Source organism: Dipodomys spectabilis, unplaced genomic scaffold (genome assembly GCF_019054845.1).
Source record: "Dipodomys spectabilis isolate Male_0828 unplaced genomic scaffold, ASM1905484v1 ptg000175l, whole genome shotgun sequence".
Taxonomy (NCBI): domain Eukaryota; kingdom Metazoa; phylum Chordata; class Mammalia; order Rodentia; family Heteromyidae; genus Dipodomys; species Dipodomys spectabilis.
Genome location: NW_024870852.1, coordinates 8,451,342 through 8,512,289, shown reverse-complemented (window position 1 = coordinate 8,512,289; position 60,948 = coordinate 8,451,342). Strand labels below are relative to the sequence as shown.

The following is a 60,948-nucleotide window of genomic DNA, read 5'->3' as shown; positions in this document are numbered from 1 at the left end:
AGGATCCCCTGTCTCAAAGGACCAGTTGCTCACCAATGGCCTGAATTCACCTCTCTGAATTCCTAAACTCAATTTGTGTGCCATCCCTGCCGTCTCCACCTTCTGAGATCAGTTGTCCCCTCTGGGACTCCCAAGTTCCTTATGGTACATGGAAGGGCCAGCTGCTTCACCTGAGGCCTCATCTGCCTCCTGGTTTACATCTGGCCACATCATGTAACTTGCATATGTGAAGGTTAAGGGATGGATGTCTGAGGCATGCACTTGTTTCTACACCCTGCTTTGCTGGTGTTCAGGGTTGGGGGAGGCAGATTGCAGGAAGGGGAGATGCATCATCCCTCTGTGTGGTATGAACTTCATGGAACTCTCCAGGCCTGCCCTGCTCCTCCTGGAAACTTTCCCACGTCCTGTCCCTGCTTGGCTGTATTCATCAGCTCTGTCTGGGACATGTTCCCTCAGTTGGGGACTTCTAGACTCCTACATGTTCAACACAAGCGAGTATTTTATCAGAGCTTAACCTGGTGGGGTCCACCAGAGATGCATTTACCTAGAGAAATACCCAACTCCAACTATCTTTGGTCTTCCTTGTGGAGAAAGAGAGTGTGCAGCTCCAACACTCTCCAACTGTTCTGTTCCTCTAAAGGGAAGAATCCTCATGGGGGCTGGGCATTAGTGGATCACACTGTGATCCTAGCTACTCAAGAAACTGAGATCTGAAGATCGCAGTTTAAAGTCAGTCCAGGCAAGAAAGTCTGTGAGACTTTTTTTTTTGTCAATCATGGGGCTTGAACTCAGGGCCTGGGTGCTGTCCCGGAGCTCTTTTGCTCAGTGCTAGTGCCCTACCACTTTAAGCCACAGCCCCATTTCCAATTTTGTAGTGATTAATTGGAGAAAAGAGTCTCATGAACTTTCCTGCCAGGGCTGGCTTGAAGCATAATTCTTGGATTTTAGCCTCCTGACTAGGTTTACCGGCATGAGCCATTGGCTCCTACCTTGTAAGACTCTTATTTTCAATTAACTATCAAAAAGCTGGAAGTGTAGCTATGACTAAGGTAGTAGAGCATTAGCCTTGAGCAAAAAGCTCAGGAACATCAGTCAGGCCCTGAGTTCAAAAGCCAGGACCGGCTCAAAAGAAAGAAAGAAGGAAAAAAGAAAACGGAACTGGAGTTGTGGCTCAAAGTCATAGAGTATTAGCCTTTGAGCAAAAGGGATAGCACCCAGGCTCTGAGTTCAAGCCCCAACATCGACAGATAATTAATTGGAGATAGAAGTCTCATGGACATTCCTGCCTGGGCCATGTTCAAACCTTGATGATCAGATCTCAGCCTCTTGAGTTGCTAGGATTATAGGGATGAGCCACCAGTTCCAGGCTCAATCTGTTTAAGTTCATAGAAAGTCATTCTTACCTACTTCATTCTATTGAATTCATCCATGTTACACTTGGCATTTGGATATAGTTTAGTGTTGAACACATGGTTTCCCTTTGGCTACTGTGTGCACCAGGAGTGCAATGGGCAGCCCAGCTCCACATGATTTCTCCTGACAGCTTTCCTTCCTCTTTGAGCACTCTAACACAGTACTGGAAGTACTTGACAAAGCAATAAGATAGGACATAAAGAAAAGAAAAGGCCTTGAAAGAAATTAAACTGTAATGCAAATGATGCATAATAGTCTTGGTAGGAAGTTCCAAAGAACTTACTCAAAAAGCTCTTGATTTCCAGGCAAATGACCAACATTACAAAAATGAAGTGCATTTGTGGATAGCATGGACAAACTTGTGAAAGCAAAAATTAAAAACTTCACACCAAAAGATATCTACTCATTACCTAACCAATAAGATGATAACCCCTCTGTACAACACTTTCATATTAACAATGAATAAATTAAAATACTTTTAAAAACCTTCACACTATTTGAATTGCTCAAAAATGAAATCTGGGTCATAAATCTGACTATATCTATATCTAGATATGTAAAACATGTGAAAACCTATGAGCATTGATGAAGAAATCAGAAATAAATAGAAGATATTTTCCTCAAAGAAAAATCAAATATAATTAATCAGTGTTCTCTACAGAAAGAGAATGAAAAGATGAATAGATGATAGATACACAGATATATAGATAGAGATAAATGGTAGGTAGAACAAGATTCATGGGTTTTACTCAAGCAATTACAGAGAATAAGATGATGTGCCATAAGCAAACTAGAGACATGAGAAAGCTGGTGGCTTTGACCTCATTGAGGTCAAAGTTCTGAGGACCTGGTGGGGGAGGGGACGAGGTGCTGGGGTAAGTCTCAAAGCCAAGGGCAGCAGAATCAAGATTCTAATGTCCAAAGTCAGGAGAACATGGTGTACCAACACGAGAAGAGAGAGCAAGTTTGTCTTTCCTCTGCTCTTTTGATCTTTAGTTCTCAGCCACTTGATGATTGCATGTCCACACTGAGTGATGGGGATTTTCCTGATTCAGTTCACTGATTCTGGTGTCTTCACAGATGAACCCAGAAATAATGCTTTACCAGCTGTGTGGGTCCCTTCATCTGGTCAAGTTGACACTGAAAATTCATCATCACAGGGACACACGAACTCTTGGATTGGAAGATGAAGCACAGTAAAACAAACAACAAAACAAGTCATATGTTTGAATATCCATAATAGGTTTATTTGGAACAGCAAAACACAAGAAATAACCAATCAAAATACATTCACTTACAAGCTAATGGTCAAGCAAATGGTCAAGCAAATTGTGCATCCATATAATGAAATACTACTTCAGCAATAAAAATTAATGAATTATTATTGATTTTTTTGTGCTGGTCCTGGGGCTTGAATTCAGAGCCTAGGTGCTATCCCTGAGCTGTTTTGGTAAAGGCTAATGTTCTACCACTTGAGCCACAGCTCCATTTCTGACTTATTTTTTGTGGTTAGGGATCAGAATCTCATTGACTTTCCTGCCTGGACTGGTTTCAAACCATGATCCTCAAATCTCAGCCTCCTGAATAGCTAGGATTACAAATAAGCACAAAGCCCCAGCTCAAAAAAAGACCAAAAAATGAAATTAAAAATAAAGTTTATTATTGTAGACAAAAAATAAGCTCTATATATCACCTACCACTCATGCACCAGAAAAAAAAATATATAGCTAAAGATAAAATAGGCAGGGCAGGGCTGGGAAGGTGGCTCAGTGGTAGAGCGCTTGCCTTGCATGCATGAGGCCCTGAGTTCGATTCCTCAGCACCACATAAGCAGGAAAAAAAGCTGGAAGTGGCGCCGTGGCTCAAGTGGTAGAGTGCTAGCCTTGAGCTGAAGAGCTGAGGGACAGCACCCAGGCCCAGAGTTCAGGCCCCACAACCGGACCCCCCCCCCGAAAAAAAAATAGGAAGGGTATAATTTGAGCAAAACCTGAAAACCTGTTTTGTGTATAACAACAACAATAACAAAAACTCAGGTGGTATGAATACTACCACCTGGAGTGCTACCTAGGAAACAAGAGGGGCTTGCCTTGTGCACCCAGGGAAGACAAACACAAAAATGTTTGTCACACAGCAGAAAGGGTCAAAAGCTATGTACAGATGACCATATAAGATGATGCTAAGTGAAATGAACCCCAAGATATGGACACAAGAGGTATTTTCTTTGTTGCTGTTGTTTTTAATGTACTATGTGATTTTTTTTGTTACTTTTTTATGTTCTTCCCCCATGGTATAACCTCTGTTGTCACTGTATTTGATTCTGGTGCCCAGCATCTTGTATATACATTGTTCTAATTTGGGAGAGGGGAGGGAAATAACAAAATGCTGAAACAAGGATACAGCTTGACCCATTGTAACAATGAGATGTACAAGACACTATGTTGAAAACAAACTTTACAACTTGAAGAGGGAGGGAGGAGTTGGAGAGATGGGAGGGAAGGGATAGTGGGGGGGAAACAAAGGAGAGGGTAATAATGCTCAATGGGAAATGTACTCATTACCTTACTCATGTAACTGTCACCCCTCTGTATAGTATCTTCACAATAAAAAGTTTTAAAACACAAAATGTTTGTCACAAAGCTAGCAGAGATGCTGGATAAAGTGTAACATTCATGATGAGATACGTTCATGAATTTTTACCATATGAGACCCAAGGAGAAAGGAAAAATAATAAAGCAGAGCTACATGTATCAGCATGATACAATTTGTGTTTCAACATGCAATAGAAAATGAAGTTCCAAAAAGCATGGAGAAGAGTATGGTGTTTAAACATGAAACATAATACACATGTTATAAAAGTATACAATCCTGCTGAAGGAGGATTAACACCAAGTTCAGGACAAAACTTTTTAAATGGAAACCAAAGAAGACAACAATGCAATGGCAAGATTTTGTAAGTCTACAATGGTACCTCTGAGGATATTTTTGTATTATTTTTTATGTATTTCAGGATTTTTTTAAATGCTTACCCAGCAGACCTGGAATTTCAAAACATCTGTCTATGCAAATATAATCACACTTTCAGGAACCCTGGATAATAATGAACAGGGATGTGAAAAACTAAGACCTGTTCACAATCAGGGAGAGGGTTCACATCTGTCTACTTGGATTGCTTTGTTTTGTTTTTAATTTGGTGCCAATACTGGGGTTTGAACTCAGGGCCTGGGCACTGTTCCTCAGCTTTTTTCCCCCTCAAGGCTGATGATCTACCACTGAGCCACAGCTCCATGTCTAGCTTTTTAGTGGTTAATTGAAGATCAGAGTGTTACAGACTTTCCTGCTTGGGCTGGCTTCAATCCTCAGATTTCAGCCTCCTCTGTAGCTAAGATTACAGATACAAGCCACCAACATTTGACTTGGTAGCGTTTATTCTCTTTCGAACAGAAGCAAAGTCATGTGAAGTTCCATACTTCGGAGTAGAGATACCCGCCAAGGCCATCACCCCACATCTTCCCTTGACTCAGCTCCAAAGCCCTGAGGGTAGAACGTCAGAGGGTATGCAGAAAGATCATGTCTGTGCCAGGACAACAGAGTGTAGGCAGGGTTTGGGGGTCACCTACAGGTCCTTGCAGGGTCTTCTCTCCACTTGAGCAATGTGTCAAAGCCCATGCAGAAGCTGTAGGGGAAGATCATTCATTCATTGGTTCATTCATGAGCTGTTATACGTGTTTATTGAACACCTACTGTGTGTCAAATACTCTGCTCAGTCTTAGCTCATGATGCAGATCAGAAGTGAAGCCCTATGCACTGCACTCTTCCTAGATTCTGAATTCCCTCCCATGCCCACATCCACCTGTCACTGATCAGAACCTCCCATTCTTCAGATATATCCTCTTCCAGATCACAGTGGTAGATGTATCATGTGAACACTTGGAGTTTTGATTGCATTCCACTCCTATGCCTTTGATTCTAACTTAAAACCTCCCAACTATAGGAGAAGATGCTATGCATAGATCTGGAACTTCAAAACACATCTGGAGAAAGTAAGAGCATGCACAACCTTCTCTTGCTACTGGACTGGACTTGCAGGCAGTCCACAGACACCCTATGACTTTGTGTGCTCACTCTGAACTCCTTTTGCCTGCCCTTGCCTGCAGCCCTGGCCTCCCCCCCTAAGACTAAGGGCCCACCCCAAACCCACCTGTCACAGAGTCCACCACCTGTAGATATAGGCTATGATGAGACTCACCAGCAGTAGCACCCAGGAGCAAAGCCACAAAAATATGGGCAGACATCTCTGAATCTAAAAGCCACAGAACAGAAAGCCCTTCAGATTAGCTCTTTGAGGTTAGATGTCCATCTGGGATGGAGAGCCAGGAATGTTCAGAGCCAATGAGCCAGATCTAACTCTGATTCCAGCTCTGAGCTCTTTTCTGTACACTTTTCCCTCCTAAATAAGAGATAACTTTGGGACTGGCACGGTGGCTCCTAGCTGTAAATGCTAGCTGCTCAGGAGGCAGAGATCAATAGAATCACAGTTCAAAGCTAGCCCAGGAAAAAAGCTAAGACCTTGTCTCAACAAAGAAGCTGGGCATGGCAGCACATGTCTGTAATCTCAGTTACATGTGAGACATAGGTAGGATGACAGTCCAAAGCCAACCCCGGCAAAATAATCTCAAGAACCTTACCCAAATCCCAATAGAGCTAGAGGCATGGATCCAGTGATAGAATGACAAGCACAAGGCTTTGACTTCTAAGCCGAGTACTGGGGAGGGAAAAAAAAGCAGAAATCTCACCTTGAACCTCTCCCAACACATGCTTATTTGAATATCTGTAAGCCAACAATTAGGTGCTTAGCTTTAAGGCATAAATCTGAATTTCGCCAATGCCAGTCCTTACAGCCTTGTGGTCATTTAACATGATCTGTGCTAGGATCTCTAAATGTGCCATTTACAAAAATATCATATAAGTGAGTAAACTGAGTCTCTGAGAGATCACTGACTGTTGCCTCAGTTTACTGGAAACTAAAAGTTCAAGTTTACCTACACTCAAATGACAGTGTTGTCAACATACATTTTGACTGTATATGGAGTACAGGTATATTAGTTCACTTAATCCTCACAAGGACTCTGCAAATCAGTAACTGTCCTTACACCCTATCTACAGAGGAACAAAATAGAGCCTGGAGACGTTATATATCTGTGTAAGAATGTTGGGTGGAAAGTTGGGTATGGTGGCTCACATCCATAATCTCAACTACTTGGGAGGCAGAGATCAGGAGGTTTATGGTTTGAGGCCAGCCTGGACAAAAAGTTATCAAGATCCCACTTCTCAACCAATAAGATAAGCATAGTGGCATGCTCCTGTAACCCCAGTTATGAAGGTGGCAGTCACAGTCACGGATGAACCCAAACAAATAACACCAACCTTTATTAGAAAAATAACTAAAAAGGGGGTGGGGATAGGGCAGGAGGCATAGCTCAAGTGGGGGAATGCCTGCTAGAATTCAAATCCAGGGCCACGAACAAAAAGAGCCTGTTCTGTGATCAGAGCAGACGTCCTGCCCCTGTAGGTGCAGCCTTGCAGAACAACATGCAGGCAAGCTTGCTCGCTCCCTGCTAAACCCATCTGACAACTGATTGCTGACAATCACCTCTGCCTCCACAGTGATGAGCACCAAGCCGAAGTCTCTTTAGGGTGATTGATATATGTATGTATGCATGCATTCATTCATTTATTCTGTTGGTTGTGAGGCTTGAACTCAGTGACTGGATGCTGTTCTTACACTCTTCCTCAAGGCTATCTCTCCATCACTTTGAACCACAGCTCCACTTCCAGTGTTCTTGGATTTTCCTGCCTGGGCTGGCTTTAAACTATGATCCTCAGATCTCAACCTCCTGAGTAGCTAGGATTACTCGGCTCTTTTTAGGGCATTTTTGAGGAGATTGAGCTGTGAACCACTCTTTGCACAGATATGAAAGAATCTTTCAGAATGCCTCGACTGGAGAAAGTCACTGGCTGGGTTCCATGCCCATTATTCAAGCACTCCCATTGGCTGGTGGGCTGGAGCTGACCTTGGAGACCATCAGCCTCCCTCTCGCCTCCACCAAATCCACTCAGGAGATGGAGGTAAGCCCCACTGCCCAAACTCACCTGGGCTCCTTGTGTGTTTGTAGGTGGTGGGTGCTGCATACAGTATGAGGCTGGCCCCGAGGGGAGGCTGTGCGTCATGCTCCACCACACAGGTGAATATGTGCCCAGACCTCTGCATCTTTGTATTCGTCCAGTACACACTTTCCAGGGCACAGAAGCCATCTTGATTCTGCATGGGCTCAGGCAGCGTGGTATCCTTGACCACCTGGCAGTTCACCAGCCAGGTAAGACGCACATCCTGTGGGTAGAACCTCTGCACATGGCAGGTAACTGCCACCAAGCCAGAGGAGTGGATGACTGGGACACTGTCACTGTAGGGGGAACTGGCAGAGCCCAGAGAAAGCAGATGATTACGGTGCAAAATCCCCTGGGAGTTCCTAGAGGACTAGGTTATTTGCCCATGGATCAGCCCAGCATTCCACCTAGGAGATTTAGGTCTTGGTTAACAGGCGAATAATAAAAAAATGTTGTGATAAAGGAGAGTGTGCATGCATAAAGAATTCATATTTGAATGGATGGGTAAGTGGATGGGTGGATGGGTAGATGGATAAGTAAATGGATGGATGGTAAGTAGGTGGATGGATAGATGAATGGCAGGGTGGGTAGATGAATGGATGGGGAGTGGGTGGGTGGATGAATGGGTGGGTGGATGGATGGATGATCAAGTGGCTAGATGGATAGATGGTGGGTAAGTGAGTGGGTAGGTAAATGGGTAGATGGACGGATGAGTGAGTAGATGAGTGAATGTATGGATGAATGAATGGTGGGTGGGTAGATGGACGAATGAGTGGTTAGTGGATGGATGGGTGACAGAGGGATGGATGGTGGATGGGTGGATGGATGAGTGAGTAGAGGAGTGGATGGATGGATGATGGATGGTGAGTTGGTGGGGGGATGTATGACTGTGGTTAAGTGAATGGATGGATAGATGGATGGACGGATGGATGGTGGATGGATGATGAGTGGATGAGTGAATGGATGTATGGAAAAATAGTGGATGGGTAGGTGGATGGGTGAGTGGATAGACAGAAAGAAGGAAGTAAATGACCCTATAGCCAACAAGACCTTATGACTACATTTGTTGTTTCTGACACTGAAATGATGACATTCTCTAAAGTCAAATCAGCTCTCTCGGGTCACAGCAGATTTCAGCCCTTGGTCTAGGATAGAGAATGTAAGCCCTTTAATTGAGCAAGTGGAACGAACTGAGGGCCTCTGACTCCCAAATAGTCCTTCCTTATTCTCAGCCCTCCCAGCCCTGCAGAATGCTCTCGGTGCTGCTGCCCCAGGGGTGAACAACCAAGGCAAGATGCCAGCCCAGAAGCTTGCTGTCTGTGATCCTTCTCTCCTGCCCACACAGGGGCTCTCACCAAGCAAAGGGCAAGACCTGAGGAGGGAGGACCAGGACACTGGGGGCCTGGCGGGTGGTGCTGGGTGGTGCCTGGGGGTGGTGCCATCAACCAAGCAAACCTGGGGAAGTACTAAGTCCAGTGCAGCATCAACTCTCACCAGCAGCTAGACACAGCAGATGATGGAAACTTCTGTGTGTGCACAGCAGTGTTCAGGGCAGCCTGCATGCATTTTCATATTTTATCTTCACAAGAGCCAGTACATAAACACAGAAAGATAGTGTGAAGAGAAAAGGAAAGGAGAAAAGCCGCAGTTAGAAGGAACCTCTACAATAGCTGGGCTTGGTATATATGATCATAATCCCAGCAACTTGAGAGGCAGGTATAGAAAGATCATGATCTGAGTCCAGCCTGGGCAAAAACATGAGACCCTACCTGAAAAACACAGTAAAAGGAATGAGGATGTGGTTCTCAAAGAGTAGAGTTCTTGAGGCCCTGAGTTCAATACTAATACTGAAGAAAAAATAAAACCAGATGCCGGTGGCTCATGCCTATAATCCTAGCTATTCAGGAGGCTGAGATCTGAGGATTGTGGTTCAAAGCTAGCCTGGGCAGGAAAGTCCATGAGACTTTTATCTTCAAGTTACCACCAGAAAACCGAAAGTGACGCTGTGGCTCAAAGGTAGAGTGCCAGCCTTGAGCTGAAGAGATCAGGGACAGCACCCAGGCCCAGAGTTCAAGCCCCATGACTGACAAAAAGAAAAAGGAAAAAAGAAAAGGAAAGTGAGCTGGTGGCTCACACCTGTAATCCTGTAATCCTGGCTACTCAGGAGGGGGAGATCTGAGGATCACAGTTCCAAGCCAGGTGGGGCAGGAAAGTTCATGAGACTCTTATCTCCAATTAACCATCAGAAAACAAAAACAAAACAAGAAGTAGAGCTGAAGTGGGAGTAATGATTCTCTACAAGAAATGTTCTCATTACCTTACTCGTGTAACTGTAACCCCTCTGTACAGCATCTTTACAAGAAAATAAAATATAAAAAGAAAAGAAGTAGAGCTGCGGCTCAAAGTGGTAGAGTACTAGCCTTGAGCAAAAAAGCTCAGATATATCACGAAGACCCTAGGACCAGCACCAAACACACACACACACACACACACACACACACACACACACACACACACACACACACACACACACACACACACACACACACACACACACACTCTGACCAAAACTGAACCTACACAAAATCAGGCCTTATTTTCATACAATGTTTTAAGAAGGAACTGGCTGAAACCCTTTTAAATCATGACATGGTTTTATTTAATTTGCTTTTTTATTCTATTCTATGATTGCAGCTACCTACACCAATTCTTCAGAGGGACTGCATGCTTAGAGTAGAAAGAAACTGACCCCACTTCTCACCCCAAACTGTGCCTGTGACCCTATCAATACTTCACCTTTCACATCCACAGCACAATTGTGGAAGGGTAACATGCAGAAGCTAGCTGAAATGAGGGTGAATCTGTTTTTATAGGGGACTCCTTAAACAAACCAGTGTCCCCAGTTTCCTTAGCATTGGAGATCATTTCCTTCTCCTCCTCCTCCTCCTCCTCCTCCTCTTCTTTTTAACTACTCATTCTTTTTAACTACTCAAAAGGCTTTGTCTATTAGCCAGCAGCAACCCCAATATCATGTGCCTCCATTTTTTTAATCTGATTTTTTTTTCAAAAGCCACTCAGTCATGGGTGTGGATTCTCAGCGGAGCATGATATGAGGGGCCTCTCTTCCATGGAGGCTGAGGCCGGGCTGACCTCCCAGCAGGGGGCTGACCTCCCAGCAGGGGGTTCCCAGGCTCCAAGTCCATCTTCCCCAGCCACACGTACAGCCTTCCACCTCAGTCTCCCAGAATCCCTCCCGCCTCTCTGCCAGTGATTTCTCTATAGGCAAGAAGAGCCACCTGGGCAGGTTGGTCTCCCACGCCCTGAGGCACAGTCTCCACCATTGCCCAGAGCAGCCATCTCCTAGCCCAGTAACTCACCCTGCCCTGGCCATTCCCCTTGCTTCCTCACTGCCACCCCTCAGGCCCCAGCCCCAGAGCCCTGTGATCTGGCTCAGTTTCAGCACCAATCAACCGAGACACCCTGTGCCACGCTGCGCTGGGCCGGGCGAAGTTCAGAGGAGCATCATTCTACTGCAGCGGTCCATTCATGAATGTCTGTGCTGTGCATAGCTCTGATTTCCCCGCACATTGTTCCAGCTCCAGGAAATTATGTAATAAATACCCAGGTAAGGCAGATAGGAAAATGAGTTTTCTTGACAGCCAAAGATAGCAGAGGCAGCTGGGCACCAACGACTCACACCTGCAATCCCAGCTACTCAGGAGGCTGAGATCTGAGGATCACTGTTCAAAGCTAGCTGAGACAGGAAAGTTCATGAGACTGTTATCTCCAACTAACCACCAAAAAGCCAGAAGTGAAGCTGTGGTTCAAGTGGTAGAGTTCTAGCCTTGAGGGGGAAAAAAACAAGCTTAGACCCTGAGTTCAAGCCCTAGGACTGGCACAAAACAAACAAACAACACACACACACACACACACACACACACACACACACCACCACCACCACCACCACCACCACCACCACCACCACCACCATCACCAGCAAAAGCTTATGGTTTCATTCAATTCACAAGAATGAGTCAAGCCCAGGCCAATCAACAACAGAAATAAAACAGATAAAGAAACATTAGACCCACACCCTGGTGAGAGAAATGACAGAAAACTATCACAGCTCCTAAAATTTAGAAGGTCACCAACCCCTTCAATGTTTCTAATAGTATCTCAATTAAATTATAGAGATGTATGTGGGGGGGCGGGTTGTGGGTATGGGTATGTGTGTACAGAGTACAAATCCAGCACCCAGAATGGCCACCTGTGAACTGTCACTACAGGTACACCATCACTGAATCCCTGCCACAACAAAGCCATGTCAATTATTTCCCCATAGTGCTCAGAGGAGCCTGCCGCCAGAGGGGCTGGGGTGGGGGTGGGGGGTCCTTACCTCAGAGGTACTGGCTCAGGTTGATGACCTTCTGGAAGACCAGGAGGCTTCATGTTTCATGGAGCCGAGGATGGTGGAGAACACGTTGTCTTCCTGCAGTGGGATGGACACGTTGCTGGTCACGTTGAATGTGTTTCTACTGGAGACGATGCTGGTGTGGGACTGAGGGAGCTGGTGCTTGTTTTTGAACCAGGTCACCATCACCTGCTGTGTGTGTGCGCCATGAACGATGTGTAGCTCAGCCGGATGCTTGTGCAGGGCTCAGTACGCTGTCCAGGGCCTTTCAGGTTGCTATCGTGGTCCATCCTCCCTGTTGGAGAACAGCTTGCCATGAGCCCGGCAGGTGCCTGATGCCTATGACTGCCCAGCCTCCCTGCTGAGAAGCCACAGCCTTCCAAGGCTGCTACAGATACCAGCAGAGGGGACCAGAGGGGATCCAAGACCCAGTTCATACACAGGCCAACACCACAGAGCAAATACCCCTAAGCAAACAGCATCCTGCATTTCCCCACACAGCCCCAAGGGAGCACTCACTCCACATTTGACGCAATAGAGAACCAGACAGGCTAGGTCAACGTGCCAAGTCCATAGTCAGTCAGTGGACAAAGCTAGGGGTTTTCAGCGAGGTACCCCAGCCACAGGGTCGTGCCCCTGGCCACTGCTCAGCTCCGGCCTCAGTCCCCGAAAAGGGGAGACTTTCCTTTACATCTCACCAGGAAGGGGAAGGAGCACAGATTCAGGGGACCCCCTCTGCCCACATTCACATTCCCCGTCTCTCCTCTGGCTGAGCCTCTCCAAGCCTCAATTTCATCATCTGAGAAAGGGGAAGATTCCTGCCTTAGAGTTACCAAATGAAGTGAGGAGCTTGTTGTTCTTCGAAGTGCACTGTAGTTGTGCCACAAATGTCAGCTGGTGTGTGTGTGTGTGTTGGTCCTGGGACTTGAACTCTGGGCTTAGGCTCTGTCCCTGAGCTTCTTTTGCTCAAGGCTAGTGCTGTACCACTTGAACCACAGCGCTATTTCCGGCTTTTTGTGAATAGATTATTGGAGAAAAGAGTCTCACAGACGTTCCTTTCTTGCTCAAGGCTTGTGCCATACCACATGAGCCACACCTCCACTTCCAGCTTTTTGCTGGTTAATTGGAGATAAGAGCCCAGTCTGACTTCAAATCATGACTGTCAGATCTCAGCCTTCTGAGTAGTTAGGATTACAGGCTTGAGCCACCAGTGACTTGCTTCTTTTGGCTTTCTGGCTTGCAGCTGGCACTCTGCCACTGAGCCACACCTCCAGCCCACCAATCATACTTTGAATGTGACCAGAGACAGAAAAGTCTCTGAAAGGGTTGCCACATCACCTGAGGGCCTCCTTGGCTAAGCAACAGAACTGACACTGCAACCCAGGGGCTCTGACCCGGAGTCGGGGGAATTTTCTGCTACATTAACTTCTAATTCTCCAAGGTTGGATTTCTATTCGCTGGTGATCTTAACGATTGCTTGGCTTTCAGCCTAACTCTGGCTGGTGGAGACTGAACCCTGGCTAAGCCCTCCAACCCTGCGCTCCCCTGTCCAGATGCCACACAGGGTGTCGAGGGGGCCGGAGGGGGGGACCAGGGGAGCCTCCTTGGCAGATCCGCATGAGGATGTTGCCCTTGTCAGTGCAAAGCTGAGCAAAGACTTGGAAAGGGAAGGGTGAGGGGCCTGTTGTGGGACACAATTCCATTCACACCCAGCCCTAAGAGCCTGCCCCTATTCTGGTGGCACGGGGAAAGCTGCTTGTGGCAGCCCAATGCTGTGGATGGGTGTGATGAGAAGTCAGCTCCTTAGGGTGGAGACTTGGAAACTCATGGGAGAGAAGGGAAGTAGAGGAAACACTGGTTTGCTGTCAGATGGCTGGATCCTAAACCCAGCGCTACAGAGACTGGAATTTGCTCCCTCTGCTGCTGATCACAGCGAGGCAAAGATGCCTGGTATACTGTTAGTGCTACATAGGTGCACCAAATAGAAGCCAGGGCAAGGAGTGGGCGCTGACAAAGTAGGGCTCGTAAGCAAGACACTGATGCAGAGGGATATTTACAGCAAATAGGAAAGGGCCTGATTGCCCTTCCAACTGTGGGCCTTGGGGTGTCGTGAAGCTGAACAAGAGACCAGGGCCATCTGAGTGAGGCCCTGCAGGCCCTGTGTGTGTGTGTGTGTGTGTGTGTGTGTGTGTGTGTGTGTGTGTGTGTGTGTAGATGTGGAGAAAAAAAAAATAAGACAGAGGAAAAAACCCTCGGGGTGAAGTCATCCAGGCACAAGGTACCTTGCTTCCCATTATTGGAGTTTTTCACCCAGACCTGTACATCCTGCTGGGCGGATGTTTTTCTCATTTTGAATGAGCAACAAAAGAAGGACACAGAGAAACTTAAAGAGAAATGGGATCATCGGCCTCTGAGAATTCCTAGCGCAGTCAGCTAAAGGCCAATTATGGCAGGCTCTGGGCCCTTCTGTCAGCGGACAGCGCCCCCTGGTGGAGAGAAAATATCTGCGGCCACAGATGGAGAAAATTAGGGCTAGGAGGTGTACTAAGGGAGTCAAGAATTCTAAGCCAGGGGCAGTGTCTCAAGCCTAGGTGGATAGTTATGATCATCATCGTTATGATCATCATCACCATCATCATATTTTTTAGCTACTTGAGGGGGAGGCTCAAGGTCTGCAGTGGGGTATTAAAGTTCTAGAGATTCCATCTCAACCAGTAGCTGGGTGTAATGGCATGCACCTGTCATCCTTGGGGGACAGCCCCGCCCAACCCCAGCACCAAGTGAGACCTTCCCTTGAAAATAACCAAGGCAAGAAAGGGGGTGGGAGCCATGGTTCTAGTAGTCTAGCACCTGCCTTGTAAACACAGGATCCTGAGCTGACTCTTCAGAAGTGCCCCAAACCTTTTTTTGAATTACCTTGATTTCCAGAAACTTCCAGCTGAACTAGTCTTGATTAATGGCTTTCCTAGAAGGGTTTGGGGGCACAGCAGTTCTTAATCTCCACTGTTTCTTGCAATCAAGCCTTAAGGCAGAGAACCGCATGGAATGGGAAGATGGAGAAACCCACTCATTCCTTCTTAGTTGAGGGGAGGGGAAAGAATGTATAAATAGCTGTGTGGGAACTTTCTCATGAACCAGGTCTTCCTGCCTGCCTTCAACTACCTTCCAGGGCTCCAGGCCAATGCTGCCCCCAGAGAGAGAGGAGGAAGGGAATGGGGAGAAATGGGAAAGAGACAAAGAAGCCCATCTTTCTCCTTAGCTGGTCCTTTCAGGGTGATGTTGGATTTTACAGAGTTCTGGTCATCCTGAATCACCCAGCACACAAACTCACTTCTCTGTGACCTCATCCTGCACTGTGTGCTCCAGAGAAAATGTTTCATCTGGGTTTCTTCTGGCCTGGGAAGAGTCTACATTGTGTGTGTTCTTCAGCCAGGTGAGGTGAGTAGAAGGAGCTCATGTCACAGGTCAGGCTCGCGTGGATACAGACCCCAGAGGATGTGATTTTCAAAGAAGGAATAACTGAGCAGAGGAATAAAAAGTAAGAGCTGGTAAAATTAGCATCACCCTGGGGCTTCTCTGTCCTAGAGACCTGTCTTAACATCTCTCACTCTTTTTTAAGCAAACGTTTTTTCTCTCTCTCTGACATGCTCAAATAAGGCAAGTAGGGCTCAATGTTGATATTCATTCAATATGGATAGAGGTATGTAGGTTTTGGTTTTTTGTGATTTGTTTTTTGAAATATCAGAGTAACAAGAATTACCTATTGGGCCTCAATGACTCATGACTTAATCATAGCTACTCAGAAGGCTGAGAACTGAGGATCACAGTTCACAGCCACCCTGGGCAGGAAAGTCTGTGAGACTCTTATCTCCAATTAAACACCAAAAAAGCTGGAAGTGAAGCTGTGTCTCAAGTAGTAGAGAGCCAGACTTGAGAAGAAAAAAAAACCCAAACCCAAAGGAACAGTGCCCAGTTCTTGAGTACAAGCCCAAGTACCAGCACCCAAAAAACAACAAAAACAAACACACCTAAAAGCAATCACAATAGCAACAATATCAAAGAAGGAAGACATTTGGAACAGGAGGCTGCAACCAGGTAAGAACAAGAAGATGGGGCATCTATAAAGCACCTACTATGCACCCCTCTAGGACCTTTATAAGGAAAACTCATCTTCAACAGAAGTGTACATTTTATTCCCATCCCCCCCCCACCCCCAGTAGGAAACCAAGGCAGAAAATATTTATGTGCTCAGAGCCATTCAACTTGTAAAATGACACAGGCAGCCAGCCTCTGGGACCTATGATTCTTAAAGTCTATATGTACAGTGCTCAGAGGTGTTGCTGAGGAATTTCAGTTCCCCCCTTAGGTAAACCTAAGGGTTTGGGATTGAAATCCAACCTGGCCATGCCCACCCCACAAACGACAGACAGACAGACAGACAGACAGACACACACACACACACACACACACACCTCTTGGAGCACTTGAGAGAGATTCATGGTAGCTTTCAGGGGCTTGTTGAGGTCCCTGTGGGTGACTTCACAGGTGACCTGGGACAAAACATTGTGTGGGGTCAGGTCCACCCAGGCCTTGCTGGGGATAGAGTGAGCACCATCTTGGAGCAGCTGGTGCTGGTCCACTGCGGGCCACTCATTGTTATTCTTTGGTCAAGTGACGTTGAAGTCCTTGGAGCTGAAGGGGCCAGTGGTGCAGTTGAAAGGGGCTGACGTTCCAGGGCTTGTTCTTTCAGTGGGGCCCCTGAGAGAGATGAAAGGCTGCCCGGCTGCAAAAGAGAGACATGGCGACTGCGTGCCCACTGAGTCACGGTCCAACGTACAGCAATCTGCAAGAGGAGGCCCTGTGGGCCTACTATGCTGTATGTGGCTCCAGCCTTGGGGAGCACACAGTCAGAAGATGGATTGAGTTGGGATGGGAAGGTAAGGAATCATGCTCTCTGTTTTGGGGTGTAAGTGTATGAAGACTTCAAAATCCAGAAGCATCATGAAGCCAGGCACCAGTGGCTCATGTGTGTAATCCTAGCAATTCACCAGTGGCTCATGTGTGTAATCCTAGTGACTCAGGAGGCTGGGATCTGAGGATCATGGTTGGAAACCAGCCCTGGCAGGAAAAGTCTATGAAACTCTTAGCTCTACTAAACTACCAAAAAACCTGGAAGTCTGTGGTTCAAAGCCCCCCTGGATGAGAAAGTCCAGAAGACGCTTATCTCCAATTAACTACCAAAAAGCCGGAAGTGGAACTGGGGCTCAAGTGGTAGAACACTAGCCTTGAGCCCAGAAAGCTCAGCACCCAGGCCCTGAGTTCAAGTCCCATGACTGGCACACGTGCACATGCACACACAAAGGTTCTTATTTTCCCCACAGGAGTCATAGGAGACTGCTGGTATTGGCCTCAATTTCCAGAAGAGCTTCCTGCCTTCACACCCTCTTTCAACTCAGATCTCACACTCTCGGCCCAGAGCTGGAACCTAGGAAACATGTCCGCTCTTGCCGCCTGGCCTCCCCGCAGCCCCTTCCCCGATATCCCATGTCCCTCCTCGGACCCCCAAGTTCCCTCTACCTCCCTTGGCCCACAAGGTCCACACTGAGGGGAAAATGTAAAACAGCACTGAGGCACAGGAAACAGCCCGGGCAGGGCTTCCAAGCCTCAGTCTCCTCACCCTGGGCCACAAGATGGTGGGGGTGGGGAGCTGGTCATTTTGGAGGCCCCTTCTTACCTGTTCTGAGGGTATCCTTGAGCAGTATTCAGAACTCACCTGTGAGTCCCAGCAGAAGGGCGGGCAAGAAGGGGTCTAGGCCCTGCCTGGGGGTGGCAGCGCTTGGGAGAGGTGCCCCACATCCCCGATCTGAGCCCGTGGACATAGCTGTGCATGAGCCTGGGATGTCTTGTGTGGGTTTCTGCCCCCAAAATGTGAGCCACCAGAATGGAAGTGGTCTCTGTGGCCAAGATCTCCATCCACACTCTGCTGGCCCACAGCTGGGGCTGAGCTGCAGCCTCTGGCCGGTGTAATGCTCTCTGTGCTCCATGGAGGGACTGAGTTCTGCCTGGAGCTTCATGCTGCGGAGCTGCCTCGGCTGCAATGAGTCTTGGGTCCCCCTCCCCTGAGGCTGTCCAGTCCCAGCCCAGGGTCCCAGGGTGGCTGGTTGGGGTGGCCCTGGATAAGCACATTCACAAATAAGACCAAAGGCAACAAAGACAGAGGTTGGGGGTTGAAACCTCTCGCTGTCCCTCTACCTAACTAGGGGCCAAGAATGTCCCTTGGGCCTTTTTGTCTTTTTAGTTTTGTTTTTTGTTTGTTACTATGAGGGTGCTCTACAGAGGGGCTACAGTTACGTGAGTCAGGTAAAGAGGACATTTCCTTTTGTACAATATCACCCCTTCCCTTCGCTGTCTCTCAGTTTTTCCCTCCCCTTTCCACCCACAGTTGTATAGTTCATTTTCAACATAGTGTCCAGGAAGTACCACTACTGCATTTGTTCACCCTGTACCCCTCCATTTCTGTGTCCCCTATTACCTTCCCAAAGACATATAAAGGAACAAACAGGACACAAAGAAAATAAAAGAAAAACAGCAACAAAGACAAAAACCTCTTGTTTCCATTTCCTGGAGTTCCATTTTGATAAATATTATTTTGTATGATCAGATGCACATAGGCATTGTGCCTTTGTGTTCTCCTAAAAGTATCCTCCTTTGGTCTCACTGTGTGTGAATGCCAAGAGACCTATATAATTTATTATGTCCCGTGACATAATAAATCTAGTTTCATAATAGATCTAGTTTCCCCCATGGACCTATTCTATTGCCCAGAATTGTCTGTCAGGCTCCAACTAGTCGGTTCCTGACCAGCCTAGGAAAGTAAGCTTCCCTCACCCCCAATCTCTCTCTACTCCTCATCACACTCCAGCCAGCTTTCTCGCCGTCCATTGTGACAGACAGACACACTGACAAACAGGCCTTTGTCCGGTTCCTCCTATGGAAAAGATCTGTCTTGAAGATGCTGCCTTTGTTTCCTGGCTGTGGGCAGTGGTGGCACACTCTGTGCACACATTAGGAACTTCAGAATAGCCGGGGGTCTCCGCCCCCTCAAGGCCCCCTTCCACTAATGTGGGAGAAAAGACCCAGTGGAGTTGCCAGTGGGGGGAGGGGGGAGCTTGTTACGGATGCCTATTGCTGCCTACTGCTGCCCCCTACTCCACCCAACCAAGCAAGCCATCCCCAAAAGGTCTGGGTGCCTTCACAGAGAGGAGGCTGGCACCTCTTTCTACATGGAGTTACTGGTCTGTCTTTGTACCCCACTGAGCAAGAGAAAGGAATTGGAGAGCTAGGTGCCAGTGGCACTGCCTGTAATCATAGCTACTCAAGAGGCTGAGATCTGAAGATCAAGGACTTGTATCTACAATTAACCACCAAAACAGCTGGAAGTGGAACTGTGGTTCAAGTGGTAGAGTGCCAGCCTTGAGCAAAAAGGACAGAGATAGAGCTCAGGCCCTGAATACAAGCCCTGGTACTGTTGTATATATGTGTGTGTGCATGCATGTGTGTGTGCGTGTATACACACACACACACACACACACACACACACACACACACACAAACAGTGCAACTGGGTAACCTGGAAAGTTGATCTGGTCAACAAAGGGCCAGCACCTGCATAGAACCTTCCTGAGCCTATTTCTACGCCCTTAGGGAGGGACTGGTGATACATGCCTAGCACCGCTTGATTTTTACACAGAGAAAGGCTGGAGCCTTAAGCAGAAAATAAGAGTTTAGCAAATGTGTTTCATCCTAAGAAATACACTTTCCCAAGCCATTCCCCTCTCCATTCTCTGGTTAATTTCTCCACTATGTTCTGTTTTCACTCAACTCTGTCCACAGAAATATTGTGGGAGCCACATACAGAGCTTGAGATTTTCTAAAATCCATATGTAAAAAAATGAAAAGGAAAGGAAACAGGTGAAATTAATTTTAATGACTATAACCTTTAATCTAACATCCAGATATATTTCACCATGCCAGCCATATTGTGGTATTTAATGTGCCTTCTCCTTTTGTCTTTGCATTTCCTACAAAGTGAAAACCAGCCCTTCCCAAACAATGAGGCTGTGTTGAACCAACAGTAACAAAAACATGTGTACTGCTTGAGTTTTTATTTTGATCAATTAAAATTAAATACAATGTCAAATCTAGTGCCTGTTGGTGCTGTTCTCACTGCTAGAGGCACAGGTGGCTGCCGCCACCAAGCAGGAAAGAGGAACAAACTTCCTTCGTCAGTCTCCTGGGTGCAGGCACTTCACTTGCTTAGCATTTATCGCAGTTATATTAAATTTTAATTTTCAATTAGCAGCATAATGACTCTTTCCCTTATTAGACTCTAGGACCTGGAGAGCAAGAACCACATCACATCCTGGTTCACTAATGAGAATGTCAGAAATATAGTAGGTGTTCAGTGAATGTTTGTTGGGTGGATGGATGGATGGATGGATGGATGGATGGGTGGATGAATGGATGGATCATGGCTGACTGGATGGATGGATGATGAATGGATGGATGGATGGGTCAATAAGTGGATGGATGGATGGATATATGGATGGATGAATGGATGGATGAATCTATGGCTGACTGGTTGGATAGCTGGATACATGGATGGATAGGCAAATGGACAGATAGGCAAATGGACAGATAGATGACAGAGGGATGGATGGATAAATGGGTGGGTGAATGGATGGATGGATGGATAGATAGGTGGATGGATGGATGAATAGGTGGATGAATGGATGGATCTATGGCTGACTGGATGGATGGATGATGGATGGATGGACAGATGGATGGATGGATTCCAGAATGGATGATTTGGATCCACAACTACACAGATAAGTCCATGACTCTACCAACAGGAAGGTCATGTGCTATAGAGTAAGGGAAGAGAGAACCAGTCCCAGCTAGATAGCAAAGAAGGCATCCTTCTTGGAAGTAGGTTTGCCTTAAAGGGATCCTGCATTGGCACTTCAGCATTAATCACACCATCTGCACAGACAGAGGAGACTGACGCACCAGGTTGCTGCATGGGGGTGGGGAGCTAAGGGTGCCTGCCTGGTGAGGCTGGAAAGCTCAAGGAGAAATGGGGAGATGAGAGTCCTCCGGTGTATGGTCTGAGGAGAGACCAGGCATCCACAGGGCTTCCCCAGGCTGGGCCACTGGGCTGGGCTTGGTTTTTCCTGCATGGAGTCCCAAAGGTCTCCTTCCAGATTCTAGATAGGAACTGACTCTCACCTGCTCCAGAAACAAAGCCTTTCTAGAAACTGAAGGACCTTGTCACCAGTCTGGACCCCTGGCCCAGCCAAGTGGAACCAAAGAATGACAGAGAACCTCCAGTTCCTCAGAAAAGGGTATATCAATGGTCTTTAAAATCCAACCCTTTGCTGCAAAGATCCATCATCCTTCATCCTCACCCCGACTCAAACAGGCCTCAGACTCCCCCTGGATGAAGCCTTTGTGCCTTAGTCTAAGGCTCTGTAATCAAAGACCCATCTCCCTGCCCCCATGGTGATTGGACGCCTGGAGGGCAGGGGGCCTCCATGGCCACTGTCTCCATCCCAGGTCCTCAGTGCCTAGCAGAGCTGCGCACTCAGGGAATTCATGTTCTTTCCCACTGACTTGTTCCTACCTCAACTCTTTCCTCAATTAGGAAACCAATCAGGTACCTGCCAGGCACTAGTGGAACAAGTAGGCAGTGGGCCAGACAGGCCTCTGCCCTTCCAGAGGCCACATTCCAAAGAGATGGGTGGACATCAGGAGTAAATGGGCAGTGTTGTTCCGGGTAGAAGACGGGAGACAGAGAGCGGGTTGTATAAGAAGCTGTAACTGGGGAGGGGGCATGTGAGCTGGGACCTGAGCAGGGGGAGCCATGGAGAGTTCTAGAAGGAGGGGGAATGATCCAGAGAGGGGAATGGAAGGTGCAGGACCAGGCCTGAGGGCATGCATCTCTAAGCCACAGTAAGACCGCTATGGTGGGAGCAGAGTGACAGGTAGGGGCAATGGCTGGAATCTCAGGATCCCAGGGTGCCTCCTCGGGGAGAATGGGGGGTAGGAGGTGGGCTGTGTGCAATGCCATGGGCTGGAAGCAGGGCTGGCAGGATCCAACCCCCAGCTGGAAGACACACACTGTGGCTGGCGGGCGGGGGGGTGTTGGTGGGAGAGGAAGAGGTGTCTGCAACTGTGGGCAGTGTCTGGGGCTGGGGGAAAGGCCCATAGCGACTGGGTGATGGATATTCACACCTCGGTGGCCTGTCACGGTTTCCAAGGACACTGCAAAGTGAGGCCTTCTGGGAAAAGAATGGAGCTGGAGAGAGGCTGACCACTCAGCCATGAGTTCCTTGTCCTGCAGCTTCTGTCTCAAATGACTCCTCTTGGAAGCCTTCCTGACCTCACCACCCAGTGGGCTGCGGAGTCCCAACCCACAGCCCCCTCCGCCACTGACCTCAGAGGAGCGCCTACCATACTTTATTACAGAGAATTTCTAGCAACTTCCAGAGAAGTCGAGGTGAGACTGCGCACAAGGCTCAACACGCAGAAAGCACTCAACAAGTATTTTCTCATGAATGCCTGTGCATACGGTGCCAAGGTATCAAGCATTCCACCCTAAGAACTCACACTCGCTTCAGGAGAGGGCTAGCTACTGCCCCTGGCCCCACTTCTGAGAAAACCCCTTTGGAGAGTGGTCCTCAGAACTCCCAGCCCCCCTGGTTGATCCTACAGTGAGAGAGGAAAAGACTGGCTGGGAGAAATTTCAGACAAAGATGTGAAAGGCTAACCACCCTCTTTCACTTTGGGTCAGACTAAGATGTGAAAGGTTGCCATGTTTTTTTGTTTGCTTTACTTTTGTCTAGATGTGATTCCTGAAATGGTCTTGGTGAACCCAACTGGGTACTCATTAAGAAAACTCAATGAGTCGAGGAAAAGAAATAAGGGGGGGGGGAGAGAAAAACAAAATAGGGGCTAAAGAAGCTCCTTCTTTGGATATTTCCCACAATTCCAGCTAACTTCTGTGGTCCTGGAGCTTAAGACTTCAACCATGACTCAGTTGTTGGCCCCTAAAAGAGCAGATTGATAGGATAGCGAACATCAACACATACCGGTGGCTTCAGTGGTGGACTTCCAGGCTCTTTGCCCTCCCGTGAGGCACCTGTGGGTGGGGGAGAGGGAACCCAGCAAGACAGGAGACAGACACGATTGTTATCACGCCCAATCATACCTCAGAGTCTGTGATAGCACAGATGGTTATCACAGAGCAGAGGCTGATGGAAAGTGTGGAGACTCATGTCAGCTGTTACTAGAGGAAACACTTTCTAATAACTCCACCTCTGAGGGGAAGTGAGCATAGGAGCTAGAGTATAGGGATGTGGGAGAGAGTCTGCCTGCCAAGTTGGATGGAAGTTGTTGTTCAAACCAACACCTTCACTGGACATGGAAATCAATTGGGTGGGTGTAGCCTAGCATTGTGTGTGTGTGTGTGTGTGTGTGTGTGTGTGTGTGTGTGTGTGTGTGTGTGTGTGTGTGTGTGTGTGTGTGTGTGTGTGTGTGTGTGTTCCAGTCCTGGGGTTTGAACTCCAGGCCTGGGCCCTGTCCTTGAACTTTTGTGTTCAAGGTTGGTGCTCTATCACTTGAGCCACAACTCCACGCCCAGCCTTCTAGTGGTTAATTGGAAATAAGGCTCATAGACTTTCCTGCCTGGGCTGGCTTTGAACTGCAATCCTCATATCTCTGCCTCCTGAGTAGCCAGTATTATGGGTGTAAGCCACCAGTGCCCTGCTTATATTATAGAATTCTGACATGTGGTTGGAACCCTGGTTTAACAAGGGAGTTGGGGAGAGAGCATAGGCTTTGAGAATGATCTGAAAGCCATGGAGGTTAGACCAGTGTCAGATCAAGGGAACGGTCTGTGTCTGATTATCTGTCAGCACAAGCCAGCCCAGGAAGGTCTTCAACAAGGAAATATTTTATTCTTACAATTTATGATTCTTGAAAACCTGGAAGGGAATGAAGGAAGGGGTGATACTGTTCATAAAGAAATGTAATCCTCGCTACTCAGGAAGCTGAAACTGAGGATTGCAGTTCGAAGCCAGCCCTGGCAGGAAAGTCAGTGGGACTCATCTCCAATTAGCCACCACAAACCAGAAGTGGCACTGTTGCTCAAAGTGGTAGAGCTCTAAGCTTGAGGAAAAGAGCTCAAGAACAGCACCCAAGCCCTCAGTTCAGGCCTCAGGACCGACAAAAGAAAAGAAAAAGAAAAAGAATGTACACATTACTGACTTATGTAACTAAGCCCTCAGTACATCACCTTTATAATAACAATGAAAAACTTAAAAAGAAGACCAATTTACTACTCCTCCATTATAAAACTCTGAGTCCACATGCCCCAGTTTTTAGAACTCCAAGAGTATAAGTCCTATGATATTTGTGGCTCCTAATATTTCTCACTTGCTGTAGTAGACTGACATTAAAATGGCCAGGGTAGTGGCTTATGGTTCTCACTCCAACCTGTAGAGAGCTTGGATGTCATTATTCCTCTTTTCAGATCAGAATAAGGAAAAGTAGCAGAAGCTGAAAGAAATCCATGACTTTTCTTGAAACCATCAGAGAATACAGCTCGTAGGGCAGGCAACCATCTGAAACCTTGGGAGTCCATTACACCCAAGACTGCTACCCAGAGCAAGACCACAAGTCAGGGGAGCATTTATTTAGCTGTCTGGCAATTTGCCTCAGTGCAGACTAGCACGCATGTAAGGCTCTGGGAGGGAGGGGAGGAGAGAGACAACGTCATGGTTTATAGGTTTTCCCTCCAGAAAGCTCCTCATGTTACCATCTGCCAATCAGGCTCCAGGATAATGTCATGAGTGACAGCTGCAAGACAGAGTCTGAGGAACCGTTTCAAGGAAACCAAGAGAAGAGGAGGAAACAAGGACCCTAAAGGAACCATCTACTCCTGGCACCTGTTATCACAAGATGAAATGGAGCCCAAGTCCCGGCAGGATTCACATCAAGCCTCACCCTGAAGGTCTGTTTCCCTCAATATTTGTTACCCCACAGAACGTGTCCAACTTTCAACCAAAAGTAAACAAGGTATGCTGTATGAGTTTCCTGAGGCTACTGTAACAAATTGCCATGGCAGGTTGACTCAAAATAGACATTTATTCTCTTACTGTTCTGGTGGCCAAATATCCAAAGTCGGTATCATTGAGCTAAAATCAAGAGGTTGGCCAATTGTGCTCCAGTTGGAAGGCTTGGGCCCGTAATTCCTGTTACAATTCCTGGCAGATGCTGGCATTCCTTCCCACCCCCACCCCCACCCCCAGTCCGGAACTCAAACTGGGTACCTGGCACTCATTCATTGGCTGGCACTCTACCAATTGAGCCACGCCTCCAAACCCAACATTCCTTGGCTTGGGGCCAATCCACAGGAATCTCTGTCTCTGTGATCACATCCTCTCCCTTCTCCTCTCTCCCCTCTCCCTTTTCCTCTCTCCCTTCTTCCTTCTCCCCTGTCTCCTCTCCTCTTTTTCCCCTCTCCTCTCTCTTCTCTCCTTTCTTGTGCCGATCCTGTGGCTTGTACTCAGGGTCAGGGTGCTGTCCCTAGGCTTTTTCCACTTAAGGCTAGCTCTCTACCACTTGAGCCACAGCTCCACTTCTGGCCTTTTGATGGTCAATTAGAAATAAGAACCTCATGGACTTTCCCTACCTGGGCTGTCTTTGAACTACCATCCTCAGAGCTCAACTTCCTGTATATTTAGGGTTACAGGCATAAGCCACTGGTGCCTGGCCCTATTTGTCTCTTATAAGGAAATATGTGCTTGTATTTAAGTTCTACCTGGATAATTGAAGATCATCTTCTCATTTTAAGATCCATTATTCAGCCTGACATATAGGCCCAAAAGCCAGGAAAAGTACAGAGGATAGAGACAAAACAACCATCAGAAGCAGAATAAGATATAACATAGATCTTAGAATTCCCAGACGGACAATTTAATACCTACGATCAGCACATTAAAAGTTATAATGGAGGGCTGAGAAGTTGTCTCAGTGATAGAGTGCTTGCCTCGCATGCATGAGGCCCTGGGTTCGATTCCTCAGCACCACATAAACAGAAAAAAGCCAGAAGTGGCGTTGTGGCTCAAGTGGTAGGGCCTTGAGCTGAAGAGCTGAGGGACAGCACCCAGGCCCAAAGTTCAGCCCCCACGACTGACCAAAAACAAAAAACAGTTATAATGGAAACATGTTTCCTCAAAAAGGCTACTTGTTAGGCCACAACATAAATCTTGCTAAATTTTAAAAGACTAAAATTATATAAAGTGTTTTTTCTTACTTTGATTTCCTGTCCTGTCTTTTAGTTATTATTAACTAGTCCTTTTAGTACTTTAACGCTGTCTTTTTTTTTTAAGGTTATCTTTTCTGACCACAAGAAAGTGAAATAGAAATCAATGACAGAATAAAAACTGGAAAATTCATAAAAATACAGAAACTAAAAAACATACTTTTTTTTTCTTTTGTGTCACTATTGGGGCTGAAACTTAGCAATCTTGCTTGGGTTTTTCACTCAAGGCTGGTACTCTACCACTTGAGCCAAACCTCCAATTCTGGCTTTTTACTGGTAAATCTGACATAAGAGTCTGTTGGATTTGTCTCCCCAGTCTGGCTTTGAATCTCAATCCTCAGATCTCAGCTGAATAGGTAGGATTATAAGTGTGGGCCACTGGCACCTGGCAAATACTCTTAAAAACCAATGAGTCAAAGAAAAATAAATCACAAAAGAAATTAGAAAATACCTTGAGGCAAACAAGAATAAAACATAATGTACTAAAACTCATGGGGTGCATCAAAGGTACTGCCTAAAGAGAATTTTATAGCTATAAACATCCACATTAATAAGGGGGGAAGATAACAGATCAATAACTTGAACTGGAAAAAGAAGAACGAGCAAAACTCAAAGCTGAGCTCAGAAATAAAGATTAGAAACACAATACAGAATCAATGAAATCAAAAGTCAGTTCATCAAAAGAAGATTAAAAATAGGCAAACTTTAGCTAGATGGGAAAAAAAGAGAAAAAAAGATGACTCAAATCAGAATTAAAAATAGGAACATTATTACCAATTTTATAGAACTAAAAGAAGATTATAAGCCAGTACAAGGAACAAAGCTTGTGAATATAAATTGAATAATCGGATAAGATGGTCAAATTTCTGGAAAGAAACAAATTACTTTAACTGAATTTGAAGTTATAGAAAATTTCAACAGACTTATAACAAGAGATTGAGTTAGTAATAACAATGTGAGTAAAATCAGCAAAATGCTATGACCAAGTGGGAGTCATCCCAGACATGCAAGGAAGGTTCAACATTAAAAAAAATCCATCAGGGCAGGTGTAGGTGGCTCACGCCTGTAATCACTAATGCTCAGGAGGCTAAGATATGAGGATCATGGTTCAAAGCCAACCTGGGCAGGAAAAGTCTGTGAGATTCTTATCTCCAAAATCACACCAGAAAACTGATGCGGTGCTATAGCTCCACTTGTAGAGCACTTACTTTGTAGAGCACTAATCTTGAACAAAAAGAGCTCAGGGTCAGCTTCCAGGCCCTGACCTCAAGCCCTACAACTGAAAAAATCAATCTGGCCAGGCACTGGTGGCTCACGCCTGTAATCCTAGCTACTCAGAAGGCTGAGATCTGAGGAACAACCAAGGCAGACAAACCTATGGGACTCTACTCTCCAATTAATCAACAAAAAACTGGACCTGGAGGCATGGCTCAAGCAGTAGAGCTCCAGGCATGAGCAGAAGGAGAGTGTGAAGCCTTGAGTTCACTTCCTGTTTGGGGATACACACACACACACACACACTAAAAGACTTGAATAAACATTTCTTCCAAGAAGATATATAATTGTCTAATACATATATGGGAAGACATTCAATGTCAGTAGTCATTAGGGAAATGCAAAATCAAAACCACAATGAGGTATCACTTCATACCTATCAATATTTTATGGAAATCAATGTGTTGGAGGCAAGGCTATGGAAAAATTGAAGTCCTTGTACACTGCTGGTAAGAATGTAAAATGGTGAAGCCTCTGTAGGCAAGTTTGCCAGGCCCTCCAGAAGCTAGACAGAGAATCAGCCGATGACAGAGCAATTCCACTTTTAGCCTTAAGCCCCCAAAGGACGGAAAATAATAATTCAAACAGACAAGTCATCCACCAAATATTCATGGCAGCATGATTCACAATTGCCAAAAAGTGGGAGCAGGCTGTGTCCCTCCACTGATGAAGGGTAAACACGCAGGACCTCTATACACATAAAGGGATTTCACTCCACGGCAGAGAGGCCTCAAGCTGTGATAAATGCTCTGACAAAGGGAAACCTTGAAACACCTCCCTAAGAGAGCCAGAGACAAAGTGACAAACAAATTGCACTCACCTGAAATGGCTAGACGCAGGCAAATTCATAGAGACAGGAGAACATTGGTGACATTAGTAGTTACCAGGGGCTGGGCGAGGGAGGGCAGGGGGGGAGTGGGTACTGTTCAGTGGCTGTGGAGTTTCTGTTGGGGGGAGGGTAATAAAAATAAAGGAACTGATCACGGTGAATAGTTTCTGCTTAAACAAACTCCAAGAGAATGAATTTTGTGGTGGGTGTAAATTATCTCTGAATTGGTTGGGGTTTTTGGTTGTTTTGTTTTGTTTTTTGCTTCTCAAAGTAAAAGAATGGAGGAAGAGGTACTCTGTTTCTATTCATCAAAGGACTACTGGTATGCCTGTATTCATTTAGAACAGGAAGATTATCAGGGATAAACGACGACATTACACAGCAATAAGCAGGTCAAACCTAGATGGGTTTTAAGCTCCAAAAGAACAAAGTGTCAAAATCCACAGACAAAACAAACCGTGCCGAAAAGAGAAGCAGCAAAATCTGCTCTTAGAGCTGGAGACCTCCAACTCGTCTCAGTCATGAGCGGATGAAGCTGACAGAAAACCAGAAAGGTATATAAATGGCCCAAATGGCACCGTCCATGAAGTTGATCTAATGAACAATCACAGACCGTTTCTTCCCATAACAGCCCGATATACATTCTCTTCAAAGGCTCATGGAACGGTCACACAGATAGACCAGGGCATATGCCTTAACAAATTTAGGAGACTAGAAATCACAGAAATGATATCCTCAGACCATAAAAGAATTAAACCAGAAATCAATAACAAAAAGATAGTAGAATCTATTTGGAAAGTAAACAATATACTTCTAAATAAACCATGAGTCAAAGCAGAAGTCTCAAGAGAAATTAGAAAATATTCAGAACTAAATGGAAAAACGAATTGTCAAAATTTGTGGGTTTCAGCTGACACGGTATCTGGAAGGATATTTATAGCATTAAGTGTGTATATTAGAAAAGAAGAAAGTTCTGAAAATCGATAGTTTAACTTCTTTTTTAGAAAACCAGAGGAAGAACATGAAATTAAATCTAAGGCAATAGAAGGAATAAAATAATAAAAAAATTAGAGTATAAATCAGTGAAATTGAAAACATGTAAACAATAGAGAAAAATCAATGATACCAAATGTTGGTTCTTTGTAAAGATTAACTAAATAGATAGGCCTCTAGCCAAACTAACCAAGAAAGAAAGTAAGAGGACACAGACTTCCAACGTCAAGAACAAGAGTGGCCATTTCTTTGGATCTCATTGACAGTAGAAGCATATAAAAGTGTTAGTGGGGTTGTAGGCAAAAAAGGAACCCTTACACACTGTTGGTCGGAATAGACAATACAGTCCTTTGTGTTAAACAGTGTGGAGGCTACTTTAAAAAAACATTAAAACTAGAATTATCATAGGATCCAGAAATCCCATTCTTGCGTGTATATTCAAAAGGAATGAGGTGATACATTGAAGAGACATCTTCTACCCCATGCTTGGGGCAACCTTATTCAAAATAGCCAAGATATGAAATCAGCCTCACAGTCTATCAACAGATAAAGAAAATGTAGTGCGCAGCTACACACAGCGGAACCCCATCCTGTGTCTAAAAAGGAGATCCTGCCATTTGCAACAATTTGCACGAACCTGGAGAAACTCAGTGAAATAAGCCAGGCACAGAAAGACAAATACCATGTGACCTTACTTATAGGTACAAACTAAGAGAGTTGAACCCTTGGAAGCAGTGTAGAATGTGGATTACCAGAGGCTTGGGGGCAGGGGAAGAGACTTGGAGATGAAAGCAAAACAAACAAGAATGAGGAGGTATGGTGTATCCGTGGATTGGAAGGCTCTATTTTATTGAGCTACCAAATCTTCCCAAACTCATCTATTGTTCAATGCATGTTACTAAGGGTTACACAGTACGTGCAATTTCACTTATACAACTTCCTTAAAGAGCAGAATGATAGAGATGGAAAAAGAGATCGGTGATTACCAGAGGTTTAAAGACCGGAAGCTGAACGTGAAGAACAGTGGATATCAGGAGCCATGAAACCATTCTTCATGGTAGTGAGGTAACTAGCAGAAATACCAGTTTAATAGAACATACGCGGAGCTCTTTGGCATCCATTTATCACAATCCATTTGTCAAAAGCCATAGCACTCCATAGCACAAAGTGAAAAAGGAATGCATTCAAACTTCAAAACAATCTAACAGGAAAGTTCAGGATCACAGGATAGATAGAGGACAATGGCAGACAAAGCTGATTGTATTTTAAACATATGACATAATCTAGAAGGTTGGGGCAGGGGGTGGGGGACAGAGGTGCTGAAAATGGCATGGAAAATGACTATAGGCTAAAACACTGGAGACCAAAACAGCTGTCTGTAGGCCCTTTAGTTAGTCAAGCTGTTTCTCAGGAGTACAGGTTGACAATTCTGAAGTGCAAGCACACGTGTCAGACTGAACAATGAGGTAAATGGACGGCAGGGGGTAGGGGTCAGATTTCTCACTATAGAAGTAAGAAGTTATCTGTAAGGAGAGGAAAAGGAGAGAGCCGTGGAAATGGGTAAGAATGAGACACATTAGCATGAGCTCTCATTTAGCTTACTATAGATTCCAAAGAGAAACAGAAATAAGTAGCTATGTGTATGCATGAGCTAGCACACACACACACACACACACACACACATTTCCTAGCTCAGCATACTGGGTGTGGGTTTCCAGTAACAAGGAACACACAGAGTGTTCAAATTTTGTTTTATAATCCCAGTCTCCAATAACATAGTGCCAGTTTCCAGGCACTGGTAGCTCCCACCTGTAATCCTAGCTACTCAGAAGGCTGAGATCTAAGAATTGAGGTTCAAAGCCAGCCCAATCAGGAAAGTCCCCATGAGACTCATCACCAATTAACTACTCAAAAATCAGAAGTGGAGCTGTGACTCAAAGTGGTAGGGCACAAGCCTGGAGTAAAAAAGCTAGGGACAGAACCCAGGTCCTGAGTTCAAGTCCCATGACTGACAAAAACAAAAACCAAAGAGCCAGTCTTCTTGAAGACATGGCTAAAAAAAGGTAATAATAATAATACACCAAGACCCTGGACTATCCCTCACTACCAGAAAGTAAGGGAAGAGCTCACAAATAGAACTGCACCAAAGCGACACCCACAGGAAGAGCGCTCAGTGGCACAAATTGGAATCACGTGAATGCAAAACAAATCACGTAGTAATGAAGTATGACACAAAGTACAAAATAAATATCCCTGAGTGCCCAGTAATCGAATAAATGATTGAATAAAGAAGTAACAGCATTCTCTGTGTTTTACAGAGGCACTTAACCTACCAGGAAGGGGAGAAGAGAAGCCCTCCATCCCTGAAGTGGTGCTGTGTATGGTTGTATGCTGACCTCCTGTGACCAAGAACCACACAGAAAGGGAGAAGAAGAGAAAAGAAAAAAAAAAGTGGAGAAAATTGGCAAGCACTACCTTGGCCTGTTGATTCAGGTTAACATCACTGATGTTATCTGGAGCTGATGACATGTTTCTTGATATCACATCTTGAGCAGACCTGTCACCTCTAGAGTGTTCCTTTCTAAAACCCACTGACCCTTCACTCATCATGAGAATGACACCCGACAATCTCAAGCAGAAGGACTTCCTACTCAGTACCTGACCAGTGCTCCCTCAAAGCTCTCAAGCGCATCAAATGCCAGAAAGGTAAGAAATGGTCACAGCCAAGAAAAGCCGGATGACTGAATGCAATGGGTTATTCTGGATGGGATAGAGAGAGGAGGCCTTGAAGAAGAAGAGTCTACACAATGTGGATAAAGCATGAAGCTCAGTTGTAGTAAGTTACAGGGTAATATGTGAACAAGGGGTCAGGGGCATACAGAAACTGTAGTATTTTCACATCTCTATAGATCTCAGTAATTCTCAGACCTGGACAGCGTTAAGTAAGCCATTTCCTGGTTTCAAGATTTAATGTCTGTTGGTGTCTAATGTCCATGATCAGAACATCAGAGTTCTTCTGACTGCCTGTGGATAAATTACAGTTGAAAAGTTTTGTTTGTTTTTTTTTTGTCGGTCGTGGGGCTTGAACTCTGGGCCTGGGCGTTGTCCCTCAGCTCTTCAACTCAAGGCGAGCGCTCTACCACTTGAGCTACAGCGCCACTTCCAGTCGAAAAGTTTTTGACTTCACAGAAGGGCAAACTGATGAGGTGGCACACACAAAATTCCTCTCACCCAAAGTGTGTGGAAGCAATGCTGGCGAGTGAAAGCGTGCTGAGCTGTTTGGTCACATGAATGTGTAATTAGGAAAGTTCCCAGAGTCACCAAGTGAATGTTTATTTGTGCTGCATCTGGAAGAAACTGCCTCTGTTGGATTCATGGACAGTCATATGAACGTGTTAGTTTGGAGCTTTGTTGTTTTTTTCTGTTGCCTCTTGAACACTACAGAATTATTTATTAAACAGCTGTGACAACTGCTAGATTATCTACTTATGCCACCATTAAAATACCCATTTGTGCTGAAAAAAAGTTTTGAAAGTTTTCTTTGGGGGGGGGGGATGATAGTACTGGGGCTTAAACTCGGGGGCCTTGCACTCTTTCTTAGCTTTTTCTTCAGGATTAAGGTTGGTGCTCTACCACTTGAGCCACAGCTCTGCTTCCAGCTTTTTGGTGGTTAATCAGAGATTAAACAGTCTCTCGCACTTTCCTGTTCTGGCTGGCTTTAAACAACGCTCCTCACATCTCATCCTCTGAAGTAGCTAGGATAAAAGGCCCAAGCCACTGGTGCCCAGCTTATCCTGCTACATTTTTAAATAAAGCAACAAGATGCCCAGGAGTACATAGGGAAAGCTTCTGGCCTGGAAATATTAGTATTTGCACAGAGTCCCTTACTCTGCGGAGGACTGTTGGGGAAATGGGTGGGCTGTCAATCATTAGTAATTAATACTCACCTGTTGAGTGTAAAAGAGGCTTCCCTGCATTCTCTCTTCCTTTTTAATCTTCCCAATCCTAGAGGCCTGTTATCCATTCAAAAGCACATAAAAGCGGACTATGGAACCTCCCATGCCTTTCCCACTCCAGAGTTGATTCTCCTGCTTCCGAGATTCCCAGGATCCTCGGGGAATAAAAAAACAGCAATTCAAGAACCCATGGGCTCTTTTATTTCCCTCCTCTCTCCTGGACAGTCCCAGGCCTGGTGCAGAGAGCCCAAGCTGAGTGAGGGGGGCTTCCCCCGGCTGCCGGCAGCCTCGCAGGCTGCCATAACCACGCCGGCCACGGGAGGGCAGCCGAGGCTTCCTTCCCGGGGACTGCTGCGGGGAGCCGAGCCCTGGTCTGCTCTGAATAGCAAACCGGCTTCTGCAGAAAAGGCCTCGGACTGTCAATAATTAACAATAATGATAATAATAATAATGATGATGATGATAGTCTCGACACAGGAGGAAAGCCGACCCCAGCGCCTTACTGCCGCTGGTGGCCCCTCAGGCCGTTCCCCAGCCAGAGCCCGGCCGAGCCAGGACCCCGCAGGGCTGTCCTTTGGATCCCGCGCGCAGCAGGGAAGGCGAGGACCCGCAGCTCCGGCCCCTCCCTCGCTGCATCAAGCCTTTGGGGGTGCAAGCCCTGCGCGCAGGACACTTCTGCACTCCCTCCCTCGTGGGGTCCGGGGCAGCCGAGCCCTCGCCCGGGCCTCCTCCCCCGCGCCTGTCCCGCGTCTGTAAACCGGGGTTGGAGATGGTTCCGGGTGCCACCAAGCGCCTGGCTGGCGGCGTGGAACCGAGCACCGGGCACTTCGTTAGCCCTTCCCTCGCCCCCCACCCCACCCCGTTTGCCAAGAGGGAAACAGGCGTCCAAGAGCCCACGCCAGCCGCCCTGGGTGCGCAGTGGTAAAGGGGGAGCGGCGGGGTTCGGATGTCCATTTCCGCGGTGGCAAAACCATTCCCCCTACCCCACCCCACCTCCCCGGGCTGGAACCCCGTCGCTAACGCAGCCTCGGGGCGCCGCTGGAAGGGTTTCACCCGCCGGGGCCGAGCCCGCGGGCGCGCCGGGCGCGGGGGAACCCGCAGCCCCGGGAGTCGGTGCGGGGGACACGTTGGCGCCCCGGGGGACGCGCCACGAGGCCGAGGCCCGGAGCTGCAGCGGGCTGGGCTGGAGCCTGGGGAGCCGGGGCGGGGGGGGGGAAGGGGGAGCCGGGGTTCCCGTCGCCCCAATCGAGACTCCCCGGAGCAGTCAGGCTGGGTCTGCGGAGCGCGCTCCGGGTCCCGGACGGCCGTTTCCGCCCGCGGAGGAGGCGGGGGGGATCCTCGGACCGCAGCGCCCTCCCCCCTCGGACCGCAGCGCCCTCCCCCCTCGGGCCGCTGCGCCCTCCCCCCTCGGGCCGCTGCGCCCCGCTTTTTCCTGGGGTGGCGGAGGAGGTGAGGGGCGCACAGCTGTGGGGCGCCGGGGTGTGCGTCGCACCCCCCCCCCCCCCACCGATCCTTTTTACACACGGAGTTCCTGTTTTCATGCAAATGCCTTTGTTCGCGCACCGGGCCCGGAGGACCGAGGCGCAGCTGAGCGCGCGGCGGCGCCGCTTTTCCGCCTGCGCTTTCATCCGGCCTGAAAGACTTCCACGCGCCGCAGGGAACAAAACACAGCCCGCCGCTGCCTCCGTCCCCCGCCCCGTCCCCCACCCCGGGAGGCGCTCCCGGCGAGGGATCGAGCGGGGGCAGCTCCCGGGCAGGCCGGGCGGCCGGCGGGAGGCTGGCCTAGCCTGGCAGAGCCGAGATCCGGAGATCAACAAGCCCAGACGCCGACCCGACCGCGGAGAAAGGGCAACCAGCGTGCCCCCGGCACGCGCAGCCCTGCGTGCGCCCCGAGCGTTACACGTGCGCTCCGGGGCCCCCGGAGTCCCAGGACAAACCCAGGAGACCGCGAGGTGGTCTCACCTTGTTCAGATAGGGAACGGGACGTGGAGTCATCCGCTCAGGGCGGGAGGGGGGGGGGGGACCCAGTCCAAAAACTTTCTCAGACTGGGGTGGATGATGGAGCCTGGATCTGGGCGGGCAATCCAGGCCCACATGGAGGCCACTGAATGTGCTAGAAGGAAAAGGGCGGCATGTCACCATGCTCAAGGGAGGCTGGGCAGCTCCCAGCACCTCTGGGCTATCTGGCTGAGGCCTGACTGGGAGACAGGCCCCAGGCAGATAAAGAGCACTTCTCAGGGTACAGGGCACCCCACCTTGAGGGCAAAGGCTTTGGGTGGTGGGGCGATTGGCTTAGTATCTCAGAAACCTCAGGAAGGAAGGGCTGGGGGACTTTCCGCCTGCCCCTGAGTGGAGCAGCAGGACGGGGGGCATGGGAGGTGTCAGAAGATGGGGAGGGGCATGGTGCACCGTGTTGTCCCTGAGCTTGCTAGAGGCTCTGTACACACGCGGTGGGGACTACATAATTGGGGGTAGCTTGGGCTTCCCAGCCTCCTTCCCAGCTTCTTTGCTGGTCCTGTCTCCAATACAGATCTGGAAACGTCAGATCAGCTAAGCCCTCTTCTTAGGGCGTGTCCATCTTCCTGGGCAGAGTTAGTAACTGCCCCTCCCCCTGTACTTGCCACCCAGGATCTGGCACCAGCCCCAGCCCTGACACCTTAAAAGGTCCCTCTTGGGGCTAGGAAGGTGGCTCAGTGGTAGAGTGCTTGCCTTGCATGCATGAGGCCCTGGGTTCGATTCCCCAGCACCACATAAGCAAAAAGAAAAAAGCCAGAAGTGGTGCTGTGGCTCTAGTGGTAGAGCGCTAGCCTTGAGCTGAAGAGCTGAGGGACAGCCCCCAAGCCCAGAGTTCAGGCCCCACAACCGGACTCTCCCTCCCCCCCCACCTCCCCCACCCCCGCAAAAAAAAAGGTCCCTCTTGCCGAGTGCATTCCTGTAAACCTAGCTATTCAGGAGGCTGAGATCTGAGGATCGAGGTTCAGAGCCAGCTGGAGCAGGAAAGTCCGTGAGACTCATATCTCCAATAAACCACCAGAAAACCAGAAGTGGCGCTGTGACTCTAGTGGTAGAGCACTTTCCTTGAGCTGAAGAGCTCAGGGACAGTGTCCAGGCCCAGAGTTCAAGCCCCATGACTAACAACAACAACAACAAAGGTCCCTCTAGCCACCATCTCAATGTGCAAAAGGAATGTCCACCCAAGCCTATGCCCACTTGCTAGAATATTCCAGCTCCTGGAGTCTCTGTCTTTCCTGGCTGCTGAGTCCAGCCTGCTGGAGCTACCTGGCTTGGTGTTTGGAAGCAGAACCCTGGGCCTCAAACTGTGTGCCACTGGGCACTGTGCAGTATGGGGTCTGAATGGAGATGGGGTGTGTAGGCACTTGTATGTGAGATGTGCACAGCATGGGACAGGGAGGGAGAGGAGATGGAATGAGGAGAGGGAGGGCAGGTCCCAGGCTGGGAAAAGAGATGAGGTGGCACCCCCCCCCCCATCAACCCGTTCAGTGTCGCTATCTGACAAGACAGGGGTGTGTGAATGAAACCTGGGCATTCTCAAGTTGTCCTGCTGAGCCAGTGGGAGGACAGAACTTTCATTTTTTTTAAACAAGGGATTAACTTGATTTATAGCTTTTAAATATTTCGATCTAGGGGTGAGTGGGCACCAGCTTCTCCCATGCCAGGGCTAGTCTGGGCTAGTGCCCAGACAGTATCGAACATTTATCGCATACATGGACTAATCTCATTCCATCTCTTCCTCACACAGACTCCGGGAGGGAAATCACGACGCCACTGTTTTATTGATGAGGAAACTAAAGCTTGGAGAGATTTAGGGACTGGTTGGATCCATCGGTTAGAAAGTAGCAGTGCATGTGCCACTTCAGCCCAAACATTCTGATCCTAAAAATCCATCACAATTGGTTCTGGACAAGCTTCTACTTTTTTTTTTTTTTTTATGAACATGTTCAACACCTTACAAATGTTGGAGCGTGTCGATAATTGGTCTTTTGAGACATCAACACTGTTTATATTCCACGAAAAGGGCCTTGTCTTGATTCTGACTCCAACTTCCCAGGCCCCTTTGGGAAACAATCAGAGGAGTTAAATGTTTCTCTTACCAATGGTGGGAAAATAGAGGCCCTGAGCAAGAGCCCAAAGTCAAGGTTATCAAAGCTTCAGCCCATAGGGTTGATTTATTTTTTTCTCTCAGCAGAGGATGATTGCTGCACATTCTCTGCTTCTTGGTCTATGTTGGGTGTGTCCTGCTGCACAACAGCCTGCTTCCAAACAGCAGCCTTTTTTTTTTCCTCCAGAGAATTTGGGCAGGGCTCCGTGGGGATGGTCCCTCCTGACCCTCAGAGGGTGGTGGGAACAGGGCTGTTCAGTGGGAGTTGACTGATCTTTGGGCCATGTGAAATGTCAGATGTTTTTCCGTGGATAGCTGGTGCTGTGGGGGACGGGGGGGGGGGGGTTGAGGGGGAGTGGGGGGAGGCTTTGGGGAGAGGAATGAGGGGTTGAGCTTAGCTGGCCTCTCCTCTGCTCCATGTCCCCTGGGGGGGGTCTGGTCTCTCCAGGGGGTCACTGGCAGGGTAGTTGGCCTTCATCCAGAGACTTCCTGGCTTCAAGAGGTCATGGCAGAGCCTCCAACTTCCCTTCAACGTGAGTCCCGGGAAGTGCTAGAGCATCAATTTTGCCATATTCTATCGGCCAAAGAGGTCACAATTCAGCCTAGGCTGCAGACAGACTCCTCTCAAAGGGAGGTGAGTCAAGGAATTGACAATCATCTGTAGTTTATCTCGTGGCTCAAGATGGCTACTTAAGATAGAGTCAGCACCTGTCATAGTCCCTGCCTGGGAGGAGGAAAGAAACTCGATGTTTGCACTCTGAGACATTCTCTGGAAATCACACATAGCATTTCCCACTGGGCAGAACTCATACAGACACAGGTAGGGGATGGAAGGGAGGGTGAAAACTAATATTTACTCTAGGTGCTGTGTGCCTAGGCTAAAATTAGGGATTGTGTTGCCGAAGGGAAAAGTGGATATGAGGAAAAACTAGAAAGTTATTTTAACCTTGGGGGTGGGGGTGGAGAGGAAACAGCAGGACACATTCCTAGAAGACATCTACCTGTCTTGCCCCTTCTACTGCATCCACCATGCTGCCATTGAAATAATCTTCCTTAGCCAAGTGCAATGGTTCATGTGTTAATCCCAGCCCTTGAGGGGGGAGGGGAAGGCAGGAGGGTTATGACTTTGAGATTAGCCTGGGCTGCTACATAGTAAGACCCTGCCTCTAAAGTTCCCCCAAATCATCATCATCATCATCATCATCATCATCCTTCCTTCCTTTATTATCATGCTTTGACTTCCTAAAAGGTAAAAATTGAAGTCCCTCTCAAGCCAATGGTAAGAATCTGGAACTCTCATGAGGGCCACAGGACTTTAATGCCTGAAACAACAATAACATTGGTCGCCAGGTGCCACACAGCGCTCAGTACTCACATCTTTGTCTTCACAGTCACCTCAGGCCAGAGCATCATAGAAGAGGAACTGGGAAGACCAGAGAGGTTAGGTGACGTCCTCCAAGTGCACGCCAAGATTCAAATCCTTGACTCAGATTCTGAGCCACTCTCAAGCATGGAAGCCCAGGGGCAGCGAGGGTGGGCAAAGCCTGTGCTTGGTGTCTAAGAATCCAGGATGTGCACTTAAGCCAAGAGCCCGCTGCCTCCCTCTCTTTCCCAGCAGCCCTCGGTCAGGAAGCTTACCTCAAGCCACTTAAACAAACAAGGCTCTTTCTACTTGCGGCTCTGAGGTTCCCTTCTGACCCTGTTCGTCCCCAATTCTACGTGCCTAGATTCCCCTCAAGGTCAACATTGTCTTTCTCCAAGTGCTCTTGTGAGGGACTGGGTGGAAAGGGACAGACAGAACCACGATCAACTCCTTTTGGTCTCGCAGCTTCTGTGGTCAAGTGGGAGGGAATAATTCCCCACTCTGCTAATTAAGCAGAGTGTAGAGGAGAGAGCAGGACAGGAACGGGGACGACCTTAACCCACCAGAGCCAGCAGGCAGCTCAGTCCCCACACCAACGCAAGGCTTCTCTCTCTGGAAGGCAGACAGATCTGGGCATTGAGGGAAAGGTCAAGGATTATAGTGCACCTCTTCTGGGGACCAAGGAGAGGAGGGCTCCTGACCACAGTCTCACTGGGCAAGTGGCTCAGAGACAGCATTTCCACCCAGGAGCTGTGTGAGTAGCCCAGTGACTATGTGCCCCACAGAGCTGCCTCTGAACCCTGGCCCCTGCAGGTACTAGCCGAAGGCCCTTGGGATAAATCACAGCACTCCTCTATACAAACCTCCATTTCTCATAAGATACCCTATCTCATTCAGAGGTTGTCAGGGATCAAATGATAATATGCCTTCATACCCCTCATTTAATGCAGATGAGCTGTTCCCCGATGTCGATGTAAAGTGACCCCTAATTATATCCTGTGCTCAAAGCATTTGGTTGATTCAATTATCTATTCCTTTTCCACAACCCTAAAGTATAGGTAGCAATATTATTTCCCTCTTATGAATGTAGCAATGAAGGTTATGGTTAGGTTGAACACACTGCTCCAAATCACACAGCTAGAAAAATGCTGGGGGAATGGGGACTGAACTTGAACCCAGGCTGCCATCAGAGAATAGGCCAGGCCCATATTATTACATATCCAGTATCTCCATGACTACTACATACATATTTTGATGACTGGAGTAGCAGAAACCACCTGACCCAAAGGGAGCCAATGATGGAGCCCCGGTCCCCAAGCCCCACTCAGCAGGATGACTTAGTGCAATCAGCTAAACCCACCCCACCAAGAACATTTGGAGCTGCCAGTTTGAATATGGACCACAGAGAGTTTGGGATTCATCACACAAAAGAGGAAAAATCCCAGCAGATCAAATCATTCACAGACAACATGAAGGCTCAGACCAATGAGAAAGCTAAAACTCCCTATGGAAGTGGGGAAGGGGGAGGGGGGTACAAAGAGGAAGAGGGAGGTGAAGACCATCCTTGTCCCCAGGAACACTGTGAACCAACTCAGGCCCTGAGCACTGCATCCTAAGTGATGTCCCAGTATTTGGTGATGTGTGGTCAGAACCCCCTGCCCTCCAATCTCTGCAGATAACTTGGCAATATCTCTGTGACCAAGTTTTATTGGAGAGAGAGGTTCTGCCCTGTGTGATCAGGTAAGGGCAGCTCAGCCCTCTCTCCTCACAGACCCAGGAGATGTGGCCTGGCCCAGTCCCTTGACCACAATCCCCAGTTCAGTCCTTGGTATGAGCTTTCCATCTGTACAAAGACACCCTTTATGATGTCCCTGCCATGGGGGGGGGGGGGGGAAGGAGGGAGTGACAGGGGCAGGAATCTGGGCCAGGACCTTCCCCTGTGCTACAGACTACCAACCAACGGATGACGTCACAGCTCCACTGGATGCCCCAGACTCCTCACTTCTGACCCATCCAAAACCCACTCCTAGTTGTAGTTCCAACTTATCCCTTTACAAGATTTCCATGTCAGGAAACCCCATCAACTCCCCGATTCCAGTCTTGACTGCTCTCCTCCATTCTCCTCCAATTCTCCAACATTCTTTTTGGCTAGCAAGTTCCATGACCTCTACCTGACCCTTTCTGACCACACCCACTATGACCGCCATTTTGGCTGCCAGTATCTGCCAGCACCTCTAGCTCTGGCCTTCCTTCTGTAGCTTATTCTTAGCTCAGCAATCAGAGAGCGCTGTGGAACTAAGTCAGGACGCTCCGTCCTCTTGCTCAAGCCCGCCTCTTCTCTCAAAGGAATATGGAATCTATGCACGCCTTTGAGGTCTAACATGGTCAGGCCCTACTTCCCCTCGAGGCCTTCTCCCCACTGACCAGTCCTCTCCTCTCCCTGCTCCTACTGTCCCTGTTCTCCAGCCTTGTAAGGGTGCCCATTGTGCTTGAAAGAGGAGCTCCTACACCTGGCCTTTGCACTTGCTGTTTTTCCACCTAGAGAACTTCCGCCCTTGTTTGGGTCTGTTCCAATATCTCTGTCACCTGCCAGACAGGCCTTTCCTGAACCCTTTATTCACAGTTGCTGCCCACCCTGGCATGGCCTCCCATCTCCTTCCTGCTTTGCCATTCTCTGTAGTACTTAACACTGTCATGCACTGTGTGCTTTTTAGTGTTTCTTGTCCATCTTCCACACTGTTTAGGATTATGTCTGTCTCCCCATTCCCTAGAACATCACACCCAACACATAGTAGGTGCTCAGTGAGTCTCTATCAAATGCACAAAGCAGCACAATCAAGGTCTCCTGGAGCCATCCCAGCCTGAGTCTCACATCTAAGTGGCTACCTTCCAGGTGCTTCTGGCTCCACACTGGTCCCCTCCCTCCCTTGACGCTGTTTGGGCTGGACAGCCCCAAAGCCGTGAGAACCAAGGGGAAGCAAGCAAGAAGGGGATTTTTTTTCTTTCTTTTAATCTAGGAAATAAAACTTTATTCTTGAATCATGTTACTGAATGACCGTTAGAGATTTCCTGTTCATGGTAACTAGCCTATTGCCTTGAATGCAAAAGGATTTGTGTTCCGGCTGCTTGCTCTCCTGTCAAGGTTTGTCCTCCCCTGAGAGCAGGGGGTCCTGGGTGTTAGGTTTTTAAAAAGAGGTAGCCGAGTAAGAACAGCAACACACACGTGGTATTCCAGTAAGGAGTAGGTTTATTTAATAGACCTGCTGGGACCAGGCTGGCACTCCACGTGGCTGGCAAAAGGGGCGCCTGGCCCTGGGTTAGGCCTTACATAGGGTAGGGTAGGGGCAGAAAAAGGTGTGTCCAGGTAAAGGGAAGTGGGACCAAGTAAGAGGAGGGACCAGGTGTGGCCACATCAGATTAAGATGTGACCTCTCCCCCAAGGCGCAGCAGTGGAGAATAGCCGTGTGGTTTTCCCAGATGTCCAGGAGGCAGCCAGGCACATGGCCTTCCCAGGACACTCAGCTGAAAATGCACAACAGTGCACCCCGCTGCCCCAATCAGGCTGTTAAGAGGTATCAGGGCCATTTTCTTCTGGTTTAGAACAAAGAAGTAAAGAAGAAGAAGAGAAAAAGAAGAAGGAGGAGAAGTGGGGGGAGGAGCAGGAAGAAGAAGAAGAAAAGAAGAAGAAGTAGTTATTCTTCAAGTTCTTCCTCTACCCCTCCCAGCACATCCCCAGAGGACTTCCCTTTCTTCTACCTCAGCCCCCACTTCCCCTTTCCCCTCCCACCCCAAGGAAGAAGAGAATGGGTCCAACCCAAGCATCAAGGAAATCCTCTATACACATAGCTCCCCTAGGGCACTTGTTGAGCCTTGGGTCTAAGGGTCCAGTGAGCCATGCTGGGCTTGGGCTTTGGTTGTTGGTAAACACATTGGTAGCCCTCCCCCACACCTCGTTCCCCCCTTCTCCCCCCCTCCCTGCAATGATCCTGGTACCTACAAGCACTAAGCAATCACCTCAAGAGGCCAGACCTAACCTCAACTCTCAATTAACAAGGTCCAGCCTCCTCAGAAGGCAGTCTGCCTGAATGCAGCCTGGGATCCACCACAGATGCCCAAAGGACTAAAGAAGTTTTGTTGCTGTTATTGGTGTTTGTCAGTGGTAGGCTAGAACTCAGGGCCTGGGCACTGTCCCTGAACTCCTTTGCTTGAGGATAGCGCTTTCCCACTTTGAGCCATAGTGCCACTTCCAGTTTTCTGTTAGTTAATTGGAGATTAGAGTCTCACTGATTTTTCCTGCCTGGCTGCCCCAGCTGGCTTTGAACCATGATCCTCAGATCTCAGCCTCCTGAGTAGGTAGGATTACAGGCGTGAGCCCCTGGCTCTGGGCCTAAGAGAGTACTTTCTTCCAGACCCATGGAGCCAATTCCACTTTTCCTGCAACTCCCACTGGGGGCACTCTTCTCCTCACCCTGTGTGACGGGGGTCAGCTGTGAGCCTTTGGAAAGCACCGCGCAGCACAGGGGAGTCAGGACAGTCCTGCTAACACCCAGGAGTTCCTGAGTGGAAAGGTGCCGTTGCCCTCCGCCCCCCTCCGGGTTACTGGAAGAGAACAGCTACAAACCACAGTCAAAGAGCCCTGATGATAATGAATATGCTAATGTGATTTCCATCAGGCGGCTTGTGCCACCTCCAAAAAAAAAAAGCTTTCTGACCTTCCTCATGGTTTCAAAGCTTCCATTGAAGTCAACGGGGGATTTTCAGTTTAAATAACATGAAAGTTTTCACTTAAATGGACAAAACCAGGGAGTTTGTGAATTAAAGGTGAATTTCACATTGGGCCCTCACTGTGCTGACCTTGACAGGGAGGCACAGGCAGCTGTTGGCCTTGGGGTAGACTAGGTAGGTGCTAGTAAGGGATAAAAGAGACAGATGAGCTCTTGAGACCTGGGTTCAAATCTCAACCCTGCCACTTACTAGCTGGATGGTTTGGGACCAAGTCATCTCTGATGAAGTTCAATATGTCCACCTGTAAAATGGCCTGATTGACATCTGGCAGATAATATAAAAAGGGTGTATGGGGGAGGAACTAGGAGAGAGGAAAGCATCTTGGGAGGCCTACCCTCCCATCCAATCAGAACACAGCAAAGAGTGTGGAGCCCAATGGCCTTCCATTTTCCAGGCCCTCGTTCATCCAATACGTATTTGGGAGCTGCTTCTTGGGTGCTGGGGGATTCTCCTGTGAACTAAACAGATGAGCTCTGCTCTCCATGGGGCTGCCATGCTGGTGGGAGAGATAGAAACCAAACACAAGAGTGAGATAGTGTAGAGCCAGCTCCCCATGGCTCACACCTGTAACCCTAGCTACTGAGGATTGTGGTTCAAAACCACCCTGGCCAGGAAAGTCCATGAGATTCTTATCTCCAATTAACCACCAGAAAACCAGAAGTGGAGCTGAGACTCAAAGTGGTAGAGCTCTAGCCTTGAGCAGAAAAGCTTAGGAACAGCGTCCAGGCTGGGAGTTCAAACTCTATGACTGATAGGGAGAAAAAACAAAAAAGACTAGTGTGGAAGGGAGTTCTTTAGTGTAGGTGTTGAGGGAAGGCCTGGCCAAGATGACGACGGTTCAGCAAGTCCTCAAGGTGTCTGGAGGAAGTACATCCCCAACCAGGAGGCAAGGCTCCCCTCCTCCCAGGGGGACTGTGTCTGGATGTTGCGAGGTCTGAGACCGAAGCAGCTGGCACAGCGCCTGGCTCTGAGAACATACTCAATAGAAAGCTGTTATTACCTGGACCTCTTTCATGGAAGATGGAGAGAAGTCATTTTCCACCATCATTAATGTTCTTGGGGGCTCTGTGGATGGGCCACTTTTCATTCTGAGTGACAGTCATCAAGGCCGGCTCCCTCCAACCCTCCAGCTGGGGCTGCTCTGCCTCCAGTCCCAAAGCCAGGCGGAAGGGAACATCTGACACGTGATGGTGGTGCTGGGGAAGGGGTGTGTGTAAAGCACCACAGTCGTTAAAGAATAATGGCAGCATCTTGCCTTTCTTTCCCCTCCACAGCCTCACAAATTAGACGCCCTGGAAAGGCTGTGCCCGTCGCCAAGATGCACCTCCATCTGGGGTAGAAGGCAACATCTGCTAAACAGCTGCATCTTGTTGAAGAGCTGGTACTTAATTAAATTGCTTGGCTTTGGTATGGGCGGGCGGAGCTGAGCGAGAAGGGGCAGGCTCAGGCAGGGTACGCATGCCTGCCACCTCTTCCCAAGTTGACCCCAGAGCCTCTCCCATGCTGTTCCTCCACGCACAACTGCCCTGGAGCCGGCCAACCTGGACTTCTTCTACGAGACTCCCCCGAACAGGCCCTGGCTCTCTTGAGTGAACTTCTTTCCTTTAGCCAACTCAACTGTCCTCCCAGAAGCCCAATTAAAACCTCAATGCCTCCTCCAAGAGGCCTTTCCCAACTTCCCTTGTCTCCTGGGAGCTCTCTTTGGCACTCTGTGCATTCCTTGATGACAGTGTCCGTGCTATTATGTTGCCAATTGGGAACGCCTTTTCATTGGGAGCCATGTATAACTCATGCTTGGAACCTCAACATTGTGCCTGGATCCCCACTGATGCTTAAGTGTTCAGTTGGAAGGATGCATGGATGCATGGATGGATGCATGGACGGATGCATGATGTATGCCTGCATGGATGATGGACAGATGGAAGGGAGAGGAGGAGGGATAGAGGGATGGAAGGACACAGCAATAGATGAAAAGGAAGGAAGGAAGAAAACATAGATGAATAGAGGGTCTTCTGCTACCATTTAAATCCAAGCCTCCATTATCTCTCACTGGGACAGATACCACTGTCTCTCGCTGGGCTTCCAGTGCTGCATTTGTCCATGTAAGTCCATTTGATTCAGAGAACTTAGGAATCATCTTTTAAGTATGAATTTTGAGTACATTGTTCCTCTGGTGCAAACCTCCAATAACTTCTGAAATCTTAACCCTGACCTTCAAACCCAAAGTGATATATTACCCTCCCAACTTCTCCAATCTCAACTCACAGTCCTATGCTCCACCAACATAGAAAACCTGCCCAGCTCTCTTCTACCCAGGACCTTTGAACTGGCCCTTCCTTTTGCCTGGAACTCACCTTCCCTGATTTCTACCAACCTGGCCTTCTCTCCCATCTTCAGGGCTAGACTTTAAGGGCCCCTCCCAGTTAAAATACCCACCCCCACGTTCACCCAAAGGCAGAGGAACTTGATCCAGCCCCACCAGGGCTCTGGCGGCTGAAATCCAGCCTGTTTTCCAGAGCATCTGCTGCAGGTGGGGTGGTGGCCCAGGCCTCCCAGTTGGGCCAATCATAAGCTGTCCTCCCCTTCCCCCCCTTCCCCGTCCCCCATGCTTATTCATCCTCCCCATCAACTGAAGATCCTTCATGAATGGGCTTGTCTGGAAACTGCTACAATTAATCTATCAGAGCAACATCGGGCCATTTGTTTACTATGGCACTTAGAGCTGGAATGGTTGGTTGTTTTGACTGTTTCTATTTTTGGCTCCATTTCCTAGGGGTAGTGGGGAGAGGGTAAGCAACGAATGAAAGAACGCTGGTCTATTCAAGCAAAACGATGCTTCCATGAGTCCTAGAATCTCAGAGCCACAGAGCAGTGAAATCACTGCAGCAGAATTTGAGCACAGTAAAAAAAAAAAATCTGTAATCATGGGATTCCAGTCTTACTCAACAGAAATTAAAAATCTTACAGCCAGACCAATGTAGACTCAAAGTCTAGAGGGATGGCACCCTGGGAGACCCTCGCTTCGCTGAGCTCTGCATTCTCAGATCCCCAGCTCGGAAGACTTCGCCTTAGCATCCTGTCCACAGAGCCCTGTCACTTCCTTCTGCTTTACATTGGTTCATTTTTCTTTTCTTAGTGCCCGTCACAAACTGTCATGCAATACAGTTCTCTGCTTATTTGCTGACTGTCTGTCTCTCCTACATGAGATTAAGGTCAGGAATGTGTTTCTTCTCCTCCTCCTCCTCCTCCTCCTCCTCCTTCTTTCTTCTTCTTCTTCTTTCTCCTCCTCCTCCTCCTTCTTCCTTTTTCTTCTTCTTCTTCTTCTTCTTCTTCTTCTTCTTCTTCTTCTTCTTCTTCCTTCTTCTTCTTCTTCTTCTTCTTCTTCTTCTTCTTCTTCTTCTTCTTCTTCTTCTTCTTCTTCTTCTTTTTCTTCTTCTTCTTCTTCTTCTTCTTTCTTCTTCTTCTTTCTCCTCCTCCTTCTTCCTTTTTCTTCTTCTTCTTCCTCTTCTTCTTCTTCTTCCTTCTTCTTTCTTCTTCTTCTTCTTCTTCTTCTTCTTCTTCTTCTTCTTCTTCTTCTTCTTCTTCTTCTTCTTCTTCTTCTTCTTCTTCTTCTTCTTCCTTCTCCTCCTCCTCCTCCTCTTCTTCTTCTTCGTCTTCGTCTTTGTCTTCTTTCTTCTTCTTCTTTCTTTGAACACTGCCTGGAATTGAGTATGGTGGCAGATGCCTATAATCCCAGCTTCTCAAGAAGCAGAGACAGGAGGATTGAGACTGTGAGGCCAGCCAGGGGCAAATTAACAAGATTCTGTCTCAAAAACCAAAGGGCCAGGAGTGTAACTCAGGTGGTAAAGCATTTGCCTAGGCCTTGCGTTCAATCTCCAGTATCCAGTACTCAGAAAAAAAAATCAAACAAACAAACATGCCCAGTGCTCTGCATGTAGAAAAGGCTAGAAAATATATTTGTCACCAGGTGCTGCTCACACCTGTAATAGTAACTACTCAGAAGTCTGAGATCTGAGGGGCGCAGTTCAAAGCCAGCCCTGGCTGCCAGACAGGAAAGTCTGTGAGATTCTTATCTCTAATTAACCACCAGAAAACTGGAAGTGGAGCTGTGGCTCAAAGTGGTAGAGTGGTATTTCTGAGCAGAAAAGCTCATGGACAGCTCCAGGCCCTGAGTTCAAGCCCCATGACCAACCCCAAAAATTATATATGTGTATATGTCCAAGTATTTATTGCATACCAGTTGCGAGTTGGTCCCTTGGAGATAATGGCATCTCAGGAGAAAGGCCTCATTTTGCAGTTGATAGTATATATCCAGAGCCTTGTGTTGAAAAGAATTCTTAGAGCTCATCCAAAGTGAGTGTGGAAAGGTGATTAACAGTGTCTGCCAAGGACCCAGAAGTGAGAGGTATCCATGATGTCTGCTTGGGTCTCTACTCTGAGGTCCAGAAAGAGAGAGAGGTGAACTGAGTTTAGGCAGCTTGGAGTGCTACAGCCAGGACAGGAACCCCCATCCTCTGCCTATGTCTATGTCTCTCCTGAGCTCCTGTGTATTTCCTCTTTGTCAGCGGGCACCTCCCCTTCCCAGGCCTCTCAGGGGTTAAGAGGCTGCAGGAGTCCTGAACCCAGCCTGGGAACCCGATTCTGAATCACTGCCTGAACACATGAGCCAGTTATTTTTATAAATTCCAAAAAAGAAGAGGAAGAAAGAGAAAACTCACTGCTTGGGTCCCTGTACCAGCCCTGGCTGAGAGAATAGAGACTTGAAAGGAACAAAGGGTTTCCTCAAACACGGCAGATCAAGGGCTTGGCTTATGTGGTAACCAGTAACCCACCACCGCGCTTTGTGACAGATCCTTCAGAGCTGGCGGCCTCTGTTCCTGCCGCACTCTTGGCAGGAGGGCAGGGTAGGGGGAGTTGGGGACACCCTCCCCCACCCCCCCCCCCTTTCCCAGGTCGAGGCTGCTTATAGTCGTAGACTTTGAGAACCTGGAACATTAGGGACTCAAAGGCCAGCACGGAGCCTGGAGTCCCGAGTTGCTCAGCCAGCAGGGCAGGCAGAAGCCCAGGATGGGTTCAAGGTCATACTTTATACACAACCCTTCTCCTCCTATTGCTCCCACCACAGCAGCCTGAAAGAGCCCTCTCAGGCCTGCTCCCACCCTCAAAGACCTCCTGATCCCTTTCCTTCTCTTAATTTCTCCTGTCCAGATGGCTGTGGGGTAAGACTTTCACTCCTGGTCTCCAGGGCTGGTGCTGGTCGCCCTGTGGTCACAATAAGACCAGATTCCAGGATGAACCTCCACAGACTCCTAAAGGCAACTGGGACCCGGGATGCACATGGCACCCCTCTTCCCAGTATCTTCACCCCCCAATTCTCAGATGAGAAGACCAAGTGTCTTAAAAGGACCACAGCAGCAGAGCTAACCCGTGCACTCAGCTGTCTGTGAAGCCACACCCCTGCCCCGTCTGCCCCGCCCTCCTGCCGAATCAGAGGTTGGCAAGGCTGAGTCACACCTCGTGCACAGGTGTCCCAGGCTCCAGCCGGTGCATAGGCCTGACAGACAGGTCGTTCTGTTTCAGTGTGTGTGTCTCTCTCTCTGGTGCTTGTGACTTGAAGTACTGTCTCTGCCTTTTTTCTACCAAGCTGTCAATCCATGTCACTGCCTTTCTCTGTGAAACTTCCCTCACACCCCTGTGTGTATGTGTGCGCGCACGTGTATGTATGTGTGGCTATGAGTCCCCTCTCCTCTCCTCTCCCCTCCCCTCCTCCCCTCCCTCCCCTCCTCTCCTCCCCTCTTCCCCTCTCCTCTCCTCACTTCTCCTCCCCCCCTCTTCTCCTTTTCTGCCCCTCTCCTCCCTTCCTCCTCTGCTCTCCTCCCCTCTCCTTTCTCTCCCCTCCTTCTCTCCCCCCTCTTCCTTCCCTTCCCCTCTCTTCTCTTCTTCTCTCCTCTCCCATCTCCTTCTCTCTTCTCCTTCCCTCCTCTCCTCTCCTCTCCTTTCCCTTCACCTCTCTTTCCTCCCCTCTCCTCCCCTTTCCTCTTTCCTTTCCTCTCCTCTCATCTCCCCTCCCCTCCTCCCTCTGCTTCTCTCTATCTGCCCTTCCTGGACCCTGCTTCTTTCCTCTCCCTAGCCCCAGTACATGGACACAGAGTATTCTGAGGGAACTAAGGCAGATCCCGGCTCGGCTCTGGGAAGAAGAAGGGGGGTTGGCCAGGGATGTTCAGGGGTGTTCTGAAATGTGAATTTCAGGGTGGGGTAGGAGATCGCATTAGAGGGAACTGAGCCAGCCTCCTTTTCTTCCACAGAAATGACTGCCTGCTTCCCTGGGAGGCAGAAGAGAAAGACCCTGAATAGGGATTTAAAGCACTAAGCTCTGATTCCTTCTTTTTAATATTTATAAAGAGAGAAAGGGGATAATTTCAGGAAGATCATTTCAAGGCAAAAACCCACATATTTTCAATAGAATTATTCCAAAAACCCCTTTCCGGCTCATTGGAGTGTATAATTTTGTAAGTTAAAGACGCGCGAGGCCTGGTTTCCAAGTTCCCTAAAATGACGCAGCTAAGTAAGACCAGAAAGGAAGTCAGATGAGAGGAAGTGGGGGATGGGGACAGAGGACAAGGACAAGCCTGTCCTGGGGCTGAGATGGGGCCACATGTGGGCTGGGTGACAGCAAAAGTCGCTCTCCCTCCCTACTCTCTTCTCCTTTCTCTCTCCCAACAACCCGGCCAGACTCAGAGCTAGAACCATTGGCAAATACTCAGCCCCACACCTCGGATTTGTCTAAGTCTGGATCTATGGGATCACCTGGGCCAGGCAGATGCCTGCCAGATGCCCCCTTCCCCCAGCTTCTCTAGTGAGAGGAGCAATCCACCCTGCCATCTTCTGAGACACCCTCCACCCTCTGTCTGCATCTCAACTGTCAAGCCGTCCAAGCTGGTGATCTGAAAGTCAGCCTCTTCTAGTTCTTTGGCAAGAAACGTTGCTTCTACTGCACTTGACCCCTGGCACATCTTTCCCCCAAGCTGAGGCAGGTCTCCACAGCCCTGGCTTAACCACCGGGGTGGTCTGGACAGCTCTCTGTGCCTCCTGACATGTTCAGACCACCACCACCACCACCACCACCCCGCCTCCAAATAGTGTTCCTGGAGCTTATTCTGGGGCTCTTGTTCATTCAATCACAGCCCTCTGCCCTCCAAGGAGAGATCAAATTCTTCCCATCCAGGCACTGGTGATCTAGCCACAGACCTCCCCTCTCAAGTTCTTCATTGAAATTAGTCATTCTCTTTTCTGTCTGCCCCCAAATGATGAGACATTTTCCACCTGCCAACCATGACGTCTCCCTCCACTTCCCCACCCCACCCCTGTGTAAGGCCATCCTGTCATCATAGCGTATGGCTCCAACGCAAGCCCTTAGGTCTGGCACCTGCTTGTGGAGCTCCATGGTCTTCCTCACCGCATACTATCTGTCCCCCCCACCCCTTTCAGATCTGATACTTTACTCGGGACTTCCAGCAGGTGCAGGGGGCCTGAGAACAGGTGCATCCCCGGGGGAAGATGAGAGAAACAAGAAGGAACCCTTCTTACTTCCTCAGAAATGGAACCAAACTAGATTCTGTGGCTCTGCTGGACGCCTGCGTTCATGTGTAACACTCACAGAGAGCTTACAGCTCTCTGCTTGGTACTAGTGGCTCATGCTACCCAAGAAGACAGAGAGCTAGAAGATCTAGTGGTTCAAGACCAGCCTGGGTAGCAAAGTTCACATGACTCCATTTCCAAAATAATCAGCTTAAAAAAACAAAACTAGAGGCATGGCTCACATGGTAGAGCCATCAACCTAGAAGAAAGAAGAAGATCCTGAGTTCAAACCCCAGTCCCTACAAATATAGTTTCTATATTATTGTTCTTACAAGCTACCATCATAATTTCAAGGTCAATGTCCTGCCTGGAGCCAGGAGCTGGGAGCGTGCTGATTGTTCTGGATATGTTACATCACATAGTTCGCGCTAACCTCTGCCCTGGGACTATGGTCACTTCCATGGGACAGATGCGGAACCAGCACAGCCTTACACTGCAAGCCAGGGACCAGGATGTTGGCCAGACCCCAGCCATTCCCCAGAATCCTGCGTTTAACCTCAGACACACTAAGAATGCTGATGTTTCAATATGAATAGGAACTGAGCAATGTGGTCCTTGACTCACTGCCACACACACCCTCCCCCTGCTAAAGTGGGTGAGTTCCTGACCATGTCCCTCTCAGGCTTCTGCTTCAACCATCCAGTTCCCCTTGGAAAAACACACACCTCACAGATGCTAGCCTGGCCATCCCTCAAAGGATAGGGTATCTCCTTGGGTGGTGGTGGTGGAGGAGATGATCATGAAATATGAGCATGATTCTCCATTAGAGTTGGCAGAGAGGTTATGGCCTAGACTCCAAGCTGGAGACCTGGAGGAGAGAGCGAGGTGCGCTAGGGCCTGTACCACATCCATCTTGACAAGTCCTAAGAGCTCAATGCAGTGGATACAGTTTCAACATTGTGCATAACATGTGTTATGTAGTTAAAACCTTCACCCCAGTTGGCCATGAAAGACACAGGGACAGAAGGGAGGTGGCTTGTACAAGAGCTCTGCCATGGCTGGAAACAGGAATGGTCTCCACCAAAATTCGTAGTGAGGTGGTCCCCAATAGCTGAAATGTGATAGAGCCTTTAAGAGATCCTTCAGACCGGCATGGTGGTGCATGCCTGTAATCCTGTCTACTTATGAGGCAGAAATCTGAGGATCGCTGGTTTGAAGCCAGCCCAAGCAGGAAACTCCATGAGACTCTTATCTCCAATTAATCAGCAAAAACAAAAAACAAAAGCAAAGCTATAAGTAAAGCTGTGGCTCAAGTGGTAGAATGCCAGCAAAAAAAATAAAGCTAAAGGATAGCATTCAGGCTGCCAGTATTGGTGCATGCGTGCGCACGCGCACACACACACACACACACACACACACACACACACACAGGTGTCAGTCATGGAGGCTCAGCCCTCATTGAAGGGATTAATGTGATTCCCACAAGACAGTGTTAGTTATCATTAGATCAGGCTGGTGTGACACATGTGGTTCCTTTGTCCTCCTTCTGTGTGTACCCACTTCCCTCCCATTTCCCCTCTATGTGTGCAGCTGTACAGGGCCCTCACATGAAACCAAGCTGATGCTGGGGCTTTGCTCCTGACCTTCCCTTGGCTAAATAAACCGTTTTCCTTTATCAGTCAATTGGTCTCCTGCATTCTGTTATAGCAACAAAACCAACCAAGACAGGCACCCATGGTCCTTGGTTGGTTGGCCCAGGCTCTGTCTTGGACCACACAGCCCACTGGGTTGGTGGTGGGCTGCATGGAACCCTGGCTCAGAGCATTCCTGAGTTTGGATTCTTCTGGCTGAGAGCTGGAGAGGGGAGGAGGGATTCAGAACGTAGGATTTGCTCCTATAAGCCAGCAGCAGCCAGTGGTCAGCCATAAGCCTGGAGAGGCCTGGCTGTGCTGGGGGTAGAGTGGGTTCCTGGAGGAAGGCGGAGATCCTGGTTCCTGTCCAGCTGAAGGAAGGAGCATTGTGTCTCAGAGGTGTGTGAGCAGCTGGCTGGGGGCCAGGTTCCTGCCCCCATAGTCTAGAGTTTCTCTCACCCTGGTCACTTGATCCTCTTACTTTTCCTGTCTATGAGGAAGCTGTTTACTCCCAGAAAGTCATTTATCCCAGATAAGATCAACTTCATTGTTAACGAGCATTTCGCTTCCTCCAGGGAGGAGGCAAAGGGTGAGTGTCCAGTTATTCAGATCCTCATGTACAGTGTGTGTGTGGGGGGGGAGGCCTAGGAGCCATGCTGTCCAAAAGCCTCTTCTACTAACTAAATGAGGGGATTGGGGGAGCTAGGCGCCAGTGCTCACATCTAGGAGGCTGAAATCTGAGGATCTTGGTTCAAACCGTCTAGGTAGAAAAGTCCATAAGACTCTGACCTCTAATTAACCACCAAAAGACTAGAAGTGTAAGTGGCTTAAGTGGTAGAATGCTACCTTTGAGGGGGGCAGGTATCTGGATGCCCATGGCTTACACCTGTGATCCTAGCTTCTTAGGAAGCTGAGATTGGAAGAACAGGGTTCAAAACCAGCCTGGGCAAGTAAGTCCCTGAGACTTATATCTGCAATTAATTAGCAGAAAGCTCCAAGTGGAGCTACAGCTCAAATGGTAGAGCACCAGCCTTGCCTTGAATATGAAAGCCCCAGGCCCTGAGTTCAGGCCCCAGAACTGGCACAAAAGAAAAAAAAAGTGATAAAAGCAGCACAGTGGAAGGAAAACAATCTCAGAGGAGCTGATGTCAAACCTGAGTCCACACGTAGCCCTGGATTCCCAGGCCAGACATCATTCTCCCTGCGGTCAGAGCTCTCTTCCGTTTAAGACTTGATGTAGGCTTGATGTGCCATTCTAAGAAAACAGGTTAACAGGATATTCCAATACAATATCATATTTTAGTAGAGCATTTTAATATCCTATTATAACATTGCATTCAAATAGAATGTGCTAACATGGATTAATATTTCTAATTCAACATTAGGGCGCAATTCGAACTCTCATTCCATTTTAACACTCCACGGCTACAACCCTTCAAAGATACAGCCTTCCGTCATGTCCTAACACTAACGAAGATGCAGCAACATTCCAAACTGGGCTGCTCACCACAATGAGACATTTCCCTATTATCTGACTGCAATTCTAACACAATACTCTCAAATAATTTTCTAAGTTATTACTTTAATATCAGGGACTCTTGGAGTATAAGCCTCTGGAATTTCCACTGGATCAGTTGAGGCTGAGTCTCATGGATCCGCTCATGGCCTAGTTACAAAGACATTCACTCTTCAACCTGCATCCCACACACCCCAAGGCCCAGGGCAGACAGATCCAGCTGTCCAGCAGGCAGCCTTTCCAAGGCCCCAGGGCTTCTCCTCCAAGCTCAAGCTTCTGTGGGCTGCGTCGTGGGTGGGACCACCTAAGGAGGGAGGAGGAAGAGGAAGAAGAGGCAGAGGATCTGATTTCAAGCACACTGAGAAAGGCTTTCCTTGTCCCCCAGATTTGTAAGGAAAAAGGAAGATAAGTTGATCACCTCTTCTGACCTGGGGGGCGGGGACCCCCAAGGTGCCTCAACCTTGCAGCTACCTGTCACCTGCCAGCCACTCCCAGCTCCCTTGCTGTCACCATCCATTCCCTATCCCTGATTGTGCTGTGTGCTGTGCCTGCGCCTATTCCCACCCCCCCCAGATTTCCCATGAGTCATTCCCTTAATTTTTGAGCCTATCTATGTTAAAATATTCCCCCTCCAAGTAGCCCCTGGGGCTAGAATATATATATAAACTGGTCATGGGGCTTGAACTCAAGGCCTGGACACTGTCCCTGAACCTTTTCACTTCAAAGCTAGCACTCTACCACTTTGAGCCATAGCTCCACTTCCAGTTTTCTGGTGGTTAATTGCAGATAAGAGTCTCATAGACTGCCCTGCTCAGGGTTGGCTTCAAAATGCAATCCTCAAGTCTCAGTCTCCTGAAAAGTGAGGATTACAGGTGTGAGCCATGGGCCTGCTGGAGCCCCTTCCCTGGGTCCATTTTCTCCACTGTACCCAGGTCCTCCTGACGTGCACTTCAGTGCTTGGTCCCTTTTCCTTCATCCCAAACCACTGTTCTCCACAGGGCAGGCCGAGAAGCTACTGAAAGTCTTGACACCCTGTGACAGACTGATAGAATCATAATCTCTGAGCAGACCCAGGCATCCAAAATTCTCCCATTTCCCAAGTGGTTTTGCTGTACAGCTAAAGCTGGAGCCCTGAGCTGGATGTCAGCTCCCCGGAGAGCCAGCACCTCTTCTATCTTGCTCCACAGTTGTCTGGTGACAGAGCCTGACGCACAGCAAATGGTTGGCTCAACAAGAATCTATGCAATACATGAACCATTCACGTAACTATTTCCAGTTTATATTTTTCCACAAAGCAAACATTTTAAACAACACAGCAAAAAGTTCCCCAATCCAAAGTGAATTTTCTTCTTCCCTAGGTTATGTTGTCTTCAAAAGCAAGGCATCATTACACGGAGTTTTTCTCAAACAGAGAAGGACACAGCATGTACAAAGGCCAGGAGGTAGAGTCCAGCATTCATCTCTGGTATTCAAGTATTTCCTCTGGGGAGATTCCTTCATCATCTTGCTCAGACTCCCAACCTGGGCCATTTGAACCTTTCTGGTGTTCTTCCAGCAAGTTCAGTTTCCCCAGAGGTTTGCTCTCTAAATCAATCACCCTGCCTCTTGAGGTGGGGTGCCATTCAAGTGTCTAACAAGATACTAGATAGAAAATGACATACAAAAGCCAGGTGCCAGTGGCTCATGCCTGGAATCCTAGCTCCTCAGGAGGCTGAGATCTGAGGATTGTAGTTCAAAGCCAGCCCAGGCAAGAAAAGTCCAGTTCATCTCCAATGAGCTACCAGAAAACTTGAAGTGACACTGTGGCTCAAAGCAGTAGAACACTAGCTTGAGGGAAAAAGCTCAGGGACGGTGTTCAGGTTCTGAGTTCAAGCCCTGTGACTGACTCATGCTTCCTCCCCTACCCCTCAAAAGAGACATACAAGCTGGGTGATAGCAGCTCACACCTGTAACTAGCTATTCAGGAGACTGAGATCTGGAGATCACAATTCAGATCCAGCCCAGGCAGGAAAGTCTATGAGACTGTCATCTCCAAATAACCAGGGGGAAAAAAGCCAGATGTAGAGCTATAGCTCAAGTGGTAGACCATCAACCTTGAGCAGCAAAAGCTAAGGTACAGCATCCAGGCCCTGAGTCTGAGCCCTAGGATGGGCGCATATGCCCCCCCACACACATACACCACGAACGACAGGGAAATTAAAGGGCTGTTCATGGGAAGCCAGAGTGTCCATTTTATACAGGCATGTGCCTGGTTCTTAGTGATGGTGTACCACTGAGTCTTTACAACAGCTGGAAGGGCCGGATCGCAGAACCACTCCTGCATGGTAAGCAGAAGTGCTAACCATGAAGGTAGGGTGGCTTATTCAAGGTCACCTAACCTGCAGCCAAAGTCAAGTCTTTTCATCTCCAGTAGCCAAGGCAAAGCCTTTCAGCCAGGTCTGTAGAGTTGAGAATTCCTAGCCTGTGAGTGCCAGGTGGCCAGGACAGGGCAGACAGTCTGGTTTCATGCTTTGACTGTCTCCCGACTCAATTGTTTGCCACAGGGAGGGGAAGAGGTAGGAGGGGACAGGGAGCCTGGGCTGCCCAGTCACGGGGTGGGCTTGCCTTCCCGCCAGCCAATCGGAGCTGAAGGAGCTGGCATTGGAAAGGCCCTGGCCCCATCTTGCCAGGACACTCTATCTTTGTCCCAGGACACAAAAGAGGCCTTGTCTTGGCCCGGCAGTCCTGATTCCACATGCTCCTGACTGCCCCAGCCCCTCTGCCTTGAGAAAGGCCCACTTTGTCCAGTCAAAAGACTTACTTGTTTCTTTTTCATTAAAACGTGTTGACTGACCTGGTTGATTTATCTTGGGAAAGTGGTGGGTGAGGGAGGGGAGTGAGGTGACAGAGACAGGCACAATCCAGCAGGCCATCCACGGAGCCAGGCTTGGGGGTGGCCGCTCCCCTCAGATGGAGAGGGAGGAATAGCTGCATCCCCCAAATGTAATTTCAGGGGCTCGGGGTAGTCCTCCAACCGTACTCCGTGGCACAATTCCACTATTAGCTGTCCATTTCTTTGGCTTTCACCTTGGAAGGCAGCTAAAAATAAGAAATTTCCTTTGAATAGGAGTGCCTTGTTATTGCACCTGAGTGTGAATTAGTTTTCCTGAGAACAGAGGTGAGTCAGTAGCAGGAGAGAGCAAGCGTTAGAAGTGAGGCCACTTGAAGCGGCAGAGGGGGGTGGCGAGGAGGGAGGAGGATGCCATCCAGAGATAAAGGGAGATCAAGAGAGGAGGAAATAAAAGCAGACTTTTTCTTTGGTAGATTGGTTCTTCCCCGTCCACACTCAGCCTTTGCTCAGTCAGGAAACATTAGCTGAGTTCCTGCTCTGTGCAGGGCCACGGAATCCCTCTGCAGCAACAGTGCTAGAGGGGCAGGCCGCCCCTCTAGGGCAGTGTGCTGCCCTGTGGGCCACGTCTCAGTGGTTTCAATGGAGGCTGAACTATGGGGGCACAGGGCTGTGGGGGTGCGGGCTGGGTGGCTGGAAGGTGGTAGGGCTGGGTGAGTGGGTTCCTTGAGGAAGGGATGACTGAGCTGAGATGGAAAGGATAGGAGTCTGGGACAAGTGTTCAGGCAGAAGGAACAGCACCAATGAAGGCCCAGGGTATGGAGTCCATGAGGTCACATGGGCCAATGTGACTGTACATGTGTGTGTGTGTGTGTAAATGTGTATGAGTGTGTGTGAATGTGTATCCTGAGTATGTGTGGATGTGTGAGAATGCGTATGTGCGAAGGATGTATGTTCATGTGTGTAAGTGCTGTGCATGTGGATATGAGTGTGTGCATGTAGTGTGCATGTGTGTTTATGTGCATACATGCGTGTGTCCGAGTGGAAAGAGAAAGGGGGAGGGGGTTGTGTGTGGCCAGGGCTGATCTGTGTGGCCAGGTGGTGCTTGGTCCTATCCTCAGACATTGATTCTGCATGAGATGGGATCCTGAAGGCGTGTGTAAGGGTGGCATGATCTAATGTTTCTTTATTTACATTTATTTCCCTGAGCCAGGGGGGATGGATCACACTTGGAATCCCTGCCAACCAGGAGACATAGGTAAGAGGATTATGGTAGGACAGAGACTAGCTGGAGCAAAAGTTAAGACCTTGTCTGGGGGAGGAGGGGGAAACAACTAAAGGAAAAGACTTGGGGACATGGCTTACATGGTACACCACCATCCCTGAGTTCAATCCCCAGTGCCACCCAAAATAAATGTGAATACATAAATGACTTAAAAGAGAGAGAGAGAAGAATCCTCCCTTGCCCTTGTGTGGAAGTAGACTGGATGAAGGCTGCTGCAGCCATTCGGTGAGTGACAGCAGAGCCCAAAGGCAACAGCCAAAGGGGGCTGGAGAGTGAGAATTGAGGGAGAGTTTTTTTAGAGCCTAGGATTCCCAGCACGGATGGAGAGAGGGAGAGATGGATGGATGGAGGGATGGAGGGATGGATGAATGAATGAATGTAGGGAGCTAGGAAACTTAGACTGGCCCATCTTCTCCCACTGAGAGTTTCGGTGTGATGCTGGGAAAAATCTGTTTCCCCTCTCTGGACCTCAGCTTCCCCCTCTGTGAAGTCAGGCCTGAGAAGGAGGGAGCGGCTGTCTCTGGCATCTCCTGGCCGGGCCGGGCACCCGGCGGGAGGAGCCATCCTGCACTCTGAGCCCTGGCACTTCTCAGGGTGGGGGCTGTGATCCAGTTACTAATCCTGGCAGGCCTGGCGGCCCCAGGGCAGCTGCAGAAACCTGGGGCTGATGCGTGACTCACACGTGGGCCCCCTGCTGTCAGCAGAAACTGGGACAACCAGGGGCCTGAGACTTGCCACGGCTTGGGAAGGGCTGGCAAGATGCCTCTTCCCAGCTGGGGGAAAGCAGCACGCTGCCAGTAGCTGGCTTCCTAAAGCTTCGGGGGACTGAGGTGCCCATGTGGACCAGGCTTGGCTCTGGAGCGGTGCCCTACCCAACAGGCACCGGCAAAGGGGACCCTTAATGTGCCTTTAAGGTCAACCTTCTTCTCTTGGCTAGGCATTTTGATGAGGTAGATTACCCCATTTCACTGATGAGGTAGGTAACTGAGGCTCAGAAAGTTGTGAGTGGCCGAGTCAGAAGTCTTGCTGGGTTCAAGAGTTCTTTCCAGCTTTCTGCTCTTCCTCCCAAAGATTGGGTCCCTGAAAGAGAAAGGAAGAGCTAACCGTGCTTAAATAAATGCAGAAATTCACATGCTCCTGTTTTGCTAGGTTGAGGACTTTCAAGCAAAAAACTTCTTTTTGCAGCCTTTTTGTGATGCGGAGTCACCCCGTGGTTATTGCTTGGCTCTTTTGTGGCTCATTTATTCATTTGCAATTGTAGGGAATATTTATCCAGCTATGAACCTGCTGGGGACATGCGAGGCTTCCAAGCAGGGAACAGGATCGTGAACAAAAGGCGACTTGGTTCCCATACCTCCAGGCTTACATCATAAAGGTAAGTAAGAAAAATGGTCCAGGCTTACCGTTATTTCCCTGGGTGTGCCTTGAGTAAGGTCCTTCCTGCTCAGAGCCTTGGTTTTCCTCACTGTCAAAGGTGGTGGGCAGAGCCCCTCCTTCAGAGGCTTCGGGAAGGATGTGAGGAGATGCTGCCGGCCTGTAGTAGGTGCTCACTAAACCCCAAGGGAAGGTCTAGCCCTGCCGACGCGGTGGCCTTGGGTCAAAGTCACCTGTTGGAGGAGTTCTGCATCCCTCAAGAAGGGGGGTTGCCTGGGTACCCCACCATGCCGAGTGCTGGCTGACAGCAGCACAGGATGCACACACAGGGGCTGCAGACTTGACCCTGGAGCCAGAGTACCTCCAGACCCTGCAGAGCCCATCACTGAGTTTGTGCAACACCGGGGCCCTCAGGAGGAGTCAATGCATGGGGCAGAGGACCCATGCAGGGGGTACTAGGCCTCCATCAAAGATGGGGGAGAATGATGGAAGGGATGACATGGACCAAGATGCATTGCACTTATAAACTAATGTGTTGAGCTGAAATCCCTTTGGACAACTACTCAAGAGACAGAAGCCAGAGAGGAAAAACTGGGGGAGAGAGAGAGAGAGGGGGGGAAGGGGTGACTTTGTCCACAAAGAAATGTTCTCATTACCTGACATTACTGTGACCCTTCTGTACATCACCTTTATAATAACAATAAAATTTTTTTTTAAATGGATGGGGAGGATGCTGGGTTCAGGTTGTGTTGGGGGAGGGGTGGGTGCTGGGTTCAGGTTGTGGGGAGAGGGGTGGGTGCTGGGTTCAGGTTGGGGGGGAAGGGCGGCTGGCAGGTGTCCTAGGCCTCCCTTGCAGCTCTCTGAGGCCGCAGACTCTTCTCCCTCAGCAAGCCCCCACCTTGTACCCCTCTTCTCTCAGCACCAGCACGGCCGCTGGAACAGAGAGGCACTGACCCTTCTCAGCTCATGGAGGTTTGAAAGAGGAGGCCGGGTGGCACTGGTGAGGAGCCTGTCTTCCAGCTCTAAGCACCACTGGCTGCC

At 48.6% G+C, this 60,948-nt stretch overlaps 1 pseudogene; it reads right to left on the bottom strand.

The window, feature by feature from the left end:
* Positions 1–5,614: 5,614 nt before the first annotated feature.
* Positions 5,615–35,056, bottom strand: LOC122120391 (annotated as a pseudogene).
* Between the last annotated feature and the right edge of the window lie 25,892 nt (positions 35,057–60,948).